The 72,089-nt window shown below is 39.1% G+C and overlaps 2 protein-coding genes and 6 pseudogenes across 3 annotated transcripts; all 8 read right to left on the bottom strand.

Moving 5' to 3' along the window:
• Positions 1-2,944: 2,944 nt before the first annotated feature.
• Positions 2,945-5,403, bottom strand: LOC143882539 (G-type lectin S-receptor-like serine/threonine-protein kinase At2g19130). The gene is made up of 2 exons (XM_077386017.1): positions 5,232-5,403; positions 2,945-4,956 (listed from the first exon to the last, which is right to left on the bottom strand). Exons 1-2 carry the CDS (start codon positions 5,262-5,264, stop codon positions 3,022-3,024), a joined length of 1,968 nt encoding a protein of 655 aa, XP_077242132.1. The 5' UTR covers positions 5,265-5,403; the 3' UTR covers positions 2,945-3,021.
• A 12,414-nt stretch (positions 5,404-17,817) lies between these two features.
• On the bottom strand, positions 17,818-20,363 carry LOC143882538 (G-type lectin S-receptor-like serine/threonine-protein kinase At2g19130). The gene is made up of 2 exons (XM_077386016.1): positions 20,097-20,363; positions 17,818-19,892 (listed from the first exon to the last, which is right to left on the bottom strand). Exons 1-2 carry the CDS (start codon positions 20,266-20,268, stop codon positions 17,893-17,895), a joined length of 2,172 nt encoding a protein of 723 aa, XP_077242131.1. The 5' UTR covers positions 20,269-20,363; the 3' UTR covers positions 17,818-17,892.
• A 3,247-nt stretch (positions 20,364-23,610) lies between these two features.
• On the bottom strand, positions 23,611-26,195 carry LOC143882537 (G-type lectin S-receptor-like serine/threonine-protein kinase At2g19130 pseudogene; annotated as a pseudogene).
• LOC143885608 (S-locus-specific glycoprotein S13 pseudogene) lies at positions 25,599-26,087 on the bottom strand (annotated as a pseudogene).
• A 6,382-nt stretch (positions 26,196-32,577) lies between the features above and the next one.
• LOC143883908 (G-type lectin S-receptor-like serine/threonine-protein kinase At2g19130 pseudogene) lies at positions 32,578-35,069 on the bottom strand (annotated as a pseudogene).
• Positions 35,070-36,319: 1,250 nt separating this feature from the next.
• On the bottom strand, positions 36,320-41,765 carry LOC143883907 (G-type lectin S-receptor-like serine/threonine-protein kinase At2g19130; annotated as a pseudogene). Its single transcript, XR_013252595.1, has 2 exons — positions 39,273-41,765; positions 36,320-36,932 (listed from the first exon to the last, which is right to left on the bottom strand). The product of XR_013252595.1 is annotated as a G-type lectin S-receptor-like serine/threonine-protein kinase At2g19130 (transcript).
• A 7,458-nt stretch (positions 41,766-49,223) lies between these two features.
• On the bottom strand, positions 49,224-51,982 carry LOC143883905 (G-type lectin S-receptor-like serine/threonine-protein kinase At2g19130 pseudogene; annotated as a pseudogene).
• A 13,743-nt stretch (positions 51,983-65,725) lies between these two features.
• On the bottom strand, positions 65,726-68,294 carry LOC143883904 (G-type lectin S-receptor-like serine/threonine-protein kinase At2g19130 pseudogene; annotated as a pseudogene).
• Between the last annotated feature and the right edge of the window lie 3,795 nt (positions 68,295-72,089).

Genomic DNA, 72,089 nt, shown 5'->3' with positions numbered 1-72,089 from the left:
ATAGTTGTGCTGAAATCATTTTCCTTTTTCCTTTTCTGGGTCTTTTTAACCTTCAAATGATATGGTAAGTAGGATAATCTCTAAACAATATTTTAAACTTTTGTAGGTGACAATCATGAATTAAGAATGAAATAACCAGATGGCCATTTTCGTCAATTTAGGTAATTACACAGTAGAAATTAGCCTTCTAGATATCTGGCATTTCTGTAAGTTTGCTTTGAACGGGAGGACGAAAATTCAACGGACGAGAGTTCGAATCCCCTGGGCTTGCTCGATGCGCATGGTTTACGGGTGATTGCGCGCATCCGGAGGGAATTAGTCCCACTCTACAAAGTGGGGTGGCGACACCCTACGTCAACAAAAAATAAGAAAACATCTTTTGCTTTTTTCCACAATTCCGTTTGAGAGATTTTATAAGGTGTAAGCCCTTATAGTACCTTATTTTTCAAAAAGTACTGTATGGACCACATCATAGGATGATCCAAACCGTCTGTTTGAAGGACTACTCAAAATAAAAAGCGGAATAGAACTGCGAGGCGCCTTAATGAAAGAATGGCATGAGAGATGCCTAAACTGGGCCCATGACATGAAAGTCCCATGATCCAGACCCTTCATTTCATAGGCCCCACATTGGATATTTCATAAAACAAACTCCCAATCATTGGATGATCCAAACTGTTGGATCGATAGTCTGAAAAGTGAAGCGATGATCAAACGTCTAGTCCTTCCTTCCAATGGTTAGAAATTTTCAAAGAGAGTAATTTTCACGCAATGCCATCCAAGAAGTCTAGGGTTTTGGATGGAGGGTCAGAATCATGCAGATTTCATGTGGGCGGGCCCAGGTAAAGCTCCTTCTATGCGTGCCTTATACTCTCATGGTAAGAGATTCTCATAGTATCATTCCCAATTTCAAAGAAAGTCACGCGTGGTGTTCTATATAGGAATGGCGTGAATGAAGGGGAACAGACTTGAGCCTTGCATAAGATGGTAGATTCCATGGTCGGCGTGTAGTCTGAGTCCACCCGGATGAAACGGCACCTAACGCGCTAAAAAGCGTGGGTCCAGTTATTTCCGTCAATACGAGTCAACCGAGTTAACTTGGTCAGTATCTGTGAGTCGTTTTTGTGTTCGAGTGCGTTAAATGCAGCGGGCGCGTCGTATTTTCTTGGTGACGATTTGCACCCGCAAAGGACATGGAAGTGGGGCCCACATGTGACCTCCCATGTTTGGAACCTTTATTATGAGGGCTCCACTAGAGATTGGATAACCAATTTTTCCTCTAGATAGAGAGAGAGAGGTCAAAACAAACATATAAGCAAACAAAGAGAGCACTATAAAGAGGATGAAAATAAACCATATCTGCAAATAACATGTAAAACCTAAGCAAATGGAGGATAATGGACCTACTAGAGCATAGGTTTATCACCTAAAGCAAACTAAAGAGAACCAATGGAGTTTTTTTTTCAAATGACAATGGCAATGAAATTTTTTTCAAATAGCAATGGCGATGGAAATTGAGTTTTTACCTTTTGGAAAGCTTGAGGAAGAAGAAGATAAAAGGTGAAAAGGGTAGGTGAAAGTCCATTGTGATTAGTGCCTAAAAGGTGGAGGGAAAAGCAAGAAGGGTATTCTTGTCCTAAAATCACTCTGACTGTATCTGACAGCCCCTCTTTCATGATTTTAAAAAGTCCACCCTTATTCACAATTTCAACAAAACTTTGCATTTTTTTAATAATTTTCCTAGCAAAAAATTCTTGTAGTAAATTTGATAAAGAAATCATGAGATGTCATGCCAGCCATACGAGGACAGAAGAAATCTGATCTTTTTAATATAGTATATATTTTTAATTTCTAAATAATATTCTGATATGAATTAAAAGGACATTTTTTCCATGGGAAATGATTTCAGCACAAACATGTTTTGATAACTTGTGCAATTAACCGGTTCATTGCTGAACCGAAATTCCCACAGGCCTCCACTCCCCTAGAAAACGACAAAGGAACTCAGGCACGCAGTTTTAGAGAGAGAGGAGAGAGAGACGTGGCCGTCGATTTAAGATATTAGGGGGTCTATTTATCACTGCCCTACTTTATATAATTAAAAAAAATTGAGAGTTTTGAGTTAATAAATTTGAGATTTAGCCCACACCATAGGATGATCGAAACTGTCCATTTGATTAGCCACAACATAAATAGGTTGCGCCCCAAAACCGTCCATTTTCCAAAATACGAATTTGTGTTCTCTCGCCATAAACCCAGATTACATGTGGGCTCCCTTTTAATCTACTGCAAATCCAAAATGTGCCTCTAGTTTTAATGGTTCTTGGGCTTTCAATGTGGTCCCAACAGGAGAAATCCAGAGAAAACAATTTCCTTTCCAAACTAGACAAACCAAGCATAGAAAAGTTTTTCTTGGAATTTTTTTCTTTCCTATGTCTGGCAAATCGGACAGTAGAAAAATATTCCGTGAAATTACAGATAATTGTGGAAAGGAAAAAAATTATGCCGTAAATGTTTTTCTTGCAGTCCAAAGAGGGCCTAAACAAATGATAAATTTTTCCAGATTTATTTGATTTACGCTCGCAGGAGTTACAACACCATTTGATTACTAGTGTCTAACTCTCTGCCTTTATGTGGAAAGTTCAGGATTTCACAGACTTCAGTATCTAGACATTCACACGGGAACTTTTGATCCAACAAATGTTTGTAATCAATGGTGACTGTACCAAAAAATGGGTTTATACAAGTAGGTTAACAGACCATACTCCAAAGTTATTTGTCATGACAGAGAAAAAAATCCATTGGAGAGAAAAAAAGTGCCATGCTTCATTTCAGAGAAATTTAAACAAGAGATCAAGATGATAGATATATTATTATCACTCAAATGTTATACTCAGAAACAAAACAGAGAACCTAAAAGCTCCTCTTACATACACGCATGCAAAACATTGTTGTGTAGAACATGAACCTCTCATGAGTTGTAATTTTCATAGGATTTCGAAAAAGAATTTCTAATAGCATTTATTCCAATAAGAACACGAGACTCTCTTGATCTTCTTCAAAGATTTCAAGAGACCTTGGAATTGGAGGCATGTTTACCTCTAAAACTCCCTCAAGGATTTGAACAATATCACCCATGGATGGCCTACAATTCTCATTGTCTTGAATGCACCAACAAGCAACTCTACAAACCCTACCAAGTTCTTCTATGTTAGCATTACTTGCCAACCTGTTATCCAATAAGCAAAGAACTTCACCTTCTGTTATTTTCTTCGAAGCCCAAGTGGGGAAAAAGCCAACCTTTCCATCTTCAAATTGTTCTAAGTTTCTCTTGCCTGATATCATTTCAAAAAGCAGCATTCCGTAGCTATAAACATCAGCTTTGGATGTGATAGCTAGGCCAAAAACCCATTCCGGTGCGAGATACCCTCTGGTTCCTCTCATGGATGTCAACACCCGGCTGAACTCCCGGCCAAAGACCTTTGCCAGACCAAAGTCTGCCACCTTGGGGCAAAATGCTTCATCCAAAAGTATGTTTTCTGGCTTTATGTCGCAATGTATGATGCAATCTTTGCATTTCTCATGGAGATAAGCTAACCCTCTAGCAGTTCCAAGTGCAATTTGATATCTGGTTGTCCAGTCCAATATATTGGAGTCCCTTTGAAATAGATGCCCATCTAAAGAACCCTTTGGCATGTATTCATAAACCAACAACCTTTTATCACCTTCAGAGCAGAACCCAAGAAGGCGAATGAGATTAACATGCTGAATTTTCCCAATCGTGCTCACTTCTGACCGGAATTGCTTCTCACCTTGTCGAAGGCCTTCGAGCTTTTTTACAGCTATGGAGGTTGAACCAGACATAATTCCTTTAAAAACTGCACCAAAACCGCCGCCGCCTAATTTTTCAGAGAAGTTCTTGGTAGCACTATGTAAATCTTTGTAGCAAAATGGTACCAAAAATCCTTCAACAGCATTTGATACTCTAGTTATCCTTCTCCTTGGACATCCCAAAATCAGAAACAAAAGAAGACACATTATTACAACTATAGCCCCTGCAACTGCACCTATAATCAACCCAGTATTTACTTTCTTTCCTCGAGAATCTTGCAGCTCAGAAGCTGCAAGGCGAAGATAAAGATCTCCTCCCTTGCCATCACTAATAGATAGTTGTCTCAGATTCAAAATGTCTCCGTACCATATCAAGCACCTACTACTATCGTAGGCATAGGCAGTACAAGAACAGTTATTCAAACAAGCTGATTGGCAATCATCAACGCTTCCAGCTGTGAAAAGAAGTTGATTTACAGGCAATGGCATATCATATATCCTCAACTGCATGTCATGCATCCTCCAGAAGCCATCTTTTCCGCATTGCAAAGATGTTTTCCTCACACACCCACCAGACCAATCGCTCGAATTCCAATCTTTTACAGAAGCTGGTTCAAAGCCTTGTGAACATGTACAGGCGGGGAAGCTCTGGGTGCAGCTCCCGAAAGGCCCACAAAGAGAATAAACGTCGCATTGGTCTTTTGGTTGAGACCAAAATAACTTCCATTGTTTAATATCCTCTGGCCATGCGCTTTGCTTGATTTGTCCTGACACATCCATCACAAATCTAGAAGTAATGTTAGGATCATCAAAAGAGTAGGTGAAATACTTGACCTTGTCATCTTCAAAGAAACTGATATTGAAATGGTATTGAAATTTGAATCTCATTTCGGGAACTCCGCTGAAAATGTTCCCATTCCAATCTCCACTGCTCCAGTACCTCTCAGATCTATTCCATAGTATAAAATACTGACTACTATTACCTGGGTCTATCTCAAGAGAAAATAGACCAGGAGCTGGATCGTCAGAACTCCTCCATGAAGTGAGAAGCTGGTTTTCTCCAGTGATCTTGTTCAGTTGCAGCCTTCCTCCAGGAAGCCATGTATGAGTTGGGTGATCAAAACTCTGCCAAAACACAACAGAGGAATTCGACCCATCTCTCAAAACTAGATTCCCATTGTCAAGAAGAACAGCATTTGTTCCATTTGTGGTTTTAACGGTTGAATTTGTGGACCAAATGAGGATTTTTGACTGGTTATGGAGGACTAGATTACCATCTTCTGAGATTTTTAGTTGCGATGAAGTGTCGGGGAGGGGTGTTTCTCTATTTGCTACCCATACTACTGTTTGTTCTGTAACTTTTTTATACCATATGCCAACGTAATGCTTCTGAGAGTTACCTGGAGAGAAGAAACCCAATTCAAACTTGCCATCTTTGGAGATTATGGTCTGGTCTCCAGAGAGTGATTTGCCTGGAGAGATGGAATCAACTGCAATGGAAAGATGGAATTCTGAAGAGGAGGCAAAGAGTAAAATAGCAAAGAAGAAGCACGGCCTGCATCTGATACCCATCTCTGCAGAAACAGGGGCAATATGCAAGATATTCGAGGAAGAGGAGATGAAGTGTGAGTGTATGCTTGAAAGAAAGACGTTGCACCTTAAAAAGAAAAAAAATCCGAGTAGAAGTTACCAAAGGAGCTCTTGATCGTAACCTCAAGAAGACTTTTAACATTGTCCAAAACGTCTGAAATACTCTTAAATTGGAAGGATATAGGACTCATCGGTTTGACTTTAATTTTTCATCTTATATTGAGAGCTTCTAATACTATCATTCCCCTTTATTAAAAAGATCACGCTTGGTGTTATATTAAGTCGGCAACACAACCTCAAATCTTGTATAAGACTGCAGATTCCATGGTCTATGTGTTGACTCGGAGTCTACACGGACAATATGGCAGTCGACTCCGATTGGGATTTTTGACTGGTGGAACAGGAACATATTGCCATCGGTTAGACTTTTTTGTTTATAAGCCATGCTTTTTTATCTAATGTTTTTGGGGCTACTGATGTTCGCATGACCATGTTTTGATTAAGTGCCTTACTCACCTTGTTAATTTTTGTTTTACAAATTTGCTAACAAATTCTCTTTAAATTTATAGCTACTCTCCAGTAATTTTGAAATAATCACGGTGGTATCAGTCAATTTTTTGGATTGTTGGATTATCTTTATAGCCATGGCATCCCACAACAGGTCCTACCAAATGAACCGTCCGGATCATGCTAATGTCAAGTCCTTTTGGTTATTTTTATTCTCTGAGGAATCTTACCAATAGAAAATCCGAATATGAGAAATACACTGTATAAGCTTTACTTGGAGCCACTCGGTTCTTTATCCTTAATCTTCTGCTTTCAAATCATTTATAAAACTATTCAAATGAAGACCTTTATAAAACTATTCAAATGAAGACCTATCAAATGAAGCATCTCGATCACACTTATGTCATGTGGATCAAGATAACATATTCTACAAATTCTACAAATTCATATTTGTGGAAGCAATGGCCCGTATGAATTGGTGTGGGGTTCAAAGAGGAATTTAAAATGGCCTTGATATGACATTTAAAGCGAGTTTACAAACAAAATAAATGTGATTTCACTTGCCACGTCATTTGTAGCAGCTTTAGGAAGCTAACATTTGGGATTCCAGTTGCCACATAGGATTTTAAGGATGAGTTGGCAAGAAGGGGTGCTGTCCACCTTAGCGGTGAATTGTTTCAATTTACGCACAGTTTGGATCCCGGAGAAAAATACTTCGATGGAAAAAAAAATTCTTGGATTATTTATCCTTTCCACGATTTAGAATGACATTATCAGAAGTTGAAGATCCTAAATAAAAATTGAATAGGGTTGGTTAAATTTGGGGAAATGATATTAGCACAACCATGTTTTGGTAATTGCACTACCCAGCTTGTCTTTTTTTTAAAAAAAATTGGCTTGTGAGAGCTTTTTGGGCCTTGGAATAACCATTGGACATCTCTTTAACTACTAAAAGACAAGATGCGTTAGTGCAAAAAACAAAATATGGTTGTGCTGATCTTACTTTTGTTGGCCTGGTCATGGCGTGGCGCTTCGGCCCTACCCTCCTTCGGTCGGGGTGCGAGTGAGCGTGTGTGCGTAGGTGCAGGCATGTCAGCCTCTCACCGAGGCAAGGGTGTGTGAAACCCAGATCAAAGGGGGAACGGTCAAAAGACCAGAGACCTTTTCCATTCGTTGGGATTGGATTTCAAGCGATCGAGAAGAAGAGAGGAACGACACTTCTTCCTTGGGCTCCTTCCGCCTTTTTAAAGGTGGAGAAGGAATTTTCATGTGTGGGGAACGCGGCGCTAAACTCCACCAACGGGGGAAGGCGAGAGCACAAATAAAAAAGGATACGAGAGCTAAAGGGGGGAAGCCCCCACGCACGGGGCATGGAAGGCCCTCGAGTCGATAGACCGTCCGACTCAGACCGAGCGGCAAAGCAAAACATAGACCCGCACCAATGCGAGGGATATAAACGAACTAAATAGAATGACTCACCTGGGGTGATGAATCCATAGCTTCCTTAATCCGAGTTACAACTACAGCTACGAAAAGGAAAAGTACAGGCGTTAGAAAGATAAAGATAAACAAAAGCTAATACATGATTTCTGGATTTGGTTTTGGGACCTCTTCCTTCGAGACGATTGCCTCCTTATATAGCTTTACTCGGGTAATCGCTCCTCGTTACCCAAAGTTCTTCTTGGAGGAAAACTTTTTGATAACTACCCACGGCGGGCTACCATATTTCTCATCCTCCATAGTCCAGGTGGTCATCTTCCACCTGGCAACAAACATGCCATGTATTTGAGTCATTCTAATAGGTAACATCGTGCTCATTCTATTCTATCTGACCGACTGTCTCCTTGGGGCGAACGTGCATCAGTAAGTATCTTCAATAACCGCCATCCTCTATCATGCATGTTCCATATGTGTCTTTTAGGTACCATTGTGGCACATGGTTGAGTCGACCCAGTCCACATGGATGGTCGCTCATTGATCAACGACTGGTAATATCCAAAATGGGTGTAAACAACTTTCCAAAATTTATCATTTTACCCATGTAAAAACCTACAACCTTTTAGAAACATTTTTCCTTTCTAAAATTTTCGAGAGGATTTCTTTTTATTTTTTGTCAGGTGAGCCGGGATTGAACCTCCGGCCTCTAGGTTGAAAAGCAAAGCATTTAACATTGAGCTACAGGCTCAATCCCTTTCAAAGGTTTCCAGCAATTGCCTTACTATAACCATTTAGTGCAAATCAGATGCCTCAAAAAATGGTCTTTCCATGTAATGTCCACGCTTTACCCTCCTTTCAAATTTCAAAACACCCAGGGGTGGAGCTAGGAATTTGCACGTGGGGACTAATTTACACTTTGCCTTCATTGGTCATTGGGGGCTTACTAACTTCCAGTAATAATTTCTGCAACGCATATCACCGGCGTTGAACGCTGGTAAATGTACCACCGGCGTTCAATAACCCACCACCCAAAGTGATAAAAGGGATTTTGTAAGTCATTTGGGGGGGGGGGGGGGGGGGGGGGCGGTAATTTCACGTGGGAAGGATTCAAATGGGCCTGATTTCCACGTACGCTATCCCAAGTAAAGAAACCGGGCGACTTTATCATTTGCCCTTTCAAAATCGTATGAGGTGCATCCTAAAACCCCTCAATGACTATACCCATAAAAAATACGAGTTTTCATACAGTTTATGCCCTTAAAGTTCCTTAATTTTCAAAAAGTACTGTACGAACCACGTCATATGATGATCCAAACCGTCCATGTGATGGGCCAGAATGTAAATAGGTTGTGCCCAAAAACTCATTTCTATAGGGTGATCCCAACCCACCGATCTATAGATGAACTGCATAATATGGAAATCTCTATAGATCGGAGGGCTAAGATCATCCTATGGAAATGATTTTGGGGAACATCTTATTTACGATGGGTTCCATCACATGGACGGTTTGGACGTGTTCCGTACAGTATTTTTTGAAAAATAAGGGATAAGGGCTTACTCCGTATAAAATGGGCAATGATATTTTCACCCCACGCGCATTACGCATGCGCCCCCTTATAACGTGATTTGACGTAAAAAAACGTTAAAGTTGCCCAATTTTCACGTGAAATCACGTTATAAGGGGAGCCTGCAAGTAATGCCAAAAAGTATATAACCAAAAGGGATTTTTGCTGATTAGTCCCTACATGGCAAAATAATTGCTTATTAGTCCCTAAGAAAAGCATATTAGCTGAACAATCCTACTTTTAGAAAATATTTGCTAAAATGTCCCTGAAACTCACGAACTTCAAATTTCTCGTGGGAAGGATTCAAATGGGCCTGATTTCCACGTACGCTATCCCAAGTAAAGAAACCGGGCGACTTTATCATTTGCCCTTTCAAAATCGTATGAGGTGCATCCTAAAACCCCTCAATGACTATACCCATAAAAAATACGAGTTTTCATACAGTTTATGCCCTTAAAGTTCCTTAATTTTCAAAAAGTACTGTACGAACCACGTCATATGATGATCCAAACCGTCCATGTGATGGGCCAGAATGTAAATAGGTTGTGCCCAAAAACTCATTTCTATAGGGTGATCCCAACCCACCGATCTATAGATGAACTGCATAATATGGAAATCTCTATAGATCGGAGGGCTAAGATCATCCTATGGAAATGATTTTGGGGAACATCTTATTTACGATGGGTTCCATCACATGGAAGGTTTGGACGTGTTCCGTACAGTATTTTTTGAAAAATAAGGGATAAGGGCTTACTCCGTATAAAATGGGCAATGATATTTTCACCCCACGCGCATTACGCATGCGCCCCCTTATAACGTGATTTGACGTAAAAAAACGTTAAAGTTGCCCAATTTTCACGTGAAATCACGTTATAAGGGGAGCCTGCAAGTAATGCCAAAAAGTATATAACCAAAAGGGATTTTTGCTGATTAGTCCCTACATGGCAAAATAATTGCTTATTAGTCCCTAAGAAAAGCATATTAGCTGAACAATCCTACTTTTAGAAAATATTTGCTAAAATGTCCCTGAAACTCACGAACTTCAATTTTCTCCATTTAAAATTTTAATATGGCAAAGTTACCCCCATCATTTTTTGATTTCCCTTCCAATAGTTTTGGAAAAAAACTAGGAAATAAGCAACAATATTACCTCTTCCAATATTCTCGTCAAAAAACCTTTAACAAAAAATTATTTTAAGAATTAAATCAATTGAAAATCCCTCTAAAATAAATTAAATAGGGTTGGTTTGAGTTATCTTTTCTTCATAGATAAATAAAGTAAGAAATTTTAGGAATATTTTTCATTTCTAACTTTTCTAAGAAATTCCTATCTTGGTTGGATTGCAAGAAAATATCTCTGATGGAAAATTATTTCTATGAAATTTTTTTTTCATTGAGGAATTATGTCTGATTAATTTAGAGGATAACATCATAAACCGAAGGTCCCTTACTGAAAAATTGAATAGGGTTGGTTTACCTTATCTTTTTTTATGCGTAAGAAATAAGAAATTTTAGATTTTTTTTCCTTTTAGAATTTTCGTTTTGGGAATAAGAACTAGGGTTTGGCTTCTAATCTTAGGAGAAGAAGAAGGGAGAATATCAAAGGGAAAGTCAATATTAGAAGTGATAATATTGTTGCTTATTTCCTTGTTTTTTTCCAAAAACTAAGAAAAAAATACAGAAGAAATCGGATTTACATTTTTTGTTATTTGATCTTACCCATCCTCTCCATGCATTTGATTACTATTTTAATAATTTGGTTCTTCTAATTGTTCATTTGGCCACTAACCAACACTCCTTCTCCTACTTTTCCTTCATTTATATTAAATGGATTTATGCTATTTGGAGTTCAACCCATTGGTGGCTTCTTCATTTTTTTTTTCCCAAATAAAACTATGTTATTGCCATTCATCCAAGAAACCAGACCTGTTTTTATTAATTTTCTTTCATATTTTTCACACATTTATGATGGAAAAACAAATTTGTTTGTGGCCTCCTTATTACATCAAATTCCATTATATTTTCCTTCGGTCTACGTGTTGTTCTATTTTACAATTAAATTTCTCTATTTCTTTGCAGACTACATTACATAAGTCAATCTCATCTTGCCTATTTGCTTGTGGATCACTCAAATCCCAACATCCTCCATCTGCATCTTCAGATTCAAGGTATGGAATATTTGTAACTTCTATGTGGGACTTATTCTTTTCTTTTTTTTTAAATGTGGAGTTTGTTTAGATTTACTTTTTTAGGTATAAGTTCCTTTTCCACTTTGGAGTCATTTGTCGTTTCCATTTACCTTGCGATGTTTCTAACAATATTGATCTTACATAACCTTGGAATGTTTCTTACAATATTGATCATCTTGCATAGTTTTTACATTTCACTATAGAACATTGTTTCTGGATACAATACTAAAAGCATGTGTTATCCTGCAGCTCAGAAGCCGCAAGCCGAATATAAAGATCTCCTCCATTACTATCACCAGCAGATAGTTGCCTTAGATACGTAAGGTCTCCATTCCATATCAAGCAGCCACTACTATCATAAGCATAGGCAGTACAATCACGGTTCTTCAAGCGAGCTGATTGGCAATCATCAATGCTTCCAATTGTCAAAGGATGTTGATATGCAGGCAACTCCGTATGCATATCATGCATCCTCCAGAAGACATCTGTTTCTTCTCCATCAAAATCGATGTAATCACTGCATTGCGAAGGTGTTTTCCTCACACATCCAGCAGACCAATCTCTCAAATGCCAATCTATCACAGAAGCTGGTTCAAAACCGTGCAAACATGTGCAGGAGAAGGGCGAGCTCTGGATGCAGCTACCAAAAGCCCCACAAAAAAAAATAAAGAGCGCATGGGTCTCCTGGTTGATACCAAATTAATTTCCGCTCATTGATCCATGTAAATAGCTTGATTTGCACTGACACATCTATCACAAATTTATCCATACCACTATATTTAACAGAGTAGGTGAAGTACTTTACCTTGTCGTCATCAACAAAGTTGAAATTCAAGCCTGATCTTGTTTTAATCCCATTCCAATCCCCGCTGCTCCAGTAGCGTTCAGATCCATTCCGTAGTGAAAAATTCTGACTGCTGTTGCTTGGATCTATCTCAAGAGAAAAAGGACCAGGTGCTGGATCGTCTGAACTGGTCCATGAAGTGAGAATTCTGTTTTGTCCAGTGATCTTCGTTCAGTCCCAGCCATCCTCCAGGAAGCAATGTATCAGTTGGGTGATCGAAACTCTGCCAAATCACAGCAGAGGAATTCGACCCGTCTCTCAAAACTAAATTCCCATTGTCAAGAAGCACAGCCGCAACTGTTCCATTTGAGGTTTTAAAGGTTGAATTTGTGGACCAAATGAGGATGTTTGTCTGGTAACGGAGGACAAGATTGCCATCTTCTTAGATTTTTAGTTGTGATGAGGTGTCAGGGAGGGGTGTTTGTCTATTTGCTACCCAAACTGCTGTTTGTTCCCAGTCTTGATTGTACCGGATGCCAATGTAATAATTCTGAGAGATACCTGGGGAGAAGAAACCCAATTCAAACTTGCCTTCTTTAGAGGTTATGGTCTGGTCTCCAGAGAGTGATTGGCCTGGAAAGATGGTATCAGTCTGGTCTCCAAAGTCCAAAGAGTGGTTGGTCCGGAAGGATGGCTCCTGGCTGGTATCCAGAGGGTGAGGGGCCTGGAGATGTGGCTTCAGTCTGGTATCCAGAGAGTAATGGGCCTGGAGAGATGGTATCAGTGTGGTCTCCAGGGAGTGATGGGCCTGGAGAGATCGTATCAGTGTGGTCTCCAGGGAGTGATGGGCCTGGAGAGATCGTATCAGTGTGGTCTCCAGGGAGTGATGGGCCTGGAGAGATGGCATCTGTCTTGTATCTAGAAAATGATGGGCCTGGAGCTGTGGCCATAGAAAGATGGCTTTTGAAGAGGAGGCGGCCAAGTGAATAACAGCAAGAAAGAACAATAGCCTGCATCTCAAACTCATCTCTACTGTAGCTGCACAAACAATAAAGATGTTCTAAGTATGAGATGAGGCATGACTGAAAGCAAGAAGTTGCTGCTTAAAAAGGGGGAAAATCTGATCTGTTTTATATACCGTAGATTTTATTTTGGGAAATGATTTATGCGCCCAAGTGTTTTGATAAACACGCGCTCCATTTGTTTGTCGTGTAGTATTTAAAGGATGTAAGAGGATGTTTATCAAAACACTTGGCGCAGAAATCATTTCCCTTTATTTTTTAGATAATATTCTGCTATGAATTAAAATCACATTCTTTTCCATTTCCGTTTATAAATTATGTATTTGGTCACCTTATTGGGAAAAGAACGAAGAAAACACAACTGATAAGTTTCGAGGCCGTTACACGTTAGCTTCGAGGCTATCAGCTGTATGGCATTTCCGTAATTTTGCTTGGACCGGAAATGTTGTCGGGCGAGAACAACCACACAAGAAGCTGAAATCATCTTTACATTCTTTCCACAATTCAGTTGCAGACTTTTCAACATAACATTAATACTACGAGAGGTGTTAGCAAGAGAAGCACGTGAGAAGCCTAATCTGGGCCCACCTACATCATATTCTCATGATCCAGACCCTTCATTTATTAGGCCCTACTGTGAAGTTAACATTACCAGAAACTAGCACTCATCAGATGATCCAAACTGTTCATTAAAAATGAAGCGATGATGCACATTCTAGTCCTGCCTTCCAAAGGTTAGAGATGTTCAAAGACTGTAATTTTCACTTAATGCCATCAACACATGAGTAGGGCTCTGGATGGAGGGTCAGGTTGATGCCAGACTTCTTATGGGTGGGCCCTTCTATGCGTGTCTTATAGTAAGAGCTTCTCACAAATCATTCAGCATATTCCACACCGTCCGTGTGAGGGTGGGCCCACTTATTTCCGCCAATACGAGTCAACCGAGTTAGGTCTGTCATACATCGAGTCAACCGAGTTAGTGCATTAAATGCAGCAGGTGAGTCGTATTTTCTTGGTGCGTACTGTCACCGGCAAAGGATGTGGAAAATAATCGAGATGGGGCCCACGTATGACATACAATGTTGGAACCTTTATAATGGTGGGCTCCACCGGCAGTTGGATAACTTAAAAAAATTCATAATCATCTTTTGTTTTCTTTAACTGTGTGGCTGGTCTGACATGCGAGAGACCAGCCGAGAAATGCCTTTTACGATGGACCCTAGCAATTCCCCCATCCAACTGATACTAACAATCTAACGGTGAATAAGGCAAAAATCTCTCGCTGGATTAGAAATCTCTCTCCAATCCTTGCATGTCTAAAACATAGATTAAGAAAAGTCTCGGAACGGTCTCTATCTCTCGCTGGACACAATTCAATTTCTCACTCATTTGTTCGTTTCTTGGAGTTTTCCTTATTCGTTTGTTCGTTTCTTTGGGTTTTTACACGCTTTTATCTGTTATTGAAAGTGGAATGTGAATTGGATTGAAAGTTCTCCATTTTACATGCTTTTAACTCTTATTAGATTCACTCATCGTTCCCTATATTTTTAAAGTGGATCTCATTTTCCCCTCAACACACCCAAAAAATTAATTCGTCTTCTACAAAATTCAGAATTTCTGTATGGTGTTTATTACCTTTTTTTAAAAAATGGTATGGTGTTTATTAGGGCTGCACATGGTTCGGTCCGGTTCGGTTTTGGGGGATTTCTTGATCCGAACCGATGCCATCGGTTTGGAAAATTTCCAAACCGTAACCGAACTGTTTGGGGGTCAAACCGAACCAAACCGATCCGGTCTTGACCGGATCGGTTTGGTTCGGTTCACGGTTTATCCGATTTCCTTGAGTTGGATTGCTGCTACTTTTATGCCCTATTTGGATTACAAGAAAAAACATTTTTGATGAAATTTTACTTCAGTTTACACGATTTAGGGGGTAATGATATATTCAAGCATATCAAATGCAGAAAAAGGGATGCATATTCAAGCATACCTCAAAGAAAAAGGGTTGCATATTCAAGCATACCTCAAAGAGTAGAGATTTGAGAGAAAAATCCGAACCAAATGCTAGGGTTTTGCCGTTTCGCAGATCGAATGTGCAGCTACCGAATCAAATGCACAAAATCCTTCTTTCGCGAATCAAAAGCACAAAGTCCTTCTTAGGCTAGGGTTTTTCCGTTTTGGTCGAGAGAGAGTGGAGATAGAGTAAAGATTTGAGAGAGAAATCCGTCAGCTAGGGTAATGAGTTTATCCCTTTTCAATTTTCAGCGTGTAATAAGTTATTCTTTTGGTCTTTGGTGTTATATTTCCGCCCATTTATTTACTTGGAACCACCCATTTTGGTTGGTCTCTTCTCTTTCCAGTTAAATACATTAGATTTGGGTGTGCCAAGTAAAGAAAATTGATATATATATGATTTATAACAAAAAAATAAAAAAATGGCAAAAATACCATCAGTCCATCGGTTCGGTTCGGTTTTTCTGGTTGAAATTTTTCCTTGACCATGACCGAACCGATCCAAACGGTTTATGGAAAACCGAAACCGTGACCGAACCAATGCCACTAAAAACCGAACCGAACCAAACCGAAAGGCCCGGTTCGGTTCGGTTTATTGGTTTAGGCGGTTAAATGTGCAGCCCTAGTGTTTATTACCAATATTCTCAAATTTCAGCTTGCCAAAGTTTGTGTTCACTCGCCATAAGTGAAGTTTTTATGGAGATGAAAATGTGAAAATGTCTATACAACTTGTCTCAGATGTGTATTACTTGCAAATGTGCAAACGAAAATGGGGGCGCGGTATCTGAGCTCAAGCTCATGTAGAATTTCTGAGGTAGAGTTTTTACATAGGGCATCTCTCATGGCTCATCAAACCCATTCATTCCATAGAACCTGACATAGATAGGTTGTTCCTAAGAAACCATCTCCATAGAGTCATCCTAACTGTTCGATCTGTATGGCACAAAATGGACAATTTTCTAAATGTCCATTTTAAGCCTCCACAAATCAACGTTTACCATGATCCTATGGAGATAATTTCTTAAGGACACCCTATCTATGTTAGGTCCTATAGAATCAATATCTAACATGACCCAAACAACATAGGGACCCACCCTATTTAAAAACTCTAGCTCAGAAAACCTATCTGAGTTTGAGCTCAGAAAACCTATCTGAGTTTGAGCTCAGATACCATATATCTAACGAAAATATGCTTATTACCTAAATTCTCAAAATTCAGCTTATTACTTATATTTGATTCTTTTACTCTTAAGCTATAATGAGAAATGAAAAATGTACAAATAGGGGTGCAAGTTTGGCCCTGTCAGCCCTGACCCACCCTGAGCCCGAACAGGGTCAGGGCTAGATTTTCTAACCCTGAGGGTGGGTCAGGGTTCATATTTTTTTGACCCTGACTCAGGTCGGGCGGGTTTTGGGTTAATGCCTCGGGTATCCTGACCCAGCCTGACCCTGAGTTTTCTATTATAGAATTGAACCATCTGTGCATGTTTCTTCTGCTAATGTTTTCGATTATCTTGGATTGATGTTTCTTTAGATTATTATTATTAATTGTCTCTGTTGCCCGCATGTTGTTGAATTCATATTGTCTTATTTTGTTCCCTTTCTCTGTTTATTGATCATTTTGTTCCATATGATAAGTGGTTGCTTTATTTTTGGCACTCTTAATAGGTATTTGCACTAGGGTCAATTAGGGCCGGGCCTGCCCAATCAGGGCGGGCCAAGGTCAACACAATACCCTGTAGGGTGGGTAATGGGTTGATGTTTTCCGGCCCTGACTCAGGGTCAGGGTGGGTCAGAGCCGAGATAATGGGATCCAGGGTTGGGCAAGGGCTTTGAAAAACCCGACCCTGTTGCAGCCCTATGTACAAATATGTACGTAAGATCACTATGACCTCCATCAAGGCCCATTATAATAGACTAGTCATTAAGATACATGTGGTCTCCATTGTGTTTTTTTGCCATTCAGCCCTCCACCAATTGGGTCTCACTAGTAGACCACTCGTGACCATACTTGTGGGGTGACAAGCCTTATGAGTGTATAATTCTATACTACGTAAGCCCATATACATGTGGGACTCCCTTTTTAATTTACTAGAAATCTAAGGTGTGCCCCTCTAGTTTTATTGGTCATTGGCTTTCAATGTGAGCTTCCAAAGGAAAAAAATTCCTCTCCTAACTTGGCAAACCAAACATTAGAAAAAATGTTCTAGAATATTTTTTCCTTGCCAAAGTTTGGCAAACCAAATAGTAGAAAAATATTTCTTGAAATTGTATAGAAAATTGTGGAAAGGAAAGAAATTTCTGCCTAAAATGTTTTTCTTGCAATGCAATCCAAACAGGGGCCTATCGATGACACTTTTCCATATTCATTTGATTTTTTTATATTTTTTTAAAAATCGTAGCTGGCTTCATTAAATAATAAATAGAGAGGTTACCGTGATGTTCAATAAATAAAAATAGCAATACACGAACCAAGGATAAACATAGACCCGGAAAAACTTACTCCCTCATGGAGGAAGGAAATCAAAGCTAGCAAGGCTACCCTATCAGCATCAACCCGAGCTAATCGATCGACATCAGACTTGGCCGATCTCCAGTGGTTTAAACAAATCAATCGTAGGCCTTGCCTATAGTTCATGTTGAAGAGAGCGAGGGAGGGGAGGCTAAGTATTGGTTGTACAAAAGTGTTGTACCAGAGAGAGAGAGAGAGAGAGAGAGAGGTTGTACAAAAGTGTTGTACCAGATCTGGCTTCAAAACCGGCAAAGGTGGGTGAATTTATCACCACCCTAGATGTATTATTATCACTCAAATGACATACTAGCAAGAAAACAGAGAAATTGAAAGCTAATCTTCCATAAAAGCATGCAAAACATTACTGTGTAGAATATGAAACTCTCATTGAATAGTAATTTTCATAGGAATTGATGGAACATAATAGAATTTCTAATAGCATTTATTCCAAAAAGAACACAAGACTCTCTTGATCTTCTTCAAAGATTTGAAGAGTCCTTGGAATTGGAGGCATATTTACCTGTAAAACTCCCTCAAGAATTTGAACAATTTCCCCCATAGTTGGTCTACAACTCTCATCGTCTTGAATACACCAACAAGCAACTTTACAAACCCTATCAAGTTCTTCTATGCTAGCATTACTCCCCAACCTGTGATCCAACAAGCAAAGAACTTCACCCTCAGTTATTTTCTTCGAAGCTGAACTAGGGAAAAAGCCAACCTTCCCATCTTCAAATTGTTCCAAGTTTCTCTTGCCTGATATTATTTCAAAAAGAACCATTCCGTAGCTATAGACGTCAGCTTTTGATGTGATAGCAAGGCCCAAAATCCATTCTGGTGCGAGATACCCTCTGGTTCCTCTCATGGTGGTCAACACCCGGCTGAACTCCCGGCCAAAGACCTTTGCCAGACCAAAGTCTGCCACCTTGGGGCAAAACGTGTCATCCAAAAGTATGTTTTCTGGCTTTATGTCGCAGTGTATGATGCAATCTCTGCATTTCTCATGGAGATAAGCTAACCCTCTTGCAGTTCCAAGTGCAATTTGGTATCTGGTTGTCCAGTCCAATATATTGGAGTCCCTTTGAAATAGATGCCCGTCTAAAGATCCCTTTAGCATGTATTCATAAACCAGCAGCCTTTTATCATCTTCAGAGCAGAACCCGAGAAGGCGAATGAGATTAACATGCTGAATTATCCCGATCGTGCTCACTTCTGCCCGGAATTGCTTCTCACCTTGTTGAAGGCCTTCGAGTTTTTTTACAGCTATGGATATTGAATCAGGCAAAATCCCTTTAAAGACTGAACCGAAACCGCCTCCCCCTAATATTTCAGAGAAGTTCTTTGTGGCACTCTGTAAATATCTGTAGCTAAATGATATCAGAGAACCTTGAACTGTATTTGATGCTTTAGTCGCATGTCTCTTTCGAATCAGAACCAAAAGAATACTCATTATGACAACAACTATAACCCCCGCAGCTGCACCGATGATCAACCCTGTATTTGCTTTCTTGTTACCTCCAGAAGAACCTGGGAGCTCAGAAGCCGCAAGGCGGAGATAAAGATCTCCACCCTTACCCTCACCAGTAGATAGTTGTCTCAGATTCAAAATGTCTCCCTTCCATATGAAGCACCTACTATTATCATAAGCATAGGCAGTACAAGAACAGTTATTCAAACAAGTTGATCGGCAATCATCATAGCTACCTTCTGTCAAAAGATGTTGATTTACATGCAACGGCATATCATACATCCTAAACTGCATATCACGCATCCTCCAGAAGCCATCGTTTCCACATTGCAAAGGTGTTTTCCTCACACACCCACCAGACCAAGCACGCAAGCTCCAATCTTTTATGGAAGCTGGTTCAAAGCCGTGCAAACATGTACAGAAGGTCACGCCCTGGCCACAGCTACCAAAACGCCCACAAGGAGAATAAACTTCGCATTGATCTCTTGGTTGAGAATAAAATGATTGCCACTGTTTAGTATCCTCCAACCATGTTAATGTCTTCACTTGCCCTGACACACCCATCACAAATCTCGCAGTAATGTTAGGATTACTTACTGAAAAGGTAAAATACTTTACCTTGTCATTTTCGACATAGCTGAAATTGAAGGAAGTTGTTACCCACATTTCAGGAATTCCGCTGTAAGTATGCCCATTCCAATCCCCGCTGCTCCAGTATCTCTCAGATTCATTCCATAGTGAAAAATATTGACTGCTGTTACCTGGGTCTACCTCATGAGAAAAAAGACCAGGAGCTGGATTGTCAGAACTGGTCCACGAAGTAAGAATCTGGTTTTCTCCAGTGATCTTGTTCATCCCCAGCCATCCTCCAGGAAGCCATGAATCAGTTGGGTGATCAAAACTTTGCCAAATCACAGCAGAGGAATTTAACCCATCTCTCAAAACTAGATTCCCATTGTCAAGAAGCACAACAACTGTTCCATTTGAGGTTCTAACGTTAGAATTTGTGGACCAAATGAGGATTTTTGAATAGTTATGGAGGACTAGATTACCATCTTCTGAGATTTTTAGTTCTGAGGAAGTGTCAGGGAGTGGTGTTTTTCTATTTGCTACCCAAACTGCTGTTTTTTCTGAGACTTTTTTGTACCAAATGCCAATGTAATATTTCTGAGAGTTACCTGGAGAGAAGAAACCCAATTCAAACTTGCCATCTTTAGAGACTATGGTCTGGTTTCCAGAGACTGATTGGCCTGGATAGATGGTATCAACTGCAATAGAAACATGGAATTCTGAAGAGAAGGAGGTTAAGAGGAAAACAACAAAGAACCATGGCCTGCATTTCATACCCATTTATGTGGAAATAGTGGCAATAAGCAAGATATTCGAAGAAGAGGAGATGAGGTGTGAGGGTAAGACTGAAAGAAAAACGTTGCACTAGCACCTTAAAAAGAAAAGAAAAAACAGTTTAAATTACCAAAGCAGCCCATGCTATTAACCTCAAGAAGACTTTCAAAACAACCGAATTACTCTTCAAGTCAACGGGAACAAATATAACTCATCCGATGATCCCAATTGTCCGATCAACAGATGGATAACGCTGATTTCTTGTGGGTGGGCCCAACCAATTCTCATTCTGTGCATGTCTTATATTAAGAGCTTCTTCTGATAGTATTACTCCCGTTCATTAAAAAGATAACTTGTGGTGTTAGAAATCAAAATAGCGTGACCGCAGATTCAATGGCTCGGGTGTCCACGATACGGCACCTGTCGCACTCAATTCAGCTGGTTCCTCATTTATTTCAGCCTATGCGAGTGAGACGGGTCAAGTCGGTCTACATCAGTCACTAATGAATTAAATGAATCACAGTAACCTAAAATTTGAGGTGTTAGCTGTTGAATTTCTTGATCAAATTGGGACTTTATTGCCTCTTCCTAGTCTCATTTGATAAGAGCGTTGTTATGACTTCTTCTATCTTCATGGTATCCTTACCAAATAATAACATAGTCACCAGATTTTCATACGAATCAGGAAGTGAAATAAGAAGTAATAGGGTCTTATCTTCTCCCTTCCTCTTTTCATCAACTTTGTGGAGTTGATCCCCAATCCCGTTGAACACAGTAATGTATTCCAGAAGATTTTCACTTTCCTACATCTTCAGCCCGTACAACTGTCGCTTGAGATACAATCGGTTGGCTAAGTTTTTTGACGTGTAAAGCTTTTCCAAATCCTCCCATAATGTAGGGTCTTCTTCCATAACGTTATTTACCGGGCATAGCCGATTTGTACTGACCCCCTTCGACTCAATATCTTCCCACTCGGTATCTGTCATCTTCTCCGCCTTCTCATCACTTTCCTTCAACGCCTTAGCTACGCACTGTTGAACTAGTATGTCCTTCACCCTCATTTGTCATAGAGTGAAACTAGTCTTCTCGTCAACCATGTCGATGCTGAACCGGGTAGAACTCGATTTTACCGCCATCTTAGATCACCCTCGATGCGAAACTCCACCTCGAATGAAAATTACTCGGACAATTTTTCTTCCCTTCTGCGATTGTTGTCACAACTATCAAATCTGAACACCCACGATCACTCCACCTGGCCTCGACGATCGCTACAACCTGAGCTTAGATAAAAACTTGTTGAGAAAATAGAAAATCCGATTTAATCGTGCACAAATAAACGGAAAAGTAAAACAAGAAAAACAAGACACAAGATGCACACCAAGATTTTACGTGGTTCGGCCAAGATGCCTACATCCACAAATTCTAATGATACGAATTTTGTGACAGCCATCATTTCTGTTAGTTGCGTGTTGCTTTTTTTCTTTTTTGTACAATACTGCTGAGGATGTTAGAACAAGGAGCACAGTTGTTTGGTAAATCAGTTGCATGTGAATAATCCCAACTACTATTATCGATGTATTTTTGGAAATCAAATTGTTACAAACTGTCAGTTACTCAATGAATATGTCCATGCTTTTGTAGCATACTTTAATATTGCATTTACAAAGTGTAACAACATGACATTTATTCTTGTTTTTACTTGCTCTTATTTATTCTGGTCCAGCTTAAAATCTGTCTTAATGAGTTAATGGTTACAAATTCAATGATTGATCTGAATAACCCTTGGAAATTAGACCTGGCAAACGGGTGGGTCGGGCCGGGTCAACCCGCGGGTGATGCGGGTGCGGGTCCACGGGTTGGGTGAGAAAATGACCCGCATTTTGGCGGGTCAAAATTTACGTGACCCGCGCGGCCCGCGGTGGGCCGGGTCAACCCGCGGGTCACCCGCAAATATGCTGCAAATATCGGATTGTAATAATTATTTTGATTTGACAGCCTCTATTTTTCCCGTAATTGTCGTAATTGTCATAACCTCGATATGTGATTTGGTATTTTGTTTGTAATTTTAAAATTTTATAACCCTTTCTAGGTAATTTTTCATTCAAAACTTTATAATTTAGCTAGTAATGATTACTTTTTTATATTTTCTAGGAACATTTTAGCAACATTTGGATGCGCGCATCTCTGCATACACAAAGGCCACTTGCCGAGAAATTGCCAAAGGAGAAGCTTGATAGCAAATTCTAATAAAATAAAAACCACATTTAAATGTTATCAACACTACTGGGCACTCTCACTTTATGTATGGCCCACACCATAGGATGATCCAAACCGTCCATTAGTTGGGCCATAGCCTAAATAGGTTATGCTCCAAAAATCATTTCCATAGGATGATCCTATCCCTCCAATCTGAATGGTAGAGGGTTGATCCTAACCCTCTATAGATCGGAGGGTTAGAATCAACCGATGGAAATAATTTTGGGGCATAACCTATTTAGGGTATGGCCCATCTAATGGACGGTTTGGAACTTTGGATAATTTTGGGGCATAACCTATTTAGGGTATGGCCCATCTAATGGACGGTTTGGAACTTTGGATAATCCTACGGTGCAGGACATACCGTACTTTTTATAAAGTGAGGAGTTACTCATAAAAAACAAACAGCAGTGATGTTAACATTCTCAAAAAAATTAAAAAATACTGTAAAAATGCGGGTGCCCGCGGGTTGACCCGACCCGACCCGTGTTTTTGCGGGTTGGGTCACCCGCGGGTTGGTTTTTGACGGGTCACGGAAACTTAGACCCGTGCCCGCAAATTTGCGGGTGGGCCGGGTCGACCCGCGGGCACGGGTCACTTTTGCCAGGTCTATTGGAAATAATGTTCATGGCTGATGCTTAGGCTTGTGTTCTGCATGCAAATATCTTGAATTGATACTGGTATTGTGGTTTTGGGCAGTATGGTCGTGCATCTAAATTGGATTTGCATCAAGTCCAATGAGTCTTTGACGGTGCAGTTCCAATAGAATATTTCATTTAGAATCATGTATGTTTCAGAGAAAACAGTTACATAGTTTGCGAATGTATATTGCACATTTTAAATTGTCGACATCAACCAATGTTACAGGTTTGCTATCATATATTTAACCAGACTCACATAGTCATATGTTAACTATATTATTTACTGTATATGATTTCTACAGTTCAAAATATAATTCAATTTCTGTATTCAATAATAAAATCATGTATAAGACAGGTTGTTTAGTTGTCAGAGAAATTCAAACAAGAGATCAAGATGATATATTATTATCACTCAAATGTCATACGGTCATACCCAGCAATAAAACAGAGAAATTGAAAGCTCATCTTCCATACACACATGCAAAACATTGCTGTGTAGAACATGAAGCTCTCATGGAGTTGTAATTTTCATAGGAATTCGAGGAACAGAAATAGAATTTCTAATAGCTTTTATTCCAATAAGAACACAAGACTCTCTTGATTTTCTTCAAAGATTTGAAGAGTCCTTGGAATTGGAGGCATATTTACCTCTAAAACTCCCTCAAGAATTTGAACAATCTCCCCCATGGATGGCCTACAATTCTCATTGTCTTGAATGCACCAACAAGCAACTCTACAAGCCCTATCAAGTTCTTCTATGTTAGCATTACTCCCCAACCTGTAATCCAACAAGCAAAGAACTTCACCTTCTGTCATTTTCTTGGAAGCCCAATTGGGGAAAAAGCAAACCTTTCCATCTTCAAATGGTTCGAAGTTTCTCTTGCCTGATATCATTTCAAAAAGCAGCATTCCATAGCTATAAACATCAGCTTTCGATGTTATAGGTAGGCCAAAAACCCATTCGGGTGCGAGATACCCTCTGGTACCTCTCATGGTTGTCAACACCCGGCTGAACTCCTGGGCAAAGACCTTTGCCAGCCCAAAGTCTGCCAGCTTGGGGCAAAATGTGTCATCCAAAAGTATGTTTTCCGGCTTTATGTCGCAGTGTATGATGCAATCTCTGCATTTCTCATGGAGATAAGCTAACCCTCGTGCAATTCCAAGTGTAATTTGGTATCTGGTTGTCCAGTCCAATATGTTGGAGTCTCTTTGAAATAGATGCCCATCTAAAGAACCCTTTGGCACGTATTCGTAAACCAACAACCTTTTATCACCTTCAGAGCATAACCCAAGAAGGCGAACGAGATTAACATGTTGAATTGTGCCAATCGTGCTCACTTCTGCTCGGAATTGCTTCTCACCTTGTTGAAGGCCTTCAAGCTTTTTTACGGCTATGACGGTTGAATCAGGCAAAATTCCTTTAAAAACTGTACCGAAACCGCCTCTCCCTATTTTTTCAGAGAAGTTCTTGGTAGCACTCTGTAAATATCTGTAGCTAAATGGTACCAAAAATCCCTCGAGTGCATTTGATACTCTAGTCATCCTTCTCCTTGGACATCCCCAAATCCCAACGAAAAGAATACCCATTATGACAACTATAACCCCTGCAGCTACACCTACAATCAAACCAGTATTTGCTTTCTTCTTACCTCCACAATCCTGCAGCTCAGAAGCCGCAAGGCGAATATAAAGATCTCCTCCATTACGATCACCAGCAGATAGTTGCCTTACATACGTAAGGTCTCCATTCCATATCAAGCAGCCACTACTATCATAAGCATAGGCAGTACAGTCACGGTTCTTCAAGCAAGCTGATTGGCAATCATCAATGCTTCCAATTGTCAAAGGATGTTGATATGTGGGCAACTCCACATGCATATCATGCATCCTCCAGAAGACACCTGTATCTTCTCCATTAAAATCGATGTAATCACTGCATTGCGAAGGTGTTTTCCTCACACATCCAGCAGACCAATCTCTCAAATGCCAATCTATCACAGAAGCTGGTTCAAAACCGTGCAAACATGTGCAGGAGAAGGGCGAGCTCTGGATGCAGCTACCAAAAGCCCCACAAAAAGAATAAAGAGCGCATGGGTCTCCTGGTTGATACCAAATTAATTTCCACTCATTGATCCATGTAAATAGCTTGATTTGCCCTGACACATCTATCACAAATTTATCAATACCACCATATTTAACAGAGTAGGTGAAGTACTTTACCTTGTCGTCGTCAACAAAGTTGAAATTCAAGCCTGATCTTGTTTTAATCCCATTCCAATCCCCGCTGCTCCAGTAGCGTTCAGATCCATTCCGTATTGTAAAATTCTGACTGCTGTTGCTTGGGTCTATCTCAAGAGAAAAAGGACCAGGTGCTGGATCGTAGAAACTGGTCCATGAAGTGAGAATTAGGTTTTCTCCAGTGATCTTGTTCAGTCCCAGTCATCCTCCAGGAAGCAATGTATCAGTTGGGTGATCGAAACTCTGCCAAATCACAACAGAGGAATTCGACCTGTCTCTCAAAACTAAATTCCCATTGTCAAGAAGCACAGCAACTGTTCCATTTGAGGATTTAACTGTTGAATCTGTGGACCAAATGATGTTTAACTGGTTACGGAGGAGGACAAGATTGCCATCTTTTGAGATTTTTAGTTGTGACGAGGTGTCAGGGAGGGGTCTTTCTCTATTTGCTACCCAAACTGTTGTTTTTTCCCCGTCTTGTTTGTACCAGATGCCAATGTAATTTTTCTGAGAGTTATAAAGAGAGAAGAAACCCAATTCAAACTTGCCATCTTTGGAGATTATGGTCCGGTCTCCAGAGAGTGATTTGCCTGGAGAGATGGTATCAACTGCAATAGAAAGATGGAATTCTGAAGAGGAGGCAAAGAGTAAAATAGCAAAGAAGAAGCATGGCCTGCATCTGATACCCATCTGTGCAGAAACAGGGGCAATATGCAAGATATTCGAGGAAGAGGAGATGAGGTGTGAGTGTATGCTTGAAAGAAAGACGTTGCACCTTAAAAAAAAATAAAAATCCGAGTTGAAGTTACCAAAGGAGCTCTTGATTGTAACCTCAAGAAGACTTTTAACATTGTCCAAAACGTCTGAAATACTCTTAAATTGGAAGGATATAGGACTCATCGGTTTGACTTTAATTTGTCATCTTATATTGAGAGCTTCTAATACTATCATGCTTGGTGCTTTATGTTAAAGTATAAAAGATTAAATACTGCCTTTCTCCAAAAGCTTGAGCTATTGGAGAAGTTGGTAAGTTAACATGGTATCAAAGCAAATGCCTGGGTTCAAACCTCCTTGGTAGCAAAATCCACATGCAATGGCTAAACCTAAAAGTTGGGCCACATGTGCCACGTGTAGGCCAGCCCCAGAAAGTGGGGCCACACGTGAGGGGGAGTGTTAAAGTATAAAAGATTAAATACTGCCTTTCTCCAAAAGCTTGAGCTATTGGAGAAGTTGGTAAGTTAACACTTTATTATGTACGTAGGCAACACGACCACAAATCTTGTATAAGATTGCAGATTCCATGGTCCATGTGTTGACTCTGACTCCGATTGGGATTATATTGCCATCGGTTAGACGTTTTTTAATTAACGCCATGCTATTTTAGCTAATATTTTGGGGCTACTGATATTCGCATGTCCATGTTTTGATTGGATTTATTTTTGTTAATTTTGAATAAACCTCAACAAGGTGCCTTACCCAACAATTAGAATAAACCTCAACAAGGTGCCTTACTCACCTTGTTAATTTTTGTTTTACAAATTTGCTACGGTTTCTCTTTAAATTTATAACTACTCTCCAGTAATTTTGAAATAATCACGGTGGCATCAATCAATTTTCCGGTTATTGAAACTGGAATGGGAATTGGCTTGAAAGCCCTCTATTTTTTGTTTATTAGATTTATTCTAATTGTTCAACATGCCCTCTTTTTTAAGCGGAACTGATTTTTTTTCCTCATCCCACGTAATTCACAATGCCCAACAAAAAAATGAATTTTGGGAGGGCCTTTAAAATGGATGGCTTGGATCACCCAAACAATGTGGGCCCCCACTGTATTTTAAGCTAGTGTGTAGGAAATGTTCTCTCATATTATATATATATAAGCAACAACACGTCGTCAACACCTCCATTGCCTTATGGATTTTTCAAGAGGATGGTGTTCTCTCTCCCAAGGTGTATATATATATATAGAGAGAGAGGAAACTGTTGGTGAGCTTAAGCTCACCAAACTTATGGTGAGCTAGCTTGCCCAATCACATGGGGGCCCACTTTGTTAGGATGATCCAAAGCATTCATTTGAAAGTCCATAAGGCAATGGAGGTTAGCTCACGAACTGCGGCCCCATTATATATATATATATATATATATATATATATATATATATATATATATATATATATGAGGAAACTGTTGGTGAGCTTAAGCTCACCAAACTTATGGTGAGCTAGCTTGCCCAATCACATGGGTCCCACATTTTGGGGAGTGATCCAAACCATTCATTTGCAAGGCCTTATCATAGATAGGGGGTGTACCAAAAATCAGCTCCATAGGATCATCCTAACCCCTCCATTTGTGGAGGACAAAAATGGGGCAGATTTGTGTCTGTCCATTTTGTCCTCCACAAATGGAGGGGTTAAGATGATCCTATGGAGCTGATTTTTGGTACACCCCCCATCTATGTAAGGGACTTTCAAATGAATGCTTTGGATCATCCTAACAAAGTGGGCCCCCATGTGATTGGGCAAGCTAGCTCACCATAAGTTTGGTGAGCTTAAGCTCACCAACAGTTTCCTCATATATATATATATATATATATATATAATGGGGCCGCAGTTCGTGAGCTAGAGCTCAGCTTGCGCTAGAGCTTACAAACCATGTATATATATAACGAACATAATCCGAGCTTTAAAGCTCAGCTCGACTTTATGAACAGAGCCTAAAAAGTTCACGAGCTTGTCCAAGCCGAACTATACAAAGCACGAGGTTGGCTCGATTATTTGACGAGCCTAATTTTTGGGCTCGGGTTCAGTTAATTTAGTAAACGAAATGAAACGAACAAGTCCGAGCCGAGCTTTTAGTGAGCCGAACCGAAACATGTTCGTGATCCGGCTCGGTTCATTTGCAGCCCTAGGCATGACTAAAAAGCAAAGACATTGCACCTTAGAAAAGAGTCTGTTCAGTTGTAGACTTTTCAAAATTAAATTGGAAAATAATACTACTCCCGCGAGATGCGTTAGCAAAAGAAGCTCGTGAGAAGCCTAATCTGGGCCCACCTCACGTACATCATATTCTCATGTCCAGACCCTTTATTTTGTAGGCCCTATCGTGAAGATAGCATTGACACACACTCGCACTCATATGATCCAAACTGTGCCATCGATGGTCTTTCCAAATATCAGATTTGCATATTCTACGGTCCGCGTGTAGACTAGACTCAATTCAGCATGTGCGTCAAATACAGCGGGTGCGTCGTATTTTCATAGTGTTGAGGGCCCACATGTGACATCACATGTTGGAAACTTGGAACTTGTATAATGGTAGGCTCCACTGGAGATTACCTAGAAAAGTTCAGGGAAATGATAAATTCACTACTTTTATTTTACATGGGACAGCCAATCTCTTTGTAAGTGGCAATCAGGCCCATAGAATCCTTCCCACATGAAGTAAATCAGCCCCTCCGCAGTCATGGATACACCTGGCTATCCCAGGTAAAAAATGGGTGGATATATCATATATCACTTCACAGAGTTTCAGATGAGCGTCTCACCCTAAAAATGGGGTGGGGATACCCTATGTCATCCAAAAAAAGAAAAAGAAAAGAAACAACGTAAATTGTGAGATGCTAGGGAGTTGCGCGCGTGCACGGATGGAAGCTTTTCTTTCACAAAGTGACGGTGGTTAATGAAACAGAGGCAAAACTACAAGCAGACAAAGCTAGATTAGAAATCTACCTCCTATCCTTGGATTTCTAAAATCTAGATTAAGACTTATCACTCGCTGAACACAATTCAATTTCTCGCGACGGCTCCTCGCTCATGCTTGACTCCAGGTACTCTTCTTCTTCTTCGTCTTTAGTCTAGGGTGTATTTGTTCATTTCTTGGTTTTCCTCTTTAGTCTAGGGTGTATTTGTTCATTTCTTGGTGTTTTCCTTACTCGCTTGTTCGTTTTGTAAAATTAGGATTTTCACTAATTTCTGATAATTAGAATTAACAATGACTAATGCTTAAATAAATCACTTACAAATAAATATAGCAAGTCATAAAGATAAGATTTGAAAAGATTTGGAAAGATAATCCTAATCTAATCTAGTTAGCCTACCTTCCTCATCCAACAACTAATCCAACGGTGATATCTACACCAAATCCAACTGTTAGAACTCAAATATTCTAACACATTTGTTGGGGGTTTTTGGTCTTATTGATTTAGATCTAATATTGTCTCAAAAAATGCAGAAAGGTACATTCGTGGGTTTTCATTCTTCTTCTGTTTTCATGGGTGTTTTTTTTTTTTTGTCTTCTTAATGTTGATCTTATGGCGTAGCCGAAGCGTGAAGAACGAGTCAAGGGTTAATTGCCGTTGACCTCAGATCGAATAAACCTTCGAATCCACAGAGGGTGCTCTTTGAATTCACAAAGAACAAGTTCTTTGAATCCACAAAGAATAAAATAAACCAAATTTCTCACTAAGAAGAAAGGAGAAGAATTCTTTATTTCAATAAACAGGCATAATCATCCCTTGTGCATTCACGTAATTGATTTTATAGGAGAGAGGAGAGAACTCCTACTACACTTAAAAATTTAGGGAAAAATAAACTAGCTAAAGAAAAGGCAGCATGCTTTGTTGGTCTAAAACAAGTAAATAGCAAGAATATATTAAAAAAAAGTAACATAACCCCTACTACAAGAAAGAAAGTAAAAAGTAGATATGGACTCTTTCTAAAAAAAGTATATATTTAGAGATGTGTTTCATCGTAATTAGAGGAAAATTGGACTTTTGGATTTTCCTCTTTTTCAAATCAGTTTCTTTTCTCAAATCGGTATCTTTAGCAACAAGGAAAGTGGGAGATGTGGCTACGTCAGTCCCCTCCACTTGAAGAGAACTCGACTTCGAGTTCATTGTTAACGTCGTCATATCATTCCAACTTTAAATACTTTGTCACGTCGACGCTTGGCTTGTTGAACATTGTACTTTGCATTAGCTTCAATTTATTTCTTTTTTCTTTTTTTGGACCCCTTTATGTATTTCCTTTTTCCTCTCCCTCTTGGATTTGGCAAATGACTCTTTTACCGTCAAACATGACTGCCCCTCCACTTGAGAAGCTTTGGGGTCCTTCTCATCCGTCGAAGGTTGAAGGGCATAACTCTTATTGTTATGGCGAACAACGAAGACATTCTCCCTTCCCTTGTGAATTGAATCCCTGTCAAATTGCCAAGGCCTCCCCGACAAAAGATGACCATGCACTTGCACTTGAAGAGATTGTTGTGTTGCGTGAATTCCTCTACTTTTGATCTGCGCATAACACAATGCATCACCAAGGATTGTCGAGGAGCACAAGTAATAGGAATGGGATCGTCCTTATTTTCTTCCTCTTCATGCCCCTCATAATTTTCTTCATGTTCAACATAACTTGGCTAGGGGGTTCTCGGCTTGGGGTAGGAGTGTGTACCTCCTCCATACTACCACATATCTCTTTCAAATTGACGAAGTTCCGGACTTAGTATTTCGATTATACCAGCAACGGAGGAGACACGGAGACAAACAGATGAATTCGATCTAGATGGAAGAACAAATTCTTTGATCCAGTTGCCCGCCAGTCCGACGATACAGATGATCCACAGATGTTGCAAACATTTTCCAGATGCTCGACGGGCCCATATTTCAGAGAAGATTTAGATGTTAATCGAGCCATTTTTCTTTCATAATTTTTTTAGACCTTTCTTCTAGTTATCAGGTTTTAAATCAGTCTTTTATGAGTCTTTTTAAGTTATAGGGGGTAATAAGGTCTGTTTACATCAACATGGCTAAAGTTTCTTGAGTTATTACTACTGTAAATAGGCCCCGTACACGTATTATGAAAGTTTAAGTGGGACCAATTCTTTAAGTCCTTAGAAAGGGTAGTTTAATTCTCGGGGTTTTCTTTGATATGAATAGTTTATGTTGGGTTTGTAAAGGAGAACACCACATTGATTTGCTATTTGATATTGAGAGCTTCTTAGAGAGAAGACTTCTTATCTTCTTCTTCTCTTGACATAGTTTATACTCGCGGAATCGAAGACCTAGCGATGTAGGGTGGAGCTTTGATACCATAAAATGATGTAGGTAAAATGGCGTGGTAGAAAAATTCACAAAGAAATCTAATGGTAGGGGCTGCTTCGATTGGTTTTCTAGCTCTTGGTGATTTCATTGGCTTTAAGACTCAAGAGATCATATGGTAGGAATAAATTCTAAGAGGTATTAACACAAACAGTATCTGAGCTGGCTGTTGAGACTACCATGCCTTGATCAATTTGCATAGGTAGTATTAGCTTTACAAGGGATTAATAACCCAACACCATTTCAGTAATGATTCATGGCTGAAGACTCTCCTCTGTAACGTTTCTGAACCCAAAGATTGTGGGTGAAATGGCCAAAGCCCAAATGTGGTGCATGTATTATGTATAAATTGCATGCAAAATGTCGTGCATATATTATGTATAAATATTTATATGAATTACATGCGAAATTTGGTATGTACTAAATTACCAAAAGTGCATATCACTAAGTGTTCGATGTTTTTAAATTATCATGGGTGGTTAGTCTTGCTTATGTGATGATTTCTAAAAGTGTATTTGTGTTTGTTCTAGCATTTTCTGAAGTTTAATCCTTCAATTCTATCATTTATATATGTATCCATATGTTTCTTTGATTTTACAGGATTTTCCACCGAATTTCAACCTAAACCGAAACGTTTCCATTTCCATGTGATCGAAATCAAAATCGAAACCGAAATTTAAAACCTTGGTCATCACCAACCCCTCCAAAGGTCGTAGTTAGAGATGAACATGAAGCTTGGGATAATCTTAGCCCATGATATAGTTAATGCAATTACCTTTGTGTTCAATGCTTCCAACCCCTCCAAATTCATTTGACATACGCTTGCAGGATTTTCCTTCACCAATTATCTAGCAGTTTAACACCATTTGATTACTAACGTCTAATTCTCGGCCTTTTGTGGAAGTTTGGGATTTTATAGACCCTTGTATCTAGTGATTCATGGGAGAACTTTTCATCCAACATATGTTTGTAATCAGTGGTGAATGCAACAAAAAGTAGGATTACAAAAGTAGGAGAAAAAAAGAAAAAAAGAAAAAAAAGGATTATAGACTACACTCAATAGTTATTTGTCAGACAACGAAAAAAATATGCTGGAGAAAAAAACCTCCATGCTTCATTTCAGAGAAATTCAAATATGAGATCAAGACGATAGATATATTATTCTCACTCAAATGTCACACCCGGCAACAAAAGAAAGAAATTGAAAGCTCATCATCCATGCACGCACGAACAGTAAAAAAAATCATCCATACACGCATGCAAAACATTGCTGTGTAGAACATGAAGCTCTCTTGGAGTTGTAATTTCCATAGGAATTCAAGGAACAGACGTACAATTTCTAACAATAAGAACACATCATTTACTCTAATAAGAACACAAGACTCTCCTCTTTTTCTTCAAAGATTTGAAGAGTCCTTGGAATTGGAGGGCATGTTTACCTCTAAAGCTCCCTCAAGAATTTGAACAATCTCCCCCATGGATGGCCTACAATTCTCATCGTCTTGAATGCACCAACAAGCAACTCTACAATTCCTATTAAGTTCTTCTATGTTAGCATTACTCCCCAACTTGTAATCCAACAAGCATAGAACTTCACCTTCTGTTATTTTCTTCGAAGCCCAACTTGGGAAAAAGCCAACCTTGCCATCATCAAATAGTTGTAAGTTTCTCTTGCCTGATATTATTTCAAAAAGCAGCATTCCATAGCTATAAACGTCAGCTTTCGATGTGATAGCTAGGCCAAAAACCCATTCCGGTTCGAGATACCCCCTAGTTTCTCTCATGGTTGTGAACACCCGGCTGAAGTCTCGACCAATGACCTTTGCCAGACCAAAGTCTGCCACCTTGGGGCAAAATGTGTCATCCAAAAGTATATTTTCTGGCTTTGTGTCAAAATGTACGATGCAATCTCTGCATTTCTCATGGAGATAAGCTAACCCTCTTGCAGTTCCAAGTGCAATTTGGTATCTGGTTGTCCAGTCCCTTTGAAACAAATGCCCATCTAAAGAACCTTCTGGCATGTATTCGTAAACCAGCAGCCTTTTATCACCTTCAGAGCAGAACCCAAGAAGGCGAATGAGATTAACATGCTGAATTGTCCCAATTGTGCTCACTTCTGCTCGGAATTGCTTCTCACCCTGTCAAAGGCCTTCGAGCTTTTTTACAGCTAGGGAGGTTGAATCAGGCAAAATTCCTTTAAAAACTGCACCGAAACCTCCTCCCCCTAATTTTTCAGAGAAGTTCTTGGTGGCACTCTTTAAATCTTTATAGCTAAATGGTATCAATAACGCCTCATCTACATTTGATACTCTAGACACCCTTCTCCTCGAAGATTCCCAAATTAGAACCAAAACAATACCCATTATGACAACTATAACCCCTGCAGTTGCAGTTGCACCTATAATCAACCTAACGTTTGATTTCTTCTTACCTCGTGAAGAACCCGGCAGCTTAAAAGCTGAACCCAGCAGCTCAGAAGCTGCAAGGCGAAGATAAAGATCTGCTCCCTTAACTTCACCAATAGATAGTTGTCTCAGATTCAAAATGGGTCCATTCCATATCAAGCATCTACTATTACCATAAGCATAGGCAGTACAAAAACAATTATTCAAGCAAGTTGAGTGGCAGTCATCAGCGCTTTCAACTGTCAAAAGATGTTGATTTACAGGCAACGGCGTATCATACATCCTCAACTGCAAATCATGCATCCTCCAGAAGCCATCATTTCCACATTGCAAAGGTGTGTTCCTCACACACCCACCAGACCAAGCCCTCAAACTCCAATCTTTTGCAGAAGCTGGTTGAAAACCATGCGAACATGTACAGAAGGGCAAGCTCCGGCTGCTGATACCAAAAGGCCCACAAAAAGAATAAACATCACATGGGTCTCGTGGTTGAGACCAAGATAACCACTCTTTAAACTCCTCTGACCAAATAAATTGGTTGATATAACCTGACACATCCATCTCAAATCTCGTAGTTGTTTTATGATCATAAGTAGAGTTGGTGATATACTTTACTTTGTCATCATCGACAATGCTGAAACTGTAGTTATAGCTTAAAAACATTATGGGGAATCCGCTGAAAGAATTGCCATTCCATTACCCACTGCTCCAGTACCTCTCAGATCCGTTCCATAGCATAAATAACTGATTGCTGTTGTCTGGGTCTCTCTCAATTGAAAAAGGCCCAGGAGCTGGATTATCAGAACTGGTCCATGAAGTGAGAAACTGTTTTTCTCCAGTGATCTTGGTCAGTCCCAGCCGTCCTCCAGGAAGCCATGTATGAGTTGGGTGATCAAAACTCTGCCAAATCACAGCAGAGGAATTCCGTTCTCTCAAGACTAGATTCCCACTGTCAAGAAGCACAGCGACTGTTCCATTTGAGGCTTTATGGTTGAATTTGTCGACCAAATGAGGATTTTTGAATGGATATGAGAACCAGATTGCCGTCTTCTAAGATTTTTAGTTGTGATGAAGTGTCAGGGAGGGGTGTTTCTCTATTTGCGACCCAAACTGCTGCTGCTTGTTTTGATGCTTCTTTCCACCAGATTCCAAGGTAATATTTCTGAGAGTTTCGTGGAGAGAAGAGACCCAATTCAAACTTGCCTTCTTTAGATGTTATGGTCTGGTATCCAGAGAGTGATTGGCCTAGAGAGATGGTATCATCTGTCATGGAAAGATTGGTTTTTGATGATGAGGAGGCGAAGTGAATAACAGCAAGACAGAACAACAGCCTGCATCTGATACTCATCTCTACACAAACTGTACCTACAGTATAAGAGATGAGTCGTGACTGAAAAGCAAGACGTTGCACTCATCTGACGACCCAAATTGTGATAATGCAATGCTCCTTCTGTGTGTGTTTTACAGCAAGAGCTTCTCGTAGAATCATTCCCAACATATTAAAGAAGGTCAAGTGAGGTGTTAGATGAGATTTGCTAGGCAATCTCACCGAAAGCCATTTCACGGATGGTTTTTGCATGTGATAACAGCCCCACAGGTCGACCTTTTGGCAGATTTTGTCTCATTAATTCAATTCGTCTCAGGTCGTTATTCTATCATGCAAAAGCCAGCCGCAAAATGGCTTTATGACAAATTGCCTAGAAATAGTAATGTCAGTGTTAGAAACATAGCAAAACATGCTTCGGCAAAAAACGAGACGGCTAATTTTTGTTTTTTATATAGGTAAGCTGGGGTTTGGCGGGGACCCCTGCTGGCTAAAATTTGAGTTTAATACGGTGTTGGATCAAAAGACATAGTAAAAGAAGCGGAAACCCAAGAAAATGAGTTTAAAGTTTTGTTATTTACAAAATATGGTCGGGGTAAAATTGGAAAGTTGGCCAGATATATAAAACGTTTTAAATGTTTACCTCGAAAAACAGAGTTTTTTTTTCACTAGTAAAAGTGCACGTGCAACACGTGCAACTGACTGAGGCATTTTACTACATAAAAGTGAAAAATACATGTTGAAATAGACACATACATAAGATGTTGCTGCAACTACGCAAAAACAAAAACTCCACATTTGGGCTACAAAAATTTGTACAAGCCTAAAGTACATAAGCAACCTTTCAAGATAAAACATCGAAGAAATATAGGATTCAATAACAGGTGCCTCTAACGGACCCAGGGCATTCCTAGCTGCTGGCATGTCAGCAGAGCATAAGGCATGGGCTAGCGCTTGACATCTCTAGATAGTCACTGGTATTTATAAATGACAGGACTAATTAGAAGAATACAGCTTATAAGACACATTATGAATATTTTCCATGCACTCCAAAATAGAGAGGCTAAACCTCCAAATATATTGTTCCTTTCCTGCACCATGAAATATATGAGTTAGTGACAGAGATAAAAGAAGCAAATCCATATGAGGCAAGTTGAACAATGGCTATAAACATATTCTTTATCCTTGATGTACAATGCATACACATAATCCAAAAACGCCCATGTTCTTATGAAATTACATAGTAAGTCACCTATGAAATTACATAGTAAGTCATATTTGTTACAGTGGTACAATTTAGAAACTGGACATCTTTCAAAAAATTGGATGAAGGAGATAGAGTATATGAAATGGTTTATAGCACAGCTCTTAATATTTACATCAAAAGGTAGTAAATTTTGTGAAATGTGATTTATGAGGTAATAAGGTAAATAAATGGCAACGTAAGACATTTTTATGTGCCTTTTACGATTAAAAAAACACATAAGACATGCTTCAATTAATGGTAGGCAACATCACTTGTGTCACAGAAAAGAAAAGCCATCAAAAGGATTGGGGACGAAAAATAAGGTAACATATGTCACAATCCTGGGCATCTCAAATTATCTAACATACTCTAGGAGGGTAACTTGAGTAGGTTTGAGCTTGACGTTGGTTCAAAGCTTCCGCTTCAACATCACTTCAAACGGATTTGAGTGCCAGTTCACTCTCTTATCCTGTACATTAAGCACATATCATTAGTTCCCATAAAGTAAAAAAAAAAAAAAATGCACAATTTGCTCTTCAAATTTCAAACCGGCTTGAAGCAAGATGTCACAATAACCCATGGTGAACATCACAAACAGGCAGATGTATTTCTTCCAGAGCTCAAAAGTTAACCTAGGAAGAAGTGAAGTCCTTCATAGGACGTAAACTATTCAAAGAGTTTGATGCATGAATCTAGGCCTAACTGGTCTGAATATTCTACTGCATTATGTGATAGAGAGAAGGCAATAAAAGACCAGAAGAATATGAAAACTCTTTTACAAATGAATTTTGTGACCTTCATCACCATTTTTTTCACATCATTTCTTAATTATCCTTCTTCTGATATCAATGACGCATATTGTCTACAAGAACAAAAGAACACTCACAATGTACCGATAACATTACCAATGGCAAGCAGCCATTTGCTTCATCAATTCTACATCTTCCTAATTGCCACTTCAGTTCCTTATAGTCTTATTTGTAGTAAGCATATATTTGCTCTCAAAGTCAACATCAGAGCATCGCCCAGAATGCTTTGATCTATCCCCAAATCATATACACACTCGTCATCTGACAAATCCATGCTTCCATCAACATCCAACTTTTGCTTCACTATCATTTCTTCTTTATTTTCTCTCTTACCTATCCATATTGATATCTCTCAATTCAGTTAAACCACTGATTGGTGTTGTTGACTCCTGATTGGTAACAAACAATACTCTTAGAGGAGGATTTCAGGATAGCATTCTAAATAATACACTTGAGTGACAGTTTTCCACAAAGCACTACCGGAAGAAGCGGCCTTTAACCACATCAGAGAAGATGGCACCATCTAATTAACCATCCTTCATCCTCCTTTTCTTTTGAAAAAGGAAGGAGTTGCTTGAAAGCACCTCCTTTTCTTATGATGGCTGAGTTGTATGGTTTCTACTTTTTTCTTTGTTTAGCTCCATTCTAGGATTTTACTTTCCATGAGGTATGGAGGCGTTTTAATCTCCTTCATGGAAATTAAAAACCAAAATGATTGAACCCCTAGCAAAGAAAAACATAAATCTTAGGTAAATAACTAAGAATAACAGCTGACGAATAGCCTTTAAAAGCAACTTGCGGAGAAGACTGTTGAATCCCTTGAACTGACACTCCAAAAATGACGGCAAAGTCACTTTGTTACCTATTCCATTAGGAACCGCAGTGAGGGTTGAAAATGGCTGTAGCTTTTCTTTTGCATCCTTTTCAATAAACCTTATTGGTAAAATGCAAAAAATAATTAGTTATTAAGTTGCAAAAGAATATCCTACAAAGATACGCTTATTTTATATAGCTCATAACTCATATTTTATTAATTTAAAAGAACAAAAAACACTGTCTGCAGCCTGACAACAAGGCAACAAGCTATACATAGCTCATCCCATACACCATGAGGATAGTACAGGTCTATCCAAGCCATCATTAAACTAAACAAAAGCTAACACATATAAACTAAATCAATTTGCATTTAAACCTGTTTATAAGATTTTTTTAATGAAGGTTCATCCAAGAAATGTTTAACAAATTATAGAACAATGTTTAGATATCATAAATAACATAGCTTCCCTGTAACCTTCCTAAAGAAGAAATTCCTGACATCAATCCTAATTTGGCATTGATGTCTACAGTCAACATATTTACTATGAAAAACATATCTTTCCTATGTACCAAATAAGCAAAATCAGTATCATCGAGATTATAATTCCTTGAATTTTACTGTAGAAATTCATCTCTTAATACGTCTAAGAACCTGAATTGCATTTTGAGGAAGATAAAAAGAGAGAGAAAACAAAATGAAATGGATCAATCTATTAGCTTGAGATTGGAATCATGTTATCAAATTTCAACTTCCTTTCTATATGCAAAGAACTAGTTCTCCCATCATATAGTTTTATTGGGAGGATATCCAATAAGCAAACGTAACTTATATGATGAAATGAAGTTGATTTCAGCGAAGGGATTGAAGTTTCAAACACCATATCCCAGAAACATGTGATACATCTCCAATTCTGTACTCTATTAGCATTGAAAGATATAATATTATTTCACATTAGTAAAAAGGGGTATGATATCTTGAAAAACTATAATGCAACACACTTGCATAGTTTTCCAGAAGCATATATTTGCCTGATATAGTATGATTTACGTTGGACTTATCTATTGCCTGGCCTCAGAACTATTCGAAATACAATTTCTAACAGAATTTATTCTAATAAGAATACAATACTCTCCTCATTTTCTTCAAAGATTTCAAGATTTCTTGGAATTGGAGGAATTTTTACCTCTAAAAGATCCTCAAGAATTTGAACAATCTCCCCCATGGATGGCCTACAGTTCTCATTTTCTTGAATGCACCAACAAGCAAATCTACAAGCCCTATTAAGTTCTTCTATGTTAGCATTATTCCTCAACCTGTAATCCAACAAGCAAAGAACTTCACCTTTGATCATTTTCTTTGAAGCCCAACTGGGGAAAAAGACAACCTTTCCATCTTCAAAATGTTTTAAGTTTCTCTTGCCCCATATTATTTCAAAAAGCAGCATTCCATAGCTATAAACGTCAACTTTGGATGTGATAGCTTGGCCTGAAATCCATTCCGGTGCGAGATACCCTCTGGTTCCTCTTATGGTTGTCAACACTCTGCTGAAATCCCGGCCAATGACCTTGGCCAGGCCAAAGTCTGCCACCTTGGGGGAAAATGTGTCATCCAAAAGTACATTTTCCAGTTTTATGTCGCAATGTATGATGCAATCTCTGAATTTCTCATGGAGATAAGCTAACCCTCTAGCAGTCCCAAGTGCAATTTGGTATCTAGTTGTCCAGTCCAATATCTCGGAGTTCCTTTGAAACAGATGACGATCTAAAGAACCCTTTGGCATGTAATCATAAATCAGCAATCTTTTATCACCTTCACAGCAGAACCCGCGAAGGCGAATGAGATTAATATGTTGAATCGTCCCAATTGTGCATACTTCTGCTCGGAATTGCTTCTCCCCTTGTCAAAGGCCTTCAAGCTTCTTTACAGCTATGGACGTTGAATCCGGCAAAATCCCTTTAAAAACTGCACCAAAACTGCCTCCCCCTAATTTCTCAGAGAAGTTCTTGGTGGCACTCTGTAAATCTCTGTAGCTAAATGGTACCAAAAAACCCTCAACCGCCTTTGATATGCTAGTCATCCTTCTCCTTGTATATCTCTGAATCGGATCTAAGAGAATACCCATTATGACAACTAAAACCCCTGCAGCAGCCACACCTATAATCAACCCAATATTTGCTTTTTTATTACCTCCAGAACCCTGTGGCTCAAAAGATGAACCTTGAAGCTCAGAAGCCACAAGGCGAAGATAAATATCTCCTCTCTTACCCTCACCAGTAGATAGTTGTCTCAGATTCCGAATGTCTCCATTCCATATCAAGCACTTACTATTATCATACGCATAGGCAGTACAAGAACAGTTATTCAAGCAAGCTAATTGGCAATCATCGATGCTTCCAACTGTCAAAAGAAGTTGGTTTGCAGGCAAAGGCATATCATACATCCTCAACTGCATATTATTCATCCTCCAGAAGCCATCTTTTCCGCATTGCAAAGGTGTTTTCCTCACACACCCACCAGACCAAGCACTCAAATTCCAATCTCTTACATTAGCTGGTTCAAAACCATGCGAACATGTACAGAAGGGCAAGCTCTGGCTGCAGCTACCAAAAGACCCACAAAGAGAATAAACATCGCATTGGTCTCTTGGTTGGCAAGTCAATAATCTCCACTGTTTAATCTCGTTCAACCATTGAAATTGCTTCATTTGCCCTGACACATCCATCACAAGTCTGGTAATCATATTAGGATCATAAACAGAGAAAATGAAATACTTCTCCTTTTCGTCTTCGACAAAGCTAAAATTGTAGATATTGCTTGATGTCATTTCAGGAACACCACTGAAAAAGTACCCATTCCAATCCCCACTGCTCCAGTATCTCACAGATTCATTCCATAATATAAAAAAACTGTTCGTTACTTGGGTCTATCTCATGAGTAAAAGGGCTAGGAGCTGGATCGTCTGAACTGATCCTTTGACGTGAGAATCTGTTTTTCTCCAGTGATCTTGTTCAGTCTCAGCCATCCGCCCGGAAGCCATGTATCAGTTGGGTGATCAAAACTTTGCCAAATCACAGCAGAGGAATTCAACCCGTCTCTCAAAACTAGATTTCCATTGTCAAGAAGCACAGCTACTGTTCCATTTGAGGTTTTAATGGTTGAATTTGTGGACCAAATGAGGATGTTTGACTGGTTATGGAGGACTAGATTACCATCTTCTGAAATTTTTAGTTGTGCTGAAGTGTCAGAGAGGGGTGTTTCTCTATTTGCTACCCATACTACTGTTCGTTCTGAGACTTTTTTATACCAGATGCCAATGTAAAATTTCTGATACTTACCCGGAGAGAAGAAACCCAATTCAAACTTTCCTTCTTTAGAGATTATGGTCTTGTCTCCAGAGAGTGATTGGCCTTGAGAGAGGGTATCAACTTCCATAGAAAGGACTTCTGAAGAGGAGGTGAAGAGGAAAACGGCAAAGAAGAACCATGATTTGCATATACTCATCTCTGCAGAAACTGCACCAATAAGCAAGATATTCAAATAAGAGGAGATGAGGTGTGAGTGTATGACTGAAAGCTAGACATTGCACCTTAAAGTGATAAAAGATTGCCAAGTTGAAATAACCAAACTAGCCCTTGTTTTTTGCCTCAAGAAGGCTTTAAAAACTGTTCAAAAGGACTGAAACAATCCAATTCACAGGGAAGAAATAGCACTTTTTTTTCTTTTTTCTTTTTGGTAGGTGGAAGAAATAGCACTCATAGGATGATCCCAATTTTCCAATCAATGGTTCACGAATGAATACATGGTCTAGAGTTAATGCATACCTTCCAATTATTAGAAAAAAATGACCAGAGTGAAAATTTTCACTTAATTCCATCAACAAATGGGTGTTCTTGATGGAGGGTCCGGATCATGCCAACTCTCCAAAATGCCAATGCTCATTTTGTGCGTGTCTTGTATGAAATGTCAATATTGGAGGGCTACCTGGACGATACGGCACATGTCGCATTCAATTCAGCTATGTGAGTGACCCGAGTTATGGAGGGGTGCTTCTCTGTTTGCTGCCCAATGCTCATCTTGTGCTTCCCTGTTTTCATCTTCAACTCCCAACCATGAGGTCAATGTGGGATTTACTCTCTCTCATTTTCAACTCCCAACCATCTCTCTCATTTTCAACTCCCAACCATGAGGTCAATGTGGGATTTACTCTCTCTCTCTCTCTCTCTCTCTCTCTCTCTCTCTCTCTCAACCATGAGGTCAATGTGGGATTTACTCTCTCTCTCTCTCTCTTAATTGATCTATAATGCCATCTCCAATAGCATAAGCTTTTGGAGTAATTGGTTGTTTCATATGGTATCAGAGAAATTGCCTTAGGTTGAAAACTCCTTGATATTAAAAATTCACATGTAATGGCCAACCCAAAAGAGGGGACACATGTGCCACGTATAGGCCAAACCCTAAAAAGAGGGGTCACCCGTGAGGGGAGTGTTAAAGTATAAAGGATTAAATAATGCCATCTCCAATAGCTTAAGGTTCTTGAGTAATTGGTCTTTTCACACCCATTCATTTGATAGGCCCTCGCATAGATCGGGTGTGCCCAAAATGTCAGCTGCATAGGATCATCCTAAACCTTTGATTTGTGGCGGTTAAAACTGGACAGATTTGTGGAGTTTATACACGTCCATTTTAACCTTCATAAATCGAAGGGTTTGGATGATCATATGAAGATGATTTTTTAGGCACATCCTATCTATGTCAGGGCCCATCAAATGAATGCTTTGGATCATCAAAAAAACGTGGGGTTATTGTGTTTTTAACCTCCACTGTCCATTTTTAGCCTCCACAAATCGAAGGGCTAGGATGATCCTATGGAGCTGATTTTTTGGGCACACCCTATCTATGATAGGGCCCATCAAATGAATGCTTTGGATCATCCAAACAACATGGGTCCACTGTGTTTTTGGTCGGCCGACTAGAGAAGCTTTCCTCATATATATATATATATATATATATATATATATATATATATATATATATACTAGTAAAAAACCCCATGCAATGCATGGACCGACAAAGAACTGTACGGATCACATCATCGGTTGATCCAAACCGTCCATTTGATGGAACACAACATAAATAGGTTGTGCCCATAAAATCATTTCCATAGGCTGATCCTAGCCCTCCAGTCTATAGAGGTTTCCATCATATGTTTTTCCTCTTAAGGTGCCAAGAATTCGTAAATATTTTTACAGGTGTCCTGCATCCGTAGTATTATGTAATATGTTCCTAACCATCCATAGTATTATGTAACATATGCACCGAATTCGTAATTTTGCAAAGCAAAAACGTTACTATGTTGAATTTGTAACTTTTTTTATTAAAAAGCATAAAGGAAGGGGGTAGGATTGAAATTATGTGGCTTCAATGGGTGCCTTTGTTAAAAAGCATAAAGGAGGGCGTAGAATTGAAAATATATGGGCTGAATGGGTGCCTTTGTTAAAAAAAGTCAAAAAAGTGATGTGTAATTCTAGGAAAAATTCAAATAATTCTCTCCTTTTCTCTTCTGCTATATAGTATACTAGTGGGACCAAACGTGCGATGCACGGTTTGTAAGAACAAAAAAAGGAAAAAAGAAATAAGATCAGCACCTTGTAATTTCTAATGGAATCTGTTTTCATTTCTCAAGATAAAAAAATTACGGCAAACATCTCCCTCGAATCAAGAGACTGAGGGTGGGGATTATGGGAGACATGTATCGATTCCAAGGATCAGATACTATCAATATGAAAATGCAGATAAACTCACAAAGTGTCTCATTTAGCAATTCGATTTGTTTTCATTTGCAGTACTGTGTATGCAGCTTATTATTTAATCCAACAACATCCCATTTATAGAATTGGACAACCCATTTGGAAAAATATAGATTAGAGACTTAATCTAATGTCGCAAATTCAAAAGCCACCAAATTGTATTACCAGTGTTTCAATAATCATAAACAACAAAGGGGAGTTCAATGAATGTTGTATGGATTGTTGATATGAATCAAAAGGTAGATGCTGCATAAAAACGCGTAGGAAGCCTAGAGCAAGCTCACGTCCATTACAGAAAGCATTTTTGGCTGACATCTAAGCCTCCATCTTCAAACTTTTGAATAAGAACCAGACATATATGCAAACAACTAAAATTTAAAAAAAGAAAGAAGAGAAAATCAGTAAAGGAGAAAAAGGGGATAGAGAGACGAACAATTTTTTTGGTGAGGTTTGACTTTAATTTAACAATTGGATATGAGTAATTTCCTCCATTATTTTGGAAATATCCCGAATCTCAGAAAGCATGTCATTGGATATGAGTATTTTGACCATAGCATGGTCTCACGAAACTAACGATTTGTCATGACTAGTTCAAAGACGTATAAGGATAAAGAAAAGATTCTAAAAATTAGAAATCGACGACATGAATATAATCAGTCAAAACAGAGTTGCACCAAACTGATATAATGTATATTGAGAAGACATATATGTGGAAAAATCAGTCAAGATGGTGCGGGTTTCAGGATTTAGCAGAGGAGGTGGGAAGGGAATTAATTCAAATAATTGAAAAAACGTTGAGTTTACAAAGAGTGAAGGGAATGAGGCGTTTAGGGAGAAAGGAAGTTGAAGGACATATTGCTTGTAACAGTTGCCGGGAAGAGAAAGGTGATAAATCATTATATACCAATCCTTGCTTAGAAATGAATCCTTGTTTTGGAAAGAGGGATTGCCAAGAATGCCAATCGGCTGCAATAAATCATGAAATCATGGTAAACCCAAAATTAATGTAAACTTACCAAGAATTGCAATCCGTTACGATAAATGATAGTATACCTAAAATACGTTTCCATTTTGAGTGAGACACGTTTTCGGCTACTAATGTAAAACGGAATTAGTAGCCTTCAAGCGTCATAGTGGTGGAATAGAATTAATAGTGGCAATTATGGAGGCAATTAAACTCTAAAACCCAATTAGTAAGTTATTAGGGTGAAAGTCGATTTAATGGTGGAATGGAATTATTAGTGGACATTAAAAGTTGGAAATTCAATTCAATTTAGTAGGAGCCAAACGCAAATTAATAGCGAAATTAGTAGTGTAAGTCGGTTACCTAGCGTATTAATAGCGTTTTTACAGGTTCCATAAGAATAAAAAATTTGACACGTTGGAAAATTATATGCCACCTAGATTTGAGGAAGAATGGAGAGGGCTGCCACATCAGCGGTGAACAGTAAACCTTATTTTTGGAGGCCGCCTACAAAAATTGCATCACTCCGAGTACATTGGTGTGGTAAGATTTATCGATTGAAATGCATTTATGAATAATTAAGGGAAGTGATATTTACGCCCCTTTTCATTACTAGGGACACCCAGCGCCAATGTATCAATGACTAAAGGGGGGCTAATGTACTTGACGTCAGAAGAATCCAGTGGGTTTGGTTGCCACGTACACTGGTGCTTGGCGGTGTCCCTAGTAATGAAAAGGAGCATAAATATCACTTCCCATAATTAAAGTCTTTATTTATGATGTTTTATCGATCGAGGCCCCACCAGTTGCACACCGAGTCATATGGTGGTGGGGCAACAGGACTAGTGGGGACACTTGTTCCACAATCCAAACCATTTACCTATTCAAAACCTCACTTTTGACTAGCCATAATGCAAGAATCCTAATCCTCTGATCTATGCCCATTAACCGGGTATTTGTAAAACTAAAATGGCAATGCTAAACAGTCATTAGGTAGTTATTCAGGGTGCACTTTTGCTGGAGAGAACATCCACCAGGATGAATTAAATGAATAAGACAAAATCTAGTAAAAAGTGAGCGTGTGTGGCTATTTGCCAACACTTTTTTTTTTTTTTTTTTTAAGGTGGCTGCAAAAGTGATCGAGCCACCGAATGGCTTTCCAGGGAATTGCCTAGCAAAAAAATTATATTTGCAAACTTTGGGATTTGCTACGCAATTTCACTACTTGCTTTTGCAGCAGAGAAGAGCCACCTGATGAATTAAATCAATAAGACAAAGTCTGCTAAAAAGTGAGTATGTTTGGCTGTGTTCTCTCCTGCAAAAGTGAGCGGTGAAATGGCTTTCCGTGAAATTGCCTAGCAAATCACACGAACTTTAATAAGTATCGCCACCGATTGATGGCATATCTCATCTAAGGTGTGAAAGGAGGTGACGAGGTCTCCATCTCATTATACAACGGGTACTGTCGAGGTGGTGACTGTGATCTAGATAGGCTTGTGGCAATATTGAGTTTTCCATTGATCGTTGATAAAGTGTTTTGTGGTAGGGCCCTCTACACTCCTGGAATGATTTGGGCCCTCCATCTCCCTTGCTTCCTTCGTGAAGCAATTTTGGTTGAGGAAAATAAAACGAAAAGACAAGATTAGGGGTGCAACACATTTATTTTTTGGGATTAGGGTTGAGCTTTTACCTTAAAATCAGGTTGGGTTCGGGTTGAATCCTATTCTGCTTTAGCAAAAGCTCAACCCGACCTGACGCAAGTTGCACCCCTAGATAAGATATATTGGGAAAAACAGTAGAATGGTGGTTTTGCTAGGGAAAACCTTCCTCCAATAACTATGCATTAATAGTGACGAAACACAAACACTATAAATGATTTATAGTGACGGATATTTTCATCCTGATTGGGTATTTTTCTTGTACGCATCCAACATCCTGTTAAGAATTGTTTTCTCGTACTGAGAATATATAAAATGAAGAGAATACAATTACTCTGTTTGAATTAGTGTTTAAAAACTCGTTGACTCAATTTGGAACTAGCCTGCATCGACTCCCTTTTACCTTAGCCGCGTTCTACCTTGCACCGCATCCGCTTTTCACATTTTATCTTACAGAGTTAATAAAAACTCATTTGACTCTCCCGAGTTATGATCGTGTCAACCACGTCAACCGCGTTCTTGGCCGCTGCCGAACTGAGTCGACAAGGATTTTTCTTGGCTACGTTCCCGTGTCACATCTGCATTTTTAAACACTGGTTTGAATTATCCTAAGTCATAAATCGAGTGTGGCACACTGAAATTGACCCTACCATGCATTTCATTTATGCATGTGGCATGGTGAAGGTATAGGCTCACCTTGTAGTTCATTTTACAAGTATGGTGCACTAAAAGTGAGCCCGCCATGTACTTCATTTTACAAGTGTGACACACTAAGAGTAGGCCTATCAAGTTTTTATTTCATGTGTAACAAACTAAGAGTGGCCCCACTAGATCATAATTTTTCCGAATTATAAGAAGTGTGTTCTATAATTATTATCTACTTTTACAAAGGGAGATGATATTTTCACTCTACCTGCATTACCCATGCGCTCCCCTTATAATGTCATTTTACATGAAAAGTGGGCAACTTTAACGCTTTTTGACTTCAAATGACATTATAAGGGGAGCGCATGCGTAACGCAAGGGGGGTGAAAATATCATCGCCCTTTACAAATATCAGCAAATGATATCTAAGACACCAATATATCAACTGATATGCATGATATATGACTCGTTTTTTCATTTGAAAATCACCAAAAAACAAAACTTCGTCAATATATCTGATCCGAACCGATATATTAGTACCGGAAATGGTCTGAGGTGGTTGAGATATTGGCTTTCAAAAATTTTGATTGGGATGTTTGTGTTCAAAGAGAAGTTGGTGAGACATCTAACATCTTCTGTTCTATATATAACATCTCACTTTTCAATAATCAATTTCCATGAAAATACAGGTGCAGAAGAGAACTCATTTTTTTTCATGTGTAAGCTGGGGTTAGGTAGGACCCCTATCGGAATTTAAATGAAAATAATAGAGAATTACAATCGAGAATACCAATGTCCAGAAGAGTCGCGGGATACAATGTCTAGGAGGAAGGAAGATGGAAAGGAGATATGTCCTCTCCTTTACAGGACATTCCGGTTTAGATAGGTAATCTGCCGCCGCATCAGCTCTTTAAGTATAAAAGATTAAATAACACCATTCTCCAAAAGTTAAGCTTTTAAAATAATTGGTTATTTCACATGGTACCAGAGCCAGTGGTCCTGAGTTCAAACCTCTTTGATAGCAAAAATCAACATGCAATAGCTGATCCCAAAAGCAGGTACACATGTGCCACTTGTATGCCAACCCTAAAAAATAGGGGCCACATTCGAGGTGTGCGTGACCTTCCAACCTTGGAGCTAATTAAGCAAATTCATATGGTATGTGGATGGCTGCACATAACCACCAAGTTGCCGCCCTCGGGGTTTGATCCAATGACAGCCTCGCCTCTTATAAAGCCACTGTTGTTGGGTCAAATATCAAGGGCCTCTTATAAAGTCGTTGTTGGATCAAATATCAATGATGGCATCTTAATTATGTGTAATTGGACACTCCATAAAAAAAACTCATATAAACCATTCATTTGTCGTTCTCCACAGGATGAGCCTAATCCTTCCATTTGTGAAGGTTTCTAAACCATTATTTTTGAAATTTTTTCAGCCGTCCATTTAGAACAAGTAAATCATAGGGCTAGGACCATCCTATGGAAAAGATTTTTAGGGCATGGACTATCTGAGGCAGGGACCAACAAATTAATGATTTAGATCATCCAAAGAGGTGGGCCCTATAGGAAATCCGGTACATGGAAATTTTTTGTTATTTTTAGAGGAAAACGTAGGCATGGACTTTGATAGACTCTTCAGCCCACGTACTTCATCACCATTCGTGGAGGGTTAAGTAGATACTTTGCCTCCTACAACACGTAGCTCACGGCTTTCACATGGTGGGCCCATAAAAGAATGGATGTGGACAAACTTGAATACTTGATACTTACGGCTGGGGAAAATTTGGACCAGTCACGCCAGCTTCATCGGACTTTTGTGACCATTTGATTTGTAGCTTTCGAAGTTAAAGAACAAAAAATAAAAATGACAACGGTTTCACATTCTGTTTTGGACCATTGCTGAGACATATTGGGCCCATTTAGACAGCTATCTGACCTGGTGTGGTGGCCCACGGGATGTCCGGTTTCGGTCACGGTACTTTTGTGTGTCCAAACCACAAATCTAATACCCAAAAGCAGGCAAAAGAAATCTAAAGCTCAAACCATTATGTGATCATATACATGAAGCCTCTCCTGTTATTTTCATAAGAACTATGATAAAATCATAAATCGATGTACATCCAAATAAAACTAATATAGACTAAGCTACTACAAAGATTTAAAACTAATCTGAATCTCACTCAATCCAATAGAACTTGAGAAATTGAAAACCCACCATGATTCACTGCTTCTATCTCATGGAGTGATAATTAGACAGAGGCATTCACCATAAGATAAGTATTACTTTCATCAGACGATGAATACGAGTATATTGTGCTCTCATAATCTTGTGCAAGTCGCCGGAGAGATGTCGGAACCGGAAGGACTTTCACTTCTAGAAGTCCCTCCAGTGCTTGAATAACCTCTCCCATAGATGGCCTACAAGACTCATCATCCTGTATGCACCAACAAGCAACTCTACATGCTCTCTCCAGTTCTTCCATGTCTGCTTTACCCTCCAACCTTTCATCTAATAAGCAGAATACCTCTCCTTCGAATGTTTTGGAAGCAGCAATAATAGGGAAAAAATCCACAGTCCCATGCTTAGATAGTTTTGTGTTTCTCCTTCCTGATATAATTTCAAAAAACATCATTCCATAGCTATAAACATCAGCTTTTATGGTTATAGGAGTGCCAGAAGCCCATTCTGGCGCGAGATAGCCTAAGGTTCCCCTCATGGTCGTTAAAACCCGGCTGCAATCCCGTCCGATGAGCTTCGACATACCAAAATCTGAGACTTTGGGATAAAATTCAGCATCTAATAGCACATTTTCTGGTTTGATGTCGCAATGTATGATGCAATCTCTGCATTCTTCATGGAGATAGGCTAGTCCTCTAGCAATCCCGAGTGCAATTTGGTATCTGGTCTTCCAGTCTAAAATCTCAGAATTCTTACGGAACAGATTACAAGCTAAAGAACCATTTGGCATGTAATCATAAACCAATAATCTTTCACTATCTTCGGCGCAGAACCCAAGAAGCGGAACTAAATTAACATGCTGAATAAGTCCAATTGTGCTCACTTCCATTCGGAATTGCTTCTCCCCTTGCCTAAATCCTTCAAGTTTTTTCACAGCTATGATATTTGAATTAGGCAAAGTTCCTTTAAAAACAGAACCAAAACTACCTGCCCCAAGTTTCTCAGAGAAATTATATGTCGCCTTCTTCAAATCCTTGTAGCTAAACATCACCAAAAACCCCTCAAGTGTTTCTGATGAACGAATTATTAATCTCCTTCGGCATTTCCAAACCAACAACAACACAAGGGCTAAGACAACCCCTATAACTGCACCAAAAATATACCAAATAATAGTTCCCTTCTTCATGCTAATCGCCGGAAGCTCAGAACCTGCAAGGCGGAGATAAAGATCGATTCCCTGACCATTAATTAGCTGTTGCAGATTATTTAAATCTCCTTTCCATATAGAACACTGACTAACATAAGCATATGCAGAACACGAACACTCTCTCAAGCAAGCTAATCTGCATACTTTAGCATTTCCAACAACTGTTGAATAATTATCGGCATTTCGCATATTGGACATCAAAAGAAACCCATCTTCTTCTCCACTAGTAGGGCTGCTATTACTACATTGTAAAGAGGTTCTCCTCACACACCCACCAGCTTGAGCACCCAAATTCCAATCATTCGGAAACCCGGGTACGAAACCTTGCGAACATGTACAAGGAGGACTACTTACATTACTGCAGATACCAAAAGCCCCACAAGGAGAATGAACCTCACAATTATCTATAGGTCGTACCCAAGTTGAATTCCAGTCTTGTATACTTTCCCACCATGTAAATTTCATGATTCGTCCTGATTTATGCAACACAATTCTTGATATAATAGAACTATCATTAACAGAGTAAGTGATATAGCTCCCTGTTCCATTTTCATCGGAGATAAAATCACCAAAACTATCAAACACATACCAATCCCAAGCCCCCTGTAAACCTCTCACCATAGAAAGATATTTGCCTTTTGAATCTGAGTCAAACTCAAGAGAAAAAATTCCCAGACCAGGATCTTCTAAGTTCCTCCATGCAATCAGACTATGTTTTTCTTTGGTGATATTATTCAATCCAAGCCATCCCCCAGGTAGCCATGTATCAGTTGGGTGATCAAAACTCTGCCAAATTACATTAGAGGAATTCAACCCATCTCTCAAAACTAGATTTCCAGTGTCAAGAAGCACTGCAACAGTAGAATTGAGGGTGTTTGAGGTTAAATTTGTAGACCAAATTGAGATGTTTGAGTGATTAAGCAAGGCTAGATTGCCATCTTCTATGATTCTTAGTTCTGTTGAATTGTTGGGAAGTGGGTTTGCTCTGTTTGCTACCCAAACTATTGTTTTCTTTGAGATATTCTTATACCAGATGCCTATGTAATAATGATCTGCGTTACCTGGTGTGAAGAAACCCAATTCGAACTTGCCTCCTTGAGATGTTATCGTTTGGTTTCCAGAGAGAGATTGACCTCGAGAGATGCTATTAGCTGCCATAGAAAAATGGGTTTTGAAAAGGAAGAGAAATAGAGGAATAAATAACCATGATCTGCTTTTGATTTCCATCTCTGCAAAAATAAAATAAAAAGCACCAGGAGGCTGTCTATTATGAAGGAGGAGAAGAAGAGATGGGGCTTTTAATTTGAAGTTTAAAAGAAAGGCTCTTCTCAGAATGCAAAGCTGCCAAACTAAACTATAACGTGTACGTAAAGAGATTAAAATATGCCTGAAAATGCCTAATTGTGATTCTCTGGCAGGGATTACGCGGAAGGCACTTTGGCTGTGTAGGAGTGTTGGACTTGGTGGCAGAAAAGGACTATTTTACCTCACAAGTGTTATTTTTCTATTAACTAATTGGGATTTGCTAGGGACCATCATAGTAGGCATTTCGCGGGCCACCTGTTGCATGACAGAGCAGCCACATAGGCTCACTTTTCAACAGATTTTGTCTTATTCATTTGATTCATCTGATATGGCTGCTCTCATGCCACAGCCGGCTTGCGATGGTTCCTAGCAAATCCCTAGCCAATATATTGGCTCTTTTTCCTGACATTAAACGCACTAATATTTCTGTATCAAATTAGAGGAATGCTAGGCACCCTTGCAAAAATTAGGTAAAAGGGCACTCCCATTGGCTGCACCTCACCAAAGTTCATTAATTATGGCTGAAGTGCACCTAATGGGGGCGCCCTTTCACTTGATTTTTGCAAGGGCGCCCTGAGTTTAGCATTCCTCTTAAAATTATCATCTTTAACTTAAGCAGGGATGGCTGCGTACATCTAGCCCTCCCCAGACCCCACAATGGCGGCAGCCACGTGCACTCGGCCGCCCTTTTTTTCCAACAAAAGCTGGGATATATTGGTCACTTTATAAATAGATGAGGATGTTTTAACCAAGGTTTTAAATTTCAGGTTCGGGGTTAATTTCGGACCCCACCGAAACAGAAATTTCAGCCGAAATCCCAATATTTCGGCTGAAAATGGATTAAAATATTAATATTTTATCCGAAATTTCGGACATTTCGGCTTCGGTGTTGACCGAAATCCGAAATTTCAGATTTCAGCCGAAATTTAAAACCTTGGTTTTTAACCAAACAATATTACACTAGTGTTGTAACGCCCCGGTTTTTCTTGAAAATACAAACTCGGTGCGTATAAAAATATGACATCATCTTTCTCAAAAACTTTCATTATTCTCAAACACTTTCATTATTCCCAAGATCTCAAATACGTTTAGAGGATTTACAGAAATTAGGTCTAACTTATTACATCGTAATTCAAGACATAGTTGATACACACTTAAAACATAATTGTTCTTTAGAACAGTTCTGCATTCAACTCTAGCATTCCTCATCTTCCATCTATACTTCACCTGGGTTTTGGAACCATAAAACAAGGAAAAGAAGGGGGTGAGCTCAAATAGCCCAGTAGGGTATAAACAACAAGTGATGTAGAATTGTCAAGCTCATAAGAACATGATATTTTGCAGATATGACATCTCATATGGAAAGAAAGAATAAGCACAACAGGCTTTCCAAACGTATAGAGAAAACTTTTAGAACTTGATATCAAGATATATAGACTTCATTAAGCATAGATGCTTTCATTCATAGCCATATCTCGGCTCATTCATAGCCATACCTCGGCTCATAATCCTCTAGATTTACACTCTCTAGAGTCGTCATTACCCACGTGCACATGGAGGACTATAACGCGTCCACCGTAGCCATACCTCGGCTCATAATCCTCTAGATTTACACTCTCTAGAGTCGTCATTACCCACGTGCATATGGAGGACTATAACGCGTCCATCCGTCATCATATCATAACTCAGTCCATATTCAGAATTAGGGTATCACAAGATAAACCCTAAACATAAACATATCTCACGGAAACAAATCATTTATCTGAAAGGAATGGGGCCTGAAAGAAAAGATCCCCCTTGGATTCTCATTAGTGGTGGATATTAGAAGGATAGAAATTCTTATAGCAATTGTGTATAAAGAAAATCAAAGAATATGAAATCAGTACATCCAGTATATCAAAAGACAATCAATGGAAGAAAACTCATCAAAGATAGGGAACCCTTACATAGCAAAAGAGAATCAAAAGACAGAAAATCCTTACATCAAAAGAGAATCAAAGATAGAGGACCCTTACATAAAAGAGAATCAATGATAGAAAACCCTTACGACCCTTACTTCAGTTTTCCGGTCACAGGTGTGTTTGAGCTTACACCTTTGAATGGATAACCTGTAAATATATTCTAATTAATTTTAAAGCAGTGTCTTTTCTGTCCAGGTAATGTCCGTCTATGTCCTAAAATAATGTTCCATGTGTTCAGTGTTCGTTCTATCAAATTTTAAGATCATGGGGCCCAGTATGCACTATTCATATGGACCCCGCATATTACTATTCATGTGGGCCCCGTATGTTACTATTCATGTGGACCCCTCATGTTACTATTCATGTGGACCCCACATTTTACATTCATGTGGACCCCACATGTTACCATTCATGTGGACCCTGTAAATTCATGTGGACCCCACATGTTACTATTCATATGGACCCCACATGTTACTATGCTCAGCAGTTTTACCATTCTTTGATTTCGTTTATTTCTTGGCTACTATGCTTAGCAGTTCGCCTATGCTTAACAGTTTGCCTTTCTGTGCTGAAAGTTTACTTACGGTTACTATGCTTGCATTTCACCGTTCAAATAAGAGGGTAAAAGTTGCATAATCTATAGCGAGTTATCGCCTCTTATGCATGTTTTATCCTGATTTACATAGATTGATATTTACATAGGTGGTAGAACCAACCATTTACTTTCCTGCGTTGTTATTTCTAGCGTTGGCTGCGTTGGCTGTAGGTTGTTCGTTTCTTGCTTGCCTTTCTCTGCGTGGCCTGCCACGTCCCCTCCTTGCCTCAGCCTCAATTGCAAAATTCTGTTCCTGATTTTCCGCCATCTTCATATCATAGGATCACATTAGTAATCTAAATTATAACTCATCTTAAAAGCATTTAGATCACAGAAATCATAAATAGCACGTAAGTTCTATATTAACCAACGACTAGCGGTATAGTTAACATATTCTAACTTAAGATAGGGTAATTTCTAATCTTATCTCTTGTGAATCCTAATTTCCAAAACCGACTAAATTTCGCTCTGATACCAAATGTAACGCCCCGGTTTTTCTTGAAAATACAAACTCGGTGCGTATAAAAATATGACATCATCTTTCTCAAAAACTTTCATTATTCTCAAACACTTTCATTATTCCCAAGATCTCAAATACGTTTAGAGGATTTACAGAAATTAGGTCTAACTTATTACATCGTAATTCAAGACATAGTTGATACACACTTAAAACATAATTGTTCTTTAGAACAGTTCTGCATTCAACTCTAGCATTCCTCATCTTCCATCTATACTTCACCTGGGTTTTGGAACCATAAAACAAGGAAAAGAAGGGGGTGAGCTCAAATAGCCCAGTAGGGTATAAACAACAAGTGATGTAGAATTGTCAAGCTCATAAGAACATGATATTTTGCAGATATGACATCTCATATGGAAAGAAAGAATAAGCACAACAGGCTTTCCAAACGTATAGAGAAAACTTTTAGAACTTGATATCAAGATATATAGACTTCATTAAGCATAGATGCTTTCATTCATAGCCATATCTCGGCTCATTCATAGCCATACCTCGGCTCATAATCCTCTAGATTTACACTCTCTAGAGTCGTCATTACCCACGTGCACATGGAGGACTATAACGCGTCCACCGTAGCCATACCTCGGCTCATAATCCTCTAGATTTACACTCTCTAGAGTCGTCATTACCCACGTGCATATGGAGGACTATAACGCGTCCATCCGTCATCATATCATAACTCAGTCCATATTCAGAATTAGGGTATCACAAGATAAACCCTAAACATAAACATATCTCACGGAAACAAATCATTTATCTGAAAGGAATGGGGCCTGAAAGAAAAGATCCCCCTTGGATTCTCATTAGTGGTGGATATTAGAAGGATAGAAATTCTTATAGCAATTGTGTATAAAGAAAATCAAAGAATATGAAATCAGTACATCCAGTATATCAAAAGACAATCAATGGAAGAAAACTCATCAAAGATAGGGAACCCTTACATAGCAAAAGAGAATCAAAAGACAGAAAATCCTTACATCAAAAGAGAATCAAAGATAGAGGACCCTTACATAAAAGAGAATCAATGATAGAAAACCCTTACGACCCTTACTTCAGTTTTCCGGTCACAGGTGTGTTTGAGCTTACACCTTTGAATGGATAACCTGTAAATATATTCTAATTAATTTTAAAGCAGTGTCTTTTCTGTCCAGGTAATGTCCGTCTATGTCCTAAAATAATGTTCCATGTGTTCAGTGTTCGTTCTATCAAATTTTAAGATCATGGGGCCCAGTATGCACTATTCATATGGACCCCGCATATTACTATTCATGTGGGCCCCGTATGTTACTATTCATGTGGACCCCTCACGTTACTATTCATGTGGACCCCACATTTTACATTCATGTGGACCCCACATGTTACCATTCATGTGGACCCTGTAAATTCATGTGGACCCCACATGTTACTATTCATATGGACCCCACATGTTACTATGCTCAGCAGTTTTACCATTCTTTGATTTCGTTTATTTCTTGGCTACTATGCTTAGCAGTTCGCCTATGCTTAACAGTTTGCCTTTCTGTGCTGAAAGTTTACTTACGGTTACTATGCTTGCATTTCACCGTTCAAATAAGAGGGTAAAAGTTGCATAATCTATAGCGAGTTATCGCCTCTTATGCATGTTTTATCCTGATTTACATAGATTGATATTTACATAGGTGGTAGAACCAACCATTTACTTTACTTTACGGTTACTATGCTAGCATTTCACCGTTCAAATAAGAGGGTAAAACTTGCATAATCTATAGCGAGTTATCGCCTCATATGCACGTTTTATCCTAAATTACTAAAATTAACCAATCATAAATATTTTAAAAGACTTACCTTGAAGCGGATTTCCTTTTCCTCTTCTTCTCTCCCTCTCTTCCTCTTTCCCTCTTTCCCCTACTATTTTCTCTTCTCTGTTTCTCTCGTGAGTTTTTTTCTTCTTCTGAGATCCGCTATTTATAGATTTTTTTTTTGTGAACAGTACTTTTGAATAGTAAATACTATTTAGATATTTAATTATTATATTCGTCAACGAAGTAACAGTGATTAATATTATTTAATTATTTTTCGTCGATAATTATATTATTAAATTATTATTTTCGTTGTTTGAACAGTAAATGTTAGGTGTAATAGTAGACGGTGTGCGTGACTGTAATAGTTGTGCTGACTAGTGATGGGTCCCGCTGTTGGTGGGACCCGCTTGTGTAGGACCCGCTGATGTGGGACCCGCTTATATGGGACCCGCTTGTGTGGGACCCGCTGATGTGGGACCCGCTTGTGTGGGACCCGCTTGTGAATAGTACTCGGTGGGTCCTACTGTGAATAGTACTTTTGAATAGTTTATCTCAATAGTGAACTTGCATAGTATTTCTGCATAGTAATCTTACATAGTATTTCTGCATAGTAAATCTTGCATAGTGACTATTGTGCATAGTAATTATGAATAGTGACTATTGGAAAATTTTAATATATATATATATATCTATTCCGTTTTTGTTGACATCTGGGGCGGTGGCTTAGTGGTAGGAAGTCGTTCAATCCTAGCTTTGAGTTGGGTTCGAATCGCGTATGCCCCATTATGCCAGATGTCCTCATGCCCGATTACTTGGGGAAAATGAGTAATGGCCGATGATTACCCACCTATGAGGCCATTTTTATTTATTTATACATATATATTTTACCGGTTCTTACAAGTGTAATGTGGGGTGGCTTGTTAGGATAGGAAGCTCCCTAACACTCAGCAGGTCTTCCTAGCCACAAGGTTGTCCGTGTAGATAAGATAAAAAGTTCATATTATTGTTTGAGAAAAGTACGGAATGCAGGTAAAAGTTTCGAGGAATTATGGATTTCGGATACCTTTTAAAACTAGCATCAAATACGGGTGATTCTTCAAAACCGGGTGGAAAAAAGACCCTGATACCCTTCTGACATCAATAGAAATCGCCTTTTTCATTACTGCCCATTAAATGACGCACTTCACATGGCTTCTTTTGGCTAGTCTGAATGTGTATTTGAACCGACAGAACCTTGGGTTCGTTTCTATCTTGGCTGTCAAAAATAACTAGAGACGGATGGATGCATGACACGTGTTAAAAAACTTTTTGGAACGTTGGCGCCTCTATACACAGTCGGTTTGGTTTGAATTTGAAATCCTTCTTTGAACCCAGAGTCCCTTGGGTTCGTTTAAATCTTGGTCGTCGCCAATATGCATAGACAGTCGGATCCACAACACGTGGACATCAATATGGAATGGTGACGTCTTCTAATAATACCACCTCTCTATATGAGATTCCGCCGGCGTACCCATTATTTCCGCTTACACCCTATTTTCGGCGGCGTGCTCGATATGTTTGGAACACATGTTAGAACCCAGAAAATCCGGCGGCGTACTCTAGAATCCGCCGGCGTACCCATTATTTCCGCTTACACCCTATTTCTGCCCGCGTACCCCTTGATATTCCAGCGGTATACTCTAGAATCAAGCGACGTATCCGATATTTCGGTGGCGTACTCGATATTCTGGCGGCGTACTCTAGAATCCGCCGGTGTACCCATTATTTCCGTCTACACCATATTTCCGTGGCGTACCCCTTGATATTCCGGCGGCATAATCTATAATCCGGTGGCGTACTCTAGAATTCGGCAGCGTACTCGATATTCCGACAGCGCACTGACGGAGCCAAGGGGTGTGAGAGGGGGCAATTGCCCCCCTAAAAGTTAGGATTTATTAGGCTTAAGTCGATAGATTTATTTTGATTTTTTCAATAAAGTTGGCTCCCCTAATTAGGGATTTTTTTCTTAATTAGGTCTCTCTTTGATTTTTTTTTCCTGTTAATTTGCCTCTTTATTTTCAGGATTTTTTTGCTTAAATCAGTTCCTAAACTCTCTCTGTTTAGTTTTATTTTTTTCGTAAAGTTGCTCCCTTTATTTTCATTTTTTTTTTCTTAAACTAGTTCATTCTCTCTCTCTCTCTCTCTCTCTCTTATTGTTACATAAAGTTGCCCCACCCCCCTTAATTTCAAAAAATTTCTCAAATTAGTTCCTAAATTATCAGTTCTCTCTCTCTCCATTACTTAGTAAATGTGAATAAGGGGCTAAGGGAATGTCACCTTAGTTACAAGATGTTATATGGTACCTAAGTAATTATGAGATTTTACATGTTGTGTGCACATAAAATCTAAAATACTCTATTATTTTCTTAAACAGTATTGCGGGCCCACTTCATAGATGATCCAAATTGTTCATTCGTTCAGCCACATCAGAAATAGACTACACCTGGTAAATCATCTCCATTGGTTGATCCTAATCGTCCCATCTACAATGGGATTGTTCATTATAGAAACCTATATAGATCTGAGGGTTGGGATCATCCAATGGAGATGATTTATACGGTGCATCTTATATATGTTTTGGCCCAACAATAATTCTCGTTTTTGAAAGATATTTTCACTCCCCCACGTTCTCATCTGCAATTCTCGTTTTTGGATGATATTTTCACTCCCCCATGTTCTCATCCTTTAATATAATGATTGGACGTTCTCAAATCTCATCCATCAGGAAGGGCAACATACGAGGACTCTTATCATGTCAAAAGGGTATTGGGGTCTTTTCCCCACCCGATTTTGAAGAATCACCCGTGTATCATGCTAGCTTTAGAAGGTACCGGAAATCCGTAATTCCTCGAAACTTCTACCCGTATTATGTACTTTTCTCTTATTGTTTGCTAAAAAACTAAAAAAATTAGAAATATTTTTCCTTTCCAAACTTTTCCAGAAAATTCTTGCAATATATCAAGAAAAGAATCACATGGGCAACTTCTTAATTTTGGAAAAAAAGAGAAAGCTTCACACTTGACCATGGAGAAGATGAAAACAGCAAAGAAGAACCATGGCCTGCAACTGATACCCATTTCTGCGGAGACAGCAGAAATAAAGAAGATATTCGAAGAAGAGGAGATGAGGTGTGACTGTGACTGTGAGTGTATAGCCTAAAGAAGACGTCGCACTTGCATCTTAAAAAGAAAAAAAAAATCCCAGTTGAAATTACCAAACTAGCCCTTGCTTTTAAAACTTTAAAACTGTTCAAAACGACTGAAATGCTCTTAAATTCTCAGGGAACAAATATGACTCATCGGATGATCCCAACTGTCCGATCGATGGTCTAAAAATGAAGTCAAGGTCTACCTTCCTACGATTTGAAAAAAAATGAACAAAGGGTGTAAATTTCCCGTAATGCTATTAATAAATGGATAGGATTCTGGGTGGAGGGTCAGTTTCAAAGCAACTACTTCTAAAAGGATGAAAAATTGCCAATGGGAGACACCAAAATACGAGAATTGCCAGCGGGGGACACTCTCTTGAAAAATTGTTAGAAAGGGTCGAAATGGGGTTATCAAGTCTCTAAAAGGTGGTTATCAACCCTCTAAATGGGGTTATCAAACTCTCAGAAGGGGGTTATCAACCCTCTTTAACAATTTTTCAAAATTGTGTCCCCCGTTTGGCAATTCCTGCTTTTTTGTGTCCCCCATCCTGCTTTTTAGTGTCCCCCATCCGCAATTTTGGTGTCCGTGTTGACTCGGGGTCAAGACGGCCATTGTCGCACTCATGGTTTAAAATTCCAGTTTTGGTACCAGTTTCAGTTTCGGACCTTTCAAAAACCAAAATTCCAAAATTTTGGTCGAAATTTGGTAATAATTAAAAAAGAATATTTAATTCATTTCGGACAGAAATTCCAAAATTTCGGCCGATATTTTGTAACATTTTTTTTTTTAATTACAATTTCTCTAAATTTCGGACCAAAATTCCCAAAATTCTGAAATTCTACCGAAATTCGGAATTTCGGTTTCAGTCTCCACCGAAATAATTTCGGATTTCTGCTAAAAGTTAAAACCATGGTCGCACTCAATTCAGCTAGCGACTTTAATTTCTGATGAAACCTCAAGGATGGATCCTCTTTGTTTTCTACCCAAGCTGCTGTTTGTTTTGAATTTTTTTTCTACATAATTGATAGGACAATAACCAAGGAGGCAATCCAAGCCTCTACCGATGACTTAGTGCAATTATCAAAACATGGTTGTGCTGATATCATTTGGCATTTTTTTAAGGCTACTGATATCCGCATGACCATGTATTGATAATGCCCCGAACTCACCTTGTTTTACACTTTATTAATCGTCTGTAGAGAATTGAGAATTGGGAATTGTAATAACTTTTTTACTGCACTTTAACCAATGAAAATGAAGGTGAACTCGCCCCATTATCAAGAAATGGTTGTGCGCAGCGGCGGAGCTAGGATTTATGCACAAGGGGGCCATGCTTATACATAAGGGGGGCAGGCCATCAAATTTTAAAGGGGTTGGGCCCAATTGAGTTGGGCCTATTAAGGATTTGGTCCAAGTCAACAGGGGCAATTGCCTCCCTTATGCTCAACGGTCATTTATTTCGGTCAAAATTTCATTTTTTCCGAAATTTCACACAAAATACCAGTTTTTTTTTTTATTATTTTAATATTATACCGAAATTTCGACCGAAATTTAATATTGAATAAAATACCATTTTCTTTGTGATACCGGATTTCGACCGAAAATTTGAAATTTCAGGGTCCGAAACCTATACCGAAACCAAAATTTTAAACCTTGGTAAGGCTCTCTTTGAATTGCAGGAATTTTTTGGAAAAGTTTGGATGGAAAAAGGGAAATAATATCGTCACCCGAGTAAGACTGATGGGAGAGCCCAACAATGAGAATGTGCCATGTGTGCAAAATAATCTACTTTTTTGTTGATTTTCCTAGACCTAATGGCGCACGTAAAAAAAGGTTTTTCAGATGTAAAGAAAAAGAAAAAACAATTTTTAGGAGGACAAAAGTGCCGTTATCACGTTGAAAATTATTTCTCAAAGTTCTTGCCATTTTTTTACACACGAAAAAAAGATGAGTTTAACCAACCTTATTCAATTTTACTTAGAAGGACATTCAATTATTTGTGATAACGTCTCTCTAAATTAACCATAAACAAATCATTTCACTGTAAATTGTGGAATGATATGTTTACAGTGAAATCAACATAGTTAGTTCACATGGTATTAGAGCCAAAGGTCCCGAGTTAAAACTTCCTTCGTAGCAAAAATCAACATGTAATGGCCAAACCCAAAAAAAGAGCCTCATCTGCCACGTGTAGGCCAACCCTAAAAAAGAGGGGCCACACTGGAGCTTGTGAGTGACCTTCCAACCTTGGAACTAAGCGAATTCATATGGTATGTGGATGGCTGCGCGTAACCATAAAGTTGCCGACCTCGGTGTTTGATCCAATGACAGTACACGCGACTACCTCTTATAAAGTCGTTGTTGGATCAAATATCAAGAGGTGGGCCCTATAGGAAATCCGGTAAATGGACATTTTTTGTTATTTTTAGAGGAAAACGTAGGCATGGACTTTGATAGACTCTTCAGCCCACGTACTTCATCGCCATTCGTGGAGGGTTAATTAGATACTTTGCCTCCTACAACACGTAGCTCACGGGCTTTCACAGGGTGGGCCCATAAAAGAATGGATATGGACAAACTTGATACTTACGGATGGGGAAATTTTGCACCGGTCACGCCAGCTTGATCGGACTTTTGTGACCATTTGATTTGTAGCTAATCCGTTTTAATATACCATAGATTATATTTTGTAGATAATATTCTGCTATAAATTATGTATTTGGTCACCATATTGGAAAAAAAAGGAAGGAAAGACAACTGATAAGTTGGAACGTGGAATTGCAAATTGCAAGCAAAGACATTTTCCTCATTTTAGCTCCGAGGCTACCGGATGTATGGCATTTCCTTAATTTTGCGACGAAATGTCATGGGCTAGAAGCTTAGAACAACCCACACAAGAAGCTGAAATCATCTTTCCATTCTTTCCACAGTTCAGTTGCAGACTTTTCAACATAAAAATGGACATTAATACTACGAGATGTATTAGCAAGAGAAGCGCATGAGAAGCCTAATCTGGACCTACCTACAGCATATTCTCATGATCCAGACCCTTCATTTAGTAGGCCCTACCATATTCTCATGATCCAGACCCTTCATTTAGTAGGCCCTACCGTGAAGTTACCAGAAACTCGCACTCATTAGATGATCCAAACTGTGTCCATTGGATTGTTTGGAAAAATAAAAAATGAAGCGATGATGCACATTCTAGTCCTGCCTTCCAAAGGATAGACAGTCTAGTCCTGCGATGATGGAGGGTCAGGATCATGCCGACTTCTTATGAGTGGGCCCATGCAAAGCTCCTTCTCGACGTGTCTTATAGTAAGAGCTTCTCACAATATTATTCCGCTTATTAAAGAAGGTCACGCATGGTGTTTCCGCAAATACGAGTCAACCGAGTTAGGTCTGTCTACATGGGTGGCTCGTTTTGTGTATTTATTTTCTTGGTGCGACTGCGTACTGTCACCGGCAAAGGACGTGGAAAATAATCGGGATGGGCCCACATTTGACATCCAAATGTTCGAACCTGTATGGCCATTCGATAACCTAAAAAATTCATAATCATCCAAATGATACTAACAATCTAACGGTGAATAAGGCAAAATTCCAAGAAGACAAAGCTAGATTATAAATCTCTCTCCCATCCTTGGATTTCTAAAACCTAGATTAAGAAAAGTCTCGGAACGGTCTCTATCTCTCGCTGGAAACAATTCAATTTCTCGCTCCTCGCGCATGGTGCTCTTCTTATTCTTCTTGACTCTAGGGTTTGTTTTAAGTCTTCATCTGTTCGTTTTCTTGGAGTTTTCGGTTTGTTCGTTCCTTGGGGTTTTTGGTCTTCTTGATTTATATTTAGTATTGTATCAAAAAATGCAAAATGGTACATTCATGGGTTTTCGTTCTACTTGTGTTTTCATGGGATTTTTTTTGTCTTCTTAATGTCGATCTTATATGTGTTTTCATTCTTCTTGAATGTTGTTTCAATCTGACAAGTTCTTGGGTTTTCATTTTCCTTTTGCTCTTCTTGTTTTATTTTTACATCTGACAAGTTCTGGATTGAAATCCCTCCATCTATTCTTTTGAAAATACACTGGAGAATCTAATCTTACATGCTTTTAACTGTTATTGAGAGTGAAATGTGAATTGGATTGAAAGTTCTCCATTTTTGGTCTTCTTGTTTTATTACAAGCTTGCCACAGTTTGTGTTCAATTGCCATAAGTGAAGTTTTTATGGAGATGAAAATATCTCTATGACTTGTCTCAGATGTGTATGACTTGCAAATGTGAAGACGAAAATATGCTTATTACCTAAATTCTCAAAGTTCACCTTATTACTTATATTTGGTTCTTCTACTCTTAAGTTATAATGAGAAATGAAAAATGAACAAATATGTATATAAGATCACTGTGACCTCCATCAAGGCCCATTATAATAGACTAGCCATTAAGATACATGTGGTCTCCATTGTGTTTTTTTTGCCATTCAGCCCTCCACCAAGTGGGTCTCCGTAGTAGATCACTCGTGACCATACTTGTGGGGTCACAAGCCTTATAAGTGTGTAATTATATACTACATTTGGGCTCCTTTTTTAATTTACTAGAAATCTAAGTTGTGCCCCTCTAGTTTTATTAGTCATTGGCTTTCAATGTGAGCATCCAAAGGAAAAAATTCCTTTCCAAACTTGGCAAACCAAACATTAGAAAAAATGTTCTTGAAATTTTTTTTCTTGCCAAGTTTGGCAAACCAAACAGCAGAAAAATATTTCTTGAAATTGTATAGAAAATTGTGGAAAGTAAAGAAATTTCTGCCTGAAATGTTTTTCCTGCAATGCATTCCAAATAGGGCCCTATCGATGACATTTTTTCATATTCATTTGATTTTTTTTTTAATCGTAGTTGGCTACATTAAATAGAGAGGCGACCGCGATGGTCAATACATAAAAATAGCAATACATGAACCAAGGATAAACATAGACCCTGATGGGGTGTAAAAGCGTAGCAACCTCTTAGCTGCCGACACGTGGCTAGGGAAGGGCCCACCGCGGACCAGCCTATCAGCTACCGGCACGTGTCTCGAGGGGGGACCCACTGCAGATCCCGCGTCAGCAAGGGTAGTTCGGTAATTACCTCATAGTAGGTGAGCCCGAACCTATAGCTGGTGGACACCTGCTTTGGAGCATTAACTCCCCACCTACCCCAAATTTCCCCTATAAAAGGGCGTCCAAAGCTCATAAATCAGGGTAATAACTTCTTCACCCACCACTCTAAAAACTAGCTCTGCACTCTTGCCCATACTGACTTGAGTGTTGAAGAGCCTGCCCGGAGTAACACTCCGGGTTGGTCATTCTGACCTCGTTTGCTCTCTGCGCAGGGCTCAGCTCCCTCACCTCGGCTTCTCGGGTCCTCCAGTTCGGATCTTACGTCACTGTCATATCTGTTACCGATTTTAGGCCTAACAGACCCGCAAACACGTACTCCCTCAGTGAAGAAGGAAATCAAAGCTAGCAAGGCTATCCCTATCAACATCCACCCGAGCTAATCGATCGACATCAGACTTGGCCGATCTCATATTGTTTAAACAAATCAATCGTTGGCCCTGCCTATAGTTCGTGTTGGAGAGAGGGAGGGAGGGGAGGTTAAGTATTGGTTCTACAAAAGTGTTGTACTGGCTGTACAAAAGTGTTGTACCGGATGTGGCTTCACGGCTTCACAACCGGCAAAGGTGGGTGAATTTATCACCGCCCTAGATATAATATTATCACTCAAATGACATACTACCAAGAAAAAAGAGAAATTGAAAGCTAATCTTCCATAAAAGCATGCAAAACATTACTGTGTAGAATATGAAACTCTCATTGAGTAGTAATTTTCATAGGAATTCACGGAACATAATAGAATTTCTAATAGCATTTATTCCAAAAAGAACACAAGACTCTCTTGATCTTCTTCAAAGATTTGAAGAGTCCTTGGAATTGGAGGCATGTTTACCTCTAAAACTCCCTCAAGAATTTGAACAATCTCCCCCATGGTTGGTCTAGAATTCTCATTGTCCTGAATACACCAAAAAGCAACTTTACAAACCCTATCAAGTTCTTCTGTGTTAGCATTACTCCCCAACCTGTGATCCAACAAGCAAAGAACTTCACCTTCGGTTATTTTCTTCGAAGCCGAACTAGGGAAAAAGCCAACCTTCCCATCTTCAAATTGTTCTAAGTTTCTCTTGCCTGATATTATTTCAAAAAGAAGCATTCCGTAGCTATAGACATCAGCTTTTGCTGTGATAGCAAGGCCTAAAATCCATTCCGGTGCGAGATACCCTCTGGTTCCTCTCATGGTTGTCAACACCCGGCTAAACTCCCGGCCAAAGACCTTTGCCAGACCAAAGTCTGCCACCTTGGGGCAGAATTTATCATCCAAAAGTATGTTTTCTGGCTTTATGTCACAATGTATGATGCAATCTCTGCATTTCTCATGGAGATAAGTTAACCCTTTGGCTGTTCCAAGTGCAATTTGGTATCTGGTTGCCCAGTCCAATATACCGGAGTCCCTTTGAAACAGATGCCCGTCTAAAGAACCCTTTGGCATGTATTCGTAGATCAGCAGTCTTTTATCACCTTCAAAGCAGAATCCAAGAAGGCGAATGAGATTAACATGCTGAATTGTCCCAATCGTGCTCACTTCCGTTCGGAATTGCTTCTCCCCTTGTCGAAGGCCTTCGAGTTTTTTTACTGCTATGGACGTTGAATCAGGCAAAATCCCTTTAAAAACTGAACCGAAACCTCCTCCCCCTAATTTTTCAGCGAAGTTCTTGGTGGCTCTCTTCAAATCTTTATAGCTAAGTGATACCAAAGAACCATGTACTGCATTTGATACTATAGTGGCCCTTCCCCTCTGACATCTCCAAATCAGAACCAAAACAATACCCATTATGACAACCATAACCCCTGCAGCTGCACCTATAGTCAACCCTGTATTTGCTTTCTTCTCACCTCCTGAAGAACCCGGGAGCTCAAAAGCCGAACCTTGCAGCTCAGAAGCCGCAAGACGGAGATAAAGATCTCCTCCCTTACCGTCACCAGTAGATAGTTGTCTCATATTCAAAATGTCTCCAATCCATATGAAGCATCTACTATTATCATGAGCATAGGCAGTACAAGAACAGTTATTCAAGCAAGCTGATCGGCAATCATCAGCGCTTCTAGCTGTCAAAAGTTGTTGATTTACACGCAACGGCATATCATACATACTCAACTGCATATCATGCATCCTCCAGAAGCCATCATTTCCACATTGCAAAGGTGTTTTCCTCACACATCCACCAGAACAGTCACTCAAGCTCCAATCCTTTACGGAAACTGGTTCAAAACCGTGCAAACATGTGCAGGAGGTCACGCTCTGGCTGCAGCTACCAAAAGGCCCACAAAGAGAATAAACTTCGCATCGGTCTCTCGGTAGAGAAAAAATTGATTGCCACTGTTTATTCTCCTCGATCCAGTTTAATGTCTTCATTTGCCCTGACACGTCCATCACATATCTGGAGGTAATGTGAGGATTATTTATTGAGTAATTAGAATACTTTACCTTGTCATCATTGACATAGCTGAAATTGGTGTACCAGGGAATTGCCATTTCGGGAACTTTGCTGAAAAAATGCCCATTCCAATCCCCGCTGCTCCAGTAGATGTCTGATCCATTCCATAGTATAAAAAACTGACTGCTGTTACCTGGGTCGTTCTCATGAGAAAATAGACCAGGAGCTGGATTTTCAGAACTGGTCCATGAAGTGAGAATCTGGTTTTCTCCAGTGATCTTGTTCAGCCCCAGCCATCCTTCAGGAAGCCATGTATCAGTTGGGTGATCAAAACTCTGCCAAATCACAGCAGAGGAATCCGACCGTTCTCTCAAAACTAGATTACCATTGTCAAGAAGCACAACGAATGTTCCATTTGTGGCTTTAACAGTTGAATTTGTGGACCAGATGAGGATGCTTGACTGGTTTTGGAGGACTAGATTACCATCTTCTGAGATTTTTAGTTGTGATGAAGTGTCAGGGAGGGGTGTTTCTCTATTTGCTACCCATACTGGTGTTAGTTTTGAGATTTTTTTGTACCAGATGCCAATGTAATGTTTCCGAGAGTTACCTGGAGAGAAGAAACCCAATTCAAATTTGCCATATTTAGAGATTATGGTCTGGTCTCCAGAGAGTGATTGGCCTGGATAGATGGTATCAACTGCTATAGAATGATGGAATTCTGAAGAGAAGGATGCGAAGATGAAAACAGCAAAGAAGAACCATGGCCTGCAACTGATACCCATTTCTGCGGAAACAGCAGAAATAAAGAAGATATTCGAAGAAGAGGAGATGAGGTGTGAGTGTGAGTGTATAGCCTAAAGAAGACGTCGCACTTGCATCTTAAAAAGAAAAAAAAATCCCAGTTGAAATTACCAAACTAGCCCTTGCTTTTAAAACTTTAAAACTGTTCAAAACGACTGAAATGCTCTTCAATTCTCAGGGAACAAATATGACTCATCGGATGATCCCAACTGTCCGATCGATGGTCTAAAAATGAAGTCATGGTCCAGAGTCAAGCTCTACCTTCCTACGATTTGAAAAAAAATGAACAAAGGGTGTAAATTTCCCGTAATGCTATTAATAAATGGATAGGATTCTGGGTGGAGGGTCAGTTTCACAGCAACTACTTCTAAAAGTATGAAAAATTGCCAATGGGGGACACCAAAATACGAGAATTGCCAGCGGGGGACACTCTCTTGAAAAATTGTTAGAAAGGGACGAAATGGGGTTATCAACTCTCTAAAAGGGGGTTATCAACCCTCTAAATGGGGTTATCAAACTCTCAGAAGGGGGTTATCAACCCTCTTTAACAATTTTTCAAAATTGTGTCCCCCGTTTGGCAATTCCTGCTTTTTTGTGTCCCCATCCTGCTTTTTAGTGTCCCCCATCCGCAATTTTGGTGTCCGTGTTGACTCGGGGTCAAGACGGCCATTGTCGCACTCATGGTTTAAAATTCCAGTTTCGGTACCAGTTTCAGTTTCGGACCTTTCAAAAACAAAAATTCTAAAATTTTGGTCGAAATTTGGTAATAATTAAAAAAGAATATTTAATTCATTTCGGACAGAAATTCCAAAATTTCGGCCGATATTTTGTAACATTTTTTTTTAATTACAATTTTTCTAAATTTCGGAGCAAAATTCCCAAAATTCTGAAATTTCTGCCGAAATTCGGAATTTCGGTTTCAGTCTCCACCGAAATAATTTCGGATTTCTGCCCAAATTTAAAACCATGGTCGCACTCAATTCAGCTAGCGACTTTAATTTCTGATGAAACCTCAAGGATGGATCCTCTTTGTTTTCTACCCAAGCTGCTGTTTGTTTTGAATTTTTTTTCTACATAATTGATAGGACAATAACCAAGGAGGCAATCCAAGCCTCTACCGATGACTTAGTGCAATTACCAAAACATGGTTGTGCTGATATCATTTGGCATTTTTTTAAGGCTACTGATATCCGCATGACCATGTATTGATAATGCCCCCAACTCACCTTGTTTTACACTTTATTAATTGTCTGTAGAGAATTGAGAATTGGGAATTGTAATAACTTTTTTACTGCACTTTAACCAATGAAAATGAAGGTGAACTCGCCCCATTATCAAGAAATGGTTGTGCGCAGCGGCGGAGCTAGGATTTATGCACAAGGGGGCCATGCTTATACATAAGGGGGGCAGGCCGTCAAATTTTAAAGGGGTTGGGCCCAATTGAGTTGGGCCTATTAAGGATTTGGTCCAAGTCAACAGGGGCAACTGCCTCCCTTATGCTATGTAGCTCCGCCCCTGGTTGTGCAGTATCAATAGCCTCTTGTAATTTTGTCCTAAGATTTCATTATGATTTCTTTTCAAATTTATAATTCTTCTCCCGTAATTTTGAAACCAAGCAATTTTTTAAGATTGTTGAGTTATCTTCAGAAATGTCATCTCCACAACAGGACCTACCAAATGAATGGCCTGGATCATGCTAATATCAAGTGTGACCACTTTGTTTATTTTTAGGGAAATGATAGTTTCCCCCTTCGACAGATAAAATCCCCCCCCCCCCCCCCCCCCCCCCCCCTTAACGTTATTAGTTAAGCTTTAAAGTCAAAGAAAAATGTTGAGGGGGTGAATTTTTCCTCAAGCAGTGAACCATTCTCACAAAAACTGTTAAGCCGTTAGGGGGATAACATCTCCCTATTTTTATTCTTCGAGGTGAGAAAATCCTAATACGAGAAACAAATAGGTTTGGGTGATCCTAATACGAGAAACAAACAGGTGGATGCACCCAAACTACACTTCTCATCCACATATTGTCACAGAAACTCATCTAGTGAGGAAATCGATATGAAGCTGCGCTTGCGTGAGGTTGTCCAAATATCCCTCTAATATTTACCATTTGTATCTAAATTTGGGCTTATTTTCATTTAACCAACAATAAGCTGCAGTTAATAAACTTTCTACATATTTGTGGGAGCAAAAACCCATATGAATTTGTGTGGGATTTAAAGAGGCCTTAATGTTTCATTTGCAAACAAGATTAGATCAAAATAATATTATATGCAAGGACCAATTTTGGTAGCATCCCATATATGCACCAAATGGTTGTAGCAAGGCTCATGGTTTTAAATTTCGACTGAAATTTCAGATTTTGGTGGAGACCGACACCGAAACCACCAAAAACCGAAACGGTCATTTATTTCGGCCGAAATTTCATATTTTCCGAAATTTCACACAAAATACCAGTTTTTTTATTATTATTTTAATATTATACCGAAATTTAATATTGAATAAAATACCATTTTCTTTGTGGTACCGGATTTCGACCGAAATTTTGAAATTTCATGGTCCGAAACCTATACCGAAACCGAAATTTTAAACCTTGGTAAGGCTCTCTTTGAATTGCAGGAGTTTTCTGGAAAAGTTTGGAAGGAAAAAGGGAAATAATATCGTCACCCGAGTAAGACTGATGGGAGAGCCCAACAATGAGAATGTGCCATGTGTGCAAAATAATCTACCTTTTTGTTGATTTTCCTAGACCTAATGGCGCACTAAAAAAAAGCTTTTTCATATGTAAAGAAAAAGAAAAAACAATTTTTAGGAGGACAAAAGTGCCGTTATCACGTTGAAAATTATTTCTCAAAGTTCTTGCCATTTTTTTACACACGAAATTGCCTAGCAAATCCCACGAACTTTTATGAGTATGGCCACCGATTGATGGCATATCGTTTATGCATCGGGTACTGTGAAGGTTGTTTGAATTATCCTAATTCATAAATCGAGTGTGGCACACGAAATGAGCCCACCATGCATTTCATTTATATATGTGACATTGTGGCATGGTGAAGGTAGGCTCACCTGGTAGTTCATTTTACAAGTATGGTGCACTAAAGTGAGTCAGCCATGTATATACCATTTTACAAGTGCGACCTAATGAGGTTAAGGCCAACTTGTATTTCATTTAGCAAGTACAATAAACCAAGAGGGACCAAGTGATGGACGCATAAGCAGCTGGTAGGTACTGGGAACTTCATATATTTCATTTCATAAGTATAGCACACTAATGAGTAATGATGGGCGTACTATGCATTTAAATGCAGACCGTACCAATGCTGCTAGATACACATGCATTTCATTTCACATGTATGCCATCCCATGGGTGGACCCCACTAGATCATAATTTTTCCCAAGGGCAATGTAAATTCGCACCCCCAGTAGTATAATTCGCACCCCTGTAAAGGAGGATTAATGCCGCAGGCTTTTAACTAACTCTTTTTAACGTGAAAGGGGTGCGAATTATCCTACAGAGAGTGTGAATTTATCATTGCCCTTTTCCTAATTATAAGAAGAATGTTTTATAAATTATTATCTAGTTTTACAAATATCAGCAAATGATATCTAAGACACCAATATGTCAACTGATATCCTTGATATATGATTTGTTTTTTAATTTGAAAATCACCAAAATAATAAGACTGATTATATCTCGGCCGATATATCTGATCCATACCGATATATTAGTACCAGAAATGGTCTGAGATGGTTGAAATATTGGCTTCCAAGAACTTTGATTGGGGTGTTTGTGTTCAAAGAGAAGTTGGTGAGACATCTAACATCTTCTATACTATATATAACATCACTTTTCAATAAT

The sequence above is a fragment of the Tasmannia lanceolata genome, unplaced genomic scaffold (genome assembly GCF_043159265.1).
Source record: "Tasmannia lanceolata isolate RefF3 unplaced genomic scaffold, GAP_Taslan_0.1 ptg000008l, whole genome shotgun sequence".
Lineage (NCBI taxonomy): Eukaryota > Viridiplantae > Streptophyta > Magnoliopsida > Canellales > Winteraceae > Tasmannia > Tasmannia lanceolata.
This window is presented reverse-complemented; position numbering and strand designations above follow the sequence as displayed.

Excerpts from the sequence above, each read along its gene's own strand:
- LOC143882539 (XM_077386017.1), bottom strand. The coding sequence starts at position 5,264 with ATGGCAAGTTTGAATTGGGTTTCTTCTCTCCAG. Across the intron at positions 4,957-5,231 it reads ATTGGGTTTCTTCTCTCCAG|AGTTTTGATCACCCAACTCA; the intron begins GTAACTCTCAGA and ends GTGTTTTGGCAG.
- LOC143882538 (XM_077386016.1), bottom strand. The coding sequence starts at position 20,268 with ATGGGTATGAAATGCAGGCCATGGTTCTTTGTTGTTTTCCTCTTAACC. Across the intron at positions 19,893-20,096 it reads ATTGGGTTTCTTCTCTCCAG|TTGTTGTGCTTCTTGACAAT; the intron begins GTAACTCTCAGA and ends CAAATGGAACAG.